The 66,124-nt window shown below is 33.8% G+C and overlaps 3 protein-coding genes across 4 annotated transcripts in view; 1 reads left to right on the forward strand and 2 right to left on the reverse strand.

Moving 5' to 3' along the window:
* Positions 1-3,224: 3,224 nt before the first annotated feature.
* On the forward strand, positions 3,225-17,460 carry LOC132738716 (neo-calmodulin-like). Its single transcript, XM_060726308.1, has 6 exons — positions 3,225-3,423; positions 11,129-11,180; positions 12,150-12,293; positions 13,091-13,236; positions 14,079-14,178; positions 15,405-17,460. The coding sequence occupies exons 1-6, from the start codon at positions 3,421-3,423 to the stop codon at positions 15,437-15,439; spliced, it is 480 nt and encodes a 159-aa protein (XP_060582291.1). The 5' UTR covers positions 3,225-3,420; the 3' UTR covers positions 15,440-17,460.
* A 585-nt stretch (positions 17,461-18,045) lies between these two features.
* Positions 18,046-41,416, reverse strand: LOC132738717 (protein eyes shut homolog). The gene is made up of 27 exons (XM_060726309.1): positions 40,541-41,416; positions 40,056-40,160; positions 39,217-39,353; positions 38,072-38,297; positions 37,533-37,691; positions 37,063-37,231; positions 36,339-36,592; positions 35,538-35,742; positions 31,386-35,119; positions 30,919-31,047; positions 30,306-30,600; positions 29,675-29,799; positions 28,130-28,334; positions 27,508-27,683; positions 26,789-26,956; positions 26,404-26,484; positions 25,845-26,084; positions 24,695-24,866; positions 24,234-24,397; positions 23,428-23,691; positions 22,992-23,120; positions 22,710-22,829; positions 21,970-22,230; positions 21,342-21,493; positions 20,726-20,874; positions 19,105-19,205; positions 18,046-18,675 (listed from the first exon to the last, which is right to left on the reverse strand). The coding sequence occupies exons 1-27, from the start codon at positions 40,581-40,583 to the stop codon at positions 18,512-18,514; spliced, it is 8,127 nt and encodes a 2,708-aa protein (XP_060582292.1). The 5' UTR covers positions 40,584-41,416; the 3' UTR covers positions 18,046-18,511.
* Positions 41,417-51,661: 10,245 nt separating this feature from the next.
* The window catches only part of LOC132738718 (protein smoothened-like), an 18,225-nt gene continuing 3,762 nt past the window's right edge, over positions 51,662-66,124 (reverse strand). Inside the window, exons 2-11 of one of the 2 annotated variants that reach the window (XM_060726311.1) lie at positions 64,190-64,215; positions 61,620-61,792; positions 60,264-60,483; positions 59,315-59,438; positions 58,311-58,403; positions 57,681-57,789; positions 57,042-57,230; positions 56,509-56,645; positions 54,816-54,953; positions 51,662-54,301 (exon numbers count right to left, since the gene is read on the reverse strand). In XM_060726311.1, the coding sequence (XP_060582294.1) occupies positions 51,741-54,301; positions 54,816-54,953; positions 56,509-56,645; positions 57,042-57,230; positions 57,681-57,789; positions 58,311-58,403; positions 59,315-59,438; positions 60,264-60,483; positions 61,620-61,792; positions 64,190-64,215 (3,770 nt within the window). In that variant the 3' untranslated portion in view covers positions 51,662-51,740. The remainder of the gene's footprint in view (positions 54,302-54,815; positions 54,954-56,508; positions 56,646-57,041; positions 57,231-57,680; positions 57,790-58,310; positions 58,404-59,314; positions 59,439-60,263; positions 60,484-61,619; positions 61,793-64,189; positions 64,216-66,124) is intronic. The other variant, XM_060726310.1, reaches the window with a different exon arrangement.

Genomic DNA, 66,124 nt, shown 5'->3' on the forward strand with positions numbered 1-66,124 from the left:
TGAAAAGTAACGATCATTCATAAGAAACATATGAGTACTTAGCTCCTTTACAACTTTGTCTTAGTTTTGTTTAAGAAAAAAAAGGGGAATAATTAGTATTATTACAAAAAATTACAAAATAGGCTGTTCTTGGTGCTACTTGCTTTATCAGTTTTTTTAACATCAGTATTAACATCACCTATGAAATTGGTTTCTTATACCACTTTCTCTATACATAAACCATAAGTTATATAGTTTGTCCAATATAACGTCTAAATGACTCAATAGAGGTGTGTTTAGAACATGGTAGATATACTGAAATACGAACATATATAATCAGGTTGTATTTGTACCTGTATATACCAATTAATACGATCATCGTCTAAAGGCAATTTGGTGTTACACGCATATCGAGTCTTTTTATTGCCAAAGAATAGCTACACCACCTTTACCTATTTTTCGATTACTAGGTTTAATGCTAAACTATAGTCTGAAATTGCATGACATCTATATTCACTAGTCAAAGAATTTAGAAAGAATAAAATTATGTTCATAAAGCCAATGTTCTGACAGTCCACATATATCTATATTATAGTTTAAACAATGTATCACAGAGATAAGATGCAGACGACATTACGCCAGTAGCGTTCCAAGTCATTATTTTAAGATCAATATTAGAGCTCATCATAAGTCTTCGTCGGGTGTTAACGTGCTATACTTATTAAAGTCACTAAATGGGGGCCAATCAATCGTTATCGGTTTCGCGCCAATCACCATATCCTGATGTCGTCTGCTTCGGTGCGTTAAAGCCTCGTTCCCATATAGATTCTTTGTTGTTGGATTTCTGCACGTGACATCCAAGTTTCACAAGTTATACCTTTTGGCCAAAAATCCTGGATCTAAGACTAAATCCGCGTTTTCATTGGCTTCCACATTTAAACGGACAATAACTTTATTTCTCGATTTCCTCATTGGGAATTTACGAATCATTGTCACCGTTGCGCCCCTGCTTGTCACAAAAATTAGTCAAGTATTTAATATGACACGATTTATTAAATCCACCAACAAAATACCTTTTCGTCGGACTTGTTTGGTGCCAAATCAAAAGTATCATATTGTCGCAAGTCTCGCTCTTTGCGAGATGTAACACGCACAGGTATTGCGGTCATTTTAGGAAACGTTGAAGCACGATTTGTACACAGTTGACTTTTGCTCTGCACGTTTTTTTTCTATATCCGCCGTGATCGTACTTACTATTGTTAATGATTGCTGGTCTTAATGAAGGCAACATTTTGGTTTGAAGATTTATTATTAGTATCTTTCTCTGCACTATAATCACTTTGTCGGAGGGTTACTGTACGAGCGGGGTTTTGGGCTGTTTCTGCTGTGGGTAATTAGAAATAGATTGTTTCTCTTTTTGATTTAGAATATACTTCAAGTTGAGAGACCACAGACTTCAGGCGCGGTTACATTGTCACCAACATTTGTGGTTTTTGCTGACGATTCGCTTGAGATCTCAGTGCTGTGTCGTTTGAATTGATATAAACAGATGCCTGGTATAATTTTCATGAGCACGATTTGGACTATGGTAATCATGCACACTACATTTGGCAATCTTAACTACACCAGGACTATCAACAAAATCTTCAAGTGCGCTTATTCTCTCAATAACACTGTCAAGACTACTGTTGAGAGAAGCGTTAGACGACACGTGGTCAAAATTTGACAGACTAGTGGCTATACACTCAGCAATAGACTTTTGGCAATTTGTTATATCCTGTCGTATGCCTTGCACTGTGTCAAAAAATACAAGTTACTTGTTCTTTTCGAAGCTTATCATTAGCATTTATTTTTGTTTTTTTATCATAGGGTTCTTGTAGGTTTTAAAACTTAAATTTTTTTAGCAATTCCACCCCTATTTTTCACTACGCTATTGGGAATTTTACTGTTTTAAACGGGGTAAGGCTGGGGGCATCCCCGCTTTTTAGCCTTTACCCCAAAAATTTTTTAATTAGTCCAAAAACTTCCCCATCCATGCTATAAACAAAAGTTGAAATTTTATTTCAAGGTTTTTCTGAGACGGGCCCTTTCCCCCTTTTAGACCCCCCTTTTCATTTAGAATTTTAAGTCAAAAGGGAAAAACTTCATTTTATTTTAAAAGTTCGAATAATTTTGCGCCTTTTTGTTTTTTTAAATCTTTTTCCCCTAGAGGCGTAATTTGGGAAAATGACACAAAAGTTTTTTTTCCCTTCCCCGAAACTAAACCAAACCCGTTATTTTTATTTAAAAAAAGCATCACTGTTATCCTCGTTTAAAATAGAATTCATTAAAGGGGTGCTTCACGTTTTACTTTCATCTTTTTGTTTGACGCACCAATTACCGGAATTTAACCTCGGTATTATATTTACTTCATTTGGTTCGGGTTCCCATTTTGGATTAAACCCTCATACTGATTTTTCTTTATCTGGGCACCAATACCGTTATCCCCCAGGCAATATGGGAAAAATTTCCAGGGTTGACCCCTCTCTATATAAAAATTTTACAATGTTACATTAATTCTTGAAATTTCCCGGAAAATTTTTTTGAAAACAAGAAAATTCCCTTAAAAAAAACCAAAAAACCAAATTTTAATTCTCCATCCCCAAATTTTGTATAATCATATTTCAATTCTAACTTTATAGAAGCAAAGTCTTGAATAAAAATTTTAAACCATAGACAATATTTAAAAAAACTCCCCACATTTTACTTGCTTTAAAATTTTAAATCCGTATGCAGTTTTATTAATTAAAAATGGAGTATGAAAAATTTAAAAAAAATGGGTACTTTTTTGTATATTAAATTTTCTATTTCCTATTGTTTTTTTGTTCAGCATTTGAACTATACATTTTTCAGGCCCCCTACATTACATTTTTATAAATTGTCCACAGTTGTGTTTTTCTTATGTTTTTGAATTTTATACTTTGTTTAGAGTTGACTTTTTGGGTTCAAAATACAAATACTGAATACCACAAAAATGTTATCTGCATTGTTCATGTTTTACTTTTCTTTTAAATTTTCTAATTATATGAAATTCTTTTTTATTTCAATTTTTTTTTAATTAAACACCGTATTAACTACGAGTTACTTCCCTTTGATTTACGTTAATAAGACAGCGTGACACAAAAAGAGTTTACCTATACAATTTCACCGTTAGTTGTTATACCGTGTGTACAATATCGATCGATTTTATTGATAAACTTTACCGTACATTACAAAATTGACTGCCATATTTTGTTTACATTTCGTTTAGATCTGGTTATAACGTGACTCTGAAATATCAGTGGTTATGTATAATATGACATTGTTAAATAAAATATTTTAACATTTCTGGATTTTCTGGGATTAAAGTGTTATCAGGTTATAGCTCCACAATACATCGATCTTCATAAAATACCTGACAGAATGGTAAGTATCTTTTTTACTTCAGATTTGTCAAAGTTGGTTTTAAATTCAGAATTAATTTTAGCGTTTTATTTATCTGAAATGTAAGTAGGTTGGGGGAGACATGCTTGAATTTTCGCCTTTTACAATTTATTTCCTTGCCAAAAAGGTCAAAATGTTTTATTTGAAGTCAGTCTGATAGCATATGATAAAAGGGTCATGCTGTCACGTGTCATTGAATTTAATATATACGGTCACACTTATTTATGCCATTTTAGAACCTAGATCCAACCAGATATTTTAATTACAGAGATATTAAGCTCATACAAAAAAACATGTCGAAGAAATAATATAAAAGAAATCGATTCATGAAAAAAATACAAAATGACAGGTGAAATTTGTTGAGGCTTGGAGCGTGCATAGACCTGCACGTGCAAATTTACTCATCCGGATCGGTGTGTAACCGTCTGCGATGCAATTTCAACTAAATTATTTATGGTGTCAATAAATCGGCTTACTTTGTCATTACCCGTCCCCACGGACCTTATTAAAAAAAGCATCTGGTTGAAAAAAATGTTTTGTTCCTTATTACACCTGCGCTTATTTTGGCCATAAATTATACGGAAGGTACCTAACATTGATGCAGAAGCTTTATATTCTACATTTCATTCGTGTATAGACTTGCATAACAATGTTTCAATAAATCCAATAAAACTTTTCCAATAAATCGCATTATATAGGAAATTTTAAACAAATTTTACACTATGAAGTTGTTAGTTTATTCGTTATTAAAACTACCCGTAACGTAAAGATTCATGAATTACTTATGATATGCATTGATAAGATATCCAAAAAGATTTTTGATAATTTGTCTAAAGCGTCGTTATTAGATTTCTTTGCTTTATTTGTAAAGACCAAGTAAACACAGCTTTAGTTAAGAAATAAATTAGGGTATGTTTTTTCTTTGGTGGTACAATACATTTTTTATGAATAGTTGTATTTAGTAATAAGACCTTTCGGTATTTTCGTACAAAAAAGCTATCGTTATATACTTTATTTTGAACGTAGGCCTTGACACTCATTCTGAAAGGAGGTCATTTTAGGTCTTTATCAAAGAATCATTATGGTTAAATGTCATTTTATAGAATGGTGGACGTGAAACATTAAGAACATGTTTACATTAGTGTAAAATGTTTAATTTCCAATTTTTTCTGGTCGACCAAAGCACTTAAGCTATATTTCAAGCTCAGAAACAAATTTAGAAAGAGCAAACAAGATTGTTATAATCTCAAATAATGGTTATAATGTCAAATAATGGTTTAAGAGAATATCAATGTAAACATATAAAATACTAATTCACTATAACTGTACTTGTTGCCAAAAAGTAACAGACGGAAAAGATGATTCAAGTAATTTGCCAATGAGTAACATTTTGGATGCTATAAAGGTACACCAAAATAAAAAGCTTTTGGGAAATGGAAATAGAAGCATTTCTGAGGCACAATGGGCCTTTAAAATATCCGTATTCCAAAGTGGTATAATTTTGTTATCGTTTTATAAATTAACAAAAGAAATTGATGCAAAGGAGCAATTATCTACGGAAGAGCATTAGTGCCAGGTGTATGTTTTTTATTAACTCGAAATTTCGAGTTACTAACTCGAAATTTCGAGTTACTTATCTCGAAATTTCGAGTTACTAACTCGAAATTTCGACTTACTAACTCGAAATTTCGACTTACTAACTCGAAATTTCGAGTTACTTATCTCGAAATTTCGACTTACTAACTCGAAATTTCGACTTATTTACGTTACAAGAATGGCCAAAGTTATTTTAGATGGTATAAGATATAGTAGGCAGTGCCTTTGAACGATAGAGATGGAGAAACGGGTGCCTGGACAAAAACTATTGAAATTTAACTTAAACTTAGTAATGGCATGTACACACCCGACATAAAAAATACAAGGCTTCCTTTAATTTGTACGTTCAGGCGTTCTTCAGACGTTGTATTGTATCCCATCTGTTCGAACTTATCTTTTCACTAATCATATTCTTCTCATCCCTGTAAAAAAACCGATCCTATACTTTACGTGTGGGACATCTGAGGAAAGTATCGCGGCGTGGCCAAAATAGGGCGTGCTGAGGCCTTTGTCAAAATTGTTGGACTGACTATATTTCTTGTAAAATCGGATGCTTTTATATTGTTCCCAACATATATATTATAACAAGTATCACTTTTATCAACTTTTATCAACACAATATGAATCAAAGTATTAGTAAATAATGAATAATGTTACAAAAACATTATAAGTATAAAGAAACGTGACAGACTAACTGGCCTATACACGTCATTTAGAACTTTTTTAACACATGATATTGCACAGTTTATAATAGGGTGGGTTTTAGACTTGTTGTTTCTCCATATGATGGCTGTATGTGTGCTTAAGAAAAAGAAACACCCTGTTAACAGGGAAATGTGGAAAGTGTGATTTTACACCCCCCCCCCCCCCTCCACAAAAAAGCAAAGGATATGTTCAGTATGTGTGGACAATTTGACCCTATAAAATTGTTCTGTTAAATAAATGTTAAAGGTGCTCTGTCAATGTGCAACAACTACACACGAAAGAAAGTATCTTGAATTCAAGCCTTGCTTTCACCGGCAACCAATGAAAGTCGTGCAATGTAAGTCGAAATTTCGAGTTACTAAGTCGAAATTTCGAGTTAGTATGTCGAAATTTCGAGTTACTAAGTCGAAATTTCGAGTTACTAAGTCGAAATTTCGAGTTAGTATGTCGAAATTTCGAGATAAGTAACTCGAAATTTCGAGTTAGTTAGTCGAAATTTCGAGTTAGTAAGTCGAAATTTCGAGTTAGTAAGTCGAAATTTCGAGATAAGTAACTCGAAATTTCGAATAAGTAAGTCGAAATTTCGAGATAAGTAACTCGAAATTTCGAGTTAGTAAGTCGAAATTTCGAGTTAGTAACTCGAAATTTCGAGTTAATAAAAAACATACACCTGGCACTAATGCTCTTCCGTAATTATCAGTATTTTTCAATATAAATAAAATAAAGTATATTTTTAAAAGCGGACGAACATAAAAAAGCAACAAAAAACAACAACAACCAAAAACTCTTAGAATCTTAGAAGACAGGAAAATTGTGATTTGGTGTACAAATTATTCAATAGTTACTATCAAAAGAGACTTTGACAAAAAACGTGTGACAGAAACCTGTTGATTTATTGTCAGTGAAAAACTTTGATGTCGATCAATCGATCGAAAGTGCTAATGATTTTGAGTTTTAGACGATCGCAGAAGCGGAAAGATATTCAAAGAAGCGGAAAGCGATTACCAGCAGCGGAAATAATATATCGCTCTTTCCGCCGTCTTCAATCATTAAAGCTGTTTGCCGATGTTGCAAGAATAGAATTTGTGTTTCAACTAAGACCTTCATTTTTCAACTCCCTAGTTTTTTCCTCTCATTTTCGTTATAACATGTACGTATTTTCGTATTAGGCCTACCATTAATATGGTACCAATTTTTTTGCAGTAAAATGAATAACATTTGTTTGGACTGTGTATGTAGTCTTTGCTTAATGAGGGTCCATCCGCCCGTGAAGGCACTAAATGCAGCTTTCACTGTGGAGTACGGACCCCTGACATGTCACCAGCCATGTCCTGCAAGAGTTGATTTGAAGCTACACAAAGTGGTAATGATTTACCTCCGTGCAATTTTCACAGAGTATAAACCAAAGAAATTAATTTTGAGCTGGAAGTAGGTCATTATACAGCGGCCAATGAGCGTCTAAACGTACAGTAACATGTGACAATAATCAAGGATGTTAGCATTAATGCCAGCAAATGGCGGTCTAATCGTACTAGGGACTCACACACCCTAGTACCATTTTTCGCCGTCCCCCGCCCACAACCTCCTCGGCTTTAGTCAAGACCCGGCAATTGGTTCGTAGACTGTGATAAAAGCTTAACTCACCAACGCCTGGTGGTGGTAGTTAGGTCTCCAGGACTTGTCCTTCATGTACAAAAACGGCTTCGTGAAGCTAAGTTCCGCCAAGCTCAAATAATTCTGCCTATCCACGACGTATATTAAGGGTTTCAACTACACAGATTAGGAGCTATTTCTATCATACCCTTTCTTTATCGGTTCTTTTCTGTGTTGTTGTTTTTGTAACTGTCACAGGGTGAGAAAAGTGTGCAGCCTGACAGGGAACTTGAATACCGTTCTTCGGCTCTACCGACTGAGCTATCCGGCCGCTTACGCATCTTCTCCCCCAAAAAAGTATAACAAAGATTCGAACACTTACATCCATTGGCTTTTTTTTTTGGAAAGGGATTTTCCATATTCTCCTGGCAAAATTTAACACTTTAACACATGCAACAGTTTTAAATGCAAGCCCCTTTTACACTAAATGATTACATTTTCGCTGCACAGTTTGAAATACAAGTTTCTACATTTCCCGCAGAAAACATAGATTTCAAACATGCAAAATAATTAGAAATAAGCACTTTATCTTACTTAAGGAAAAGTAATAAAGAAAAAGTTGACCCCATCTGGGGTTTGAGCCCACAAACCTATGTGACATTAAATCTAGGGAAAATTATTACAAAAAAATGTAATGTAGTACATGTATTACTGTTTTTAAATTAATTGAATTTTGAGTACATGTATACGTTTAAACTTTGTTACATATACTGTACTGTTTACATCAACATATTCCAACACGTGGTATTACTCTTAATTGCACGAAAGGAAGCATTGATGAACATGAGCATTCTTTCAAGGTTGACAAAAAAGCTGCAATTCAGGAGCCACACTTGGAAATGTCAGGCCATTATGAAGCCACAAAATGGGTATTCCACCCTCTTTTATTGCTGAATATTCAAGCAGGTTTTGCATACCCATTTCTTTTCTTCAACATACGTATTTATAGCTTGTTTGGTACAAATTCATAAATTCCTGAGAAACACTTTCTATTTTATGAAACCTGTTGTACAGAATGATGAAAAAAGTTTACCTTAAGAGCTGAGAGGCATGTAATAATTTCTTTTTGCATCAAAGCAAACGAAAATCAAAATCTTACAAAGTTTGGCATTCACAACGCTTCAGAATCCGATAAAATACATAGCTTTTCAGGTTTTTGTCTTAAAATATGCAAAAGAATTAGGCATTTTTCTTTGATATTTTGAAAATTTTAAGACAAAAACCTGAAAAACTTTGTATTTCTGTGTTATTTAATTATAATTTGATTATTAATGAAATGTTTGTACCCTATTTTTGAAAACGGCATACTCTTTGCTGTTTATACGGTTAATACCCATTTTACATAAAATCGGCGGCCATATTGGACGCCATCTTGAATTCTGAAGCGTTGTGTAAGAAAATTTTTGTAAGATTTCAAGTTTTGTTAAGAAGAGACTGGTGTTTGTTTCAGAATTTTACAAAAAATAAAAAAGATTAAACGGGCAAGTTTGGGTACAGCAAGAATATTAAGTGACATTGACATTTCTATAGTTAATAGAGGAACTTTCCTGCTTTATTGGTTGACGAACTCTTCAGGCGGTCATCCTTGCATTATGTCAGGCACGAGAGGTCCAGATTCCCTGACTTCTTTCATGTTAGGAAACCTTTCTGTTTCGACAAGCCTCGTTACCTCCCAATTGGAGGGTCCCTGAGGGACGGATATTCCAAACCGAAGCGCAACATATGACAAATATTATTAACACTCATTGCCAAGTAATGGTTGATTTCAGGAACAGATTCGAAAGTGTGTCTTTAAGCTAATAATTTCATCGAACTAGAAAAAAATATGTTTAAACCAAATTAAAGTGATACAAACTTTTTTGTAATGTAACATTTGAATATTCCCAATTCTCGCACTGAAACTGCGGCAGACGATTGAAAAAAATCAAAACAACAACATGAAGTTATTAATAAGGAAGCTGAGTTTTTTTTTATTTTTAGCTCGACTATTCGATAAGAATAAGTAGAGCTATTGCAGTCACCCGAGCGTCGGCGTCCGCGTCGGCGTCGGCGTCGGCGTAACCACTTATGTTAAAGTTTTTGTAATAGTTCAAATATTTTCAAAGTCCATTGACATATGGCTTTGAAACTTTGTACACTTGTTCACCATCATGACCCCAACCTGTAGACAGGAGAAGGTAACTCTATCAAGCATTTTGACAGAATTATGCCCCTTTTTTGACTTAGAATTTACGTTAAAGTTTTTGTAATAGTTCAAATATTTTCAAAGTCCATAGACATATGGCTTTGAAACTTTGCACACTTGTTCACCATCATGACCCCAACCTGTAGACAGGAGGATGTAACTTTATCAAGCATTTTGACGGAATTATGCCCCTTTTTCGACTGAGAATTTACGTTAAAGTTTTTGTAATAGTTCAAATATTTTCAAAGTCCATTGACATATGGCTTTGAAACTTTGCACACTTGTTCACCATCATGACCCCAACCTGTAAACAGGAGGAGGTAACTCTATGAAGCATTTTGACAGAATTATGCCCCTTTTTCGACTTAGAATTTACGTTAAAAGTTTTTGTAATAGTTCAAATATTTTCAAAGTCCATTGACATATGGCTTTGAAACTTTGCACACTTGTTCACCATCATGATCTAAACCTGTAAACAGGAGGAGGTAACTGTATCAAGCATTTTTTTTACTATCAAGCATTTGAATAGTCGAGCGTTGCTGTCCTACTGACAGCTCTTGTTATATTAGAGCAGAACAAAGGATTATCGAAATTATCATATACATTGTACATTGACCTTTAAATAAATCAGTATGTTAAACTGCGTATTAACCCATCGACATTAATTATTTTCTTTTATGGACAAGATGCCATATTTACATAATCGATTAATTTCAATAAAAAGGGAAAAAACAAGATCATTGACCCTTGCTATTTGATCAGTCCCCCTCAATGCTGGTTATCTATCTGATTATATTTTAACCACAATAAATGTTTTCAAATATCCGTATTTATAGCTACTTTCAAGTACCCCGACCACTAACAAACAGAAAAATTAACATCAATAAATAGCGGATTTTGTCTTTCTTCCCCTGAAGTTTTTTTTGTTTTTGTTTTCCTATATACTTTTATTCATTTTACAAAATTATATACTGTTTCCTCTAGTTAAAGTGAAATTTAGCTAGCGCTCTAGGCCTACATATATTACTTAAACTAAAACATCAATCTATCCAACCAGCCGAACCGTCCGTCCTTCGTCCGTCCGTTTCCATAGTGTCTGCTCCATAATATTTTTTTTCAAACTTAGCTCACATATGTTCACCTTAACAAGTAATACCACAACCGCCATTATTTGTTATACAAATTGAATGATTACGGACTAAAATGTATCCGCCGAATATAATCAGTGTGAGATTTAAATATGCAACAGCAAAAAAAAAAAATAAAATCTGGGTCAAAGGTTATAGATAAAATTACCTTATCTCAGGCATTTGATTGGTCAGAAACCAGCACAGAATATGCACTAGCCAATGAAAATCCCGAGATCTGAGACAGACAGATCTCGGAAAAAAAGTTTTATTAACTGCTGGCCTAGCTGGATTAGTTTACAGCAGACGACGAGGTGGTTAGAGAAACAATTTGTTTTGTTTGTTCAATACATCTATGAAAGGAAGGACGTCCAAATAAGAGCCGTGTTATTTTTTTTTATCAAACTTTGTTTTATTTTAGGCTGAAAAGGGAGGACTAGGAACGGGAATGAACATGACAGAAGAAGAAAAATGTAAGTGTTTATTTCTTTGCGATATTCAGTCATTTATTTTATTTATTTTTATTTTTTTGAGCTTAAAAGACGAAACTGCTTAAAAATTGAACTTTGTACATATATAACGAACTCGTTTACAAAATAGATAAATAAATAGATAAAATTAAATAAAAAGATTAACAGGGTGTTTTTAAACAAACAACAAACAAACCAATAAAATAATTCACACAAAAAAAAACAATACAAAACAAATGAAATATTTTTATTACTCCAATTTTGAAGATTCTATGACGGAGTGATTAATATAACACCGCTAATTTCCTGGTGGATTCGATTTTTCGGACAAAGTCCGCCTGAATTCATTTTGACTTCCTGTGAAATTAACAGGGAAGGACTGAATATAAGAAGAATTTTCATTGGTCATTTTATAAGTAGAAATCGGAAAATCTCATCGGCCATTCTAAAATAAGATGTAAAGAATAGTTCTTACCATTCTAAAATAGACTGTAAAGGATAGTTCTTGCCGTTCTAAAATAAAATATAAAGAACAATTCTTACCATTCTAAAACAAAATTTTAAGGATAGTTACTACCATTCGAAACTTAGAAGTTACCAGTTTAACTTCGGACGAGTATCTTTTTAAAGATACTTCTTGTTACAATTGAATTTGATTTTTTTTCATGTGAGAAAGTTATTTCAAGGTCTGTGGTTGTTTCATTTTTGTACCCACTAATGCCACAATAAAATACACAGAGATTCTACATGGTGTCATCCTTCATCATGTAGAAAAACAACAACAACAACAAAATAAGGCTTTTGGTCGTTTAAACTTTGCCCAAATTATAAACTTTTATGATTAGTTTGTTATAAAGAAACAATACATTTTGACCTCTTCGTCAATTCAGTGCAGTAACGGGCTAACTCCTTATATAATTTAATAGGTGTTAACCCGTTATTGCATATTGACCATTTGTTATTTATTTTCAGATTATTGGGAAGCGTTTAATTTATTCGACAAGGATGGAAGCGGCTCTATTTGTAAAGACGAGTTCGGCAAGGCAACGCGAGCGTTAGGTTTCAACCCAACTGATCAACAAATTGCTGACTTGTTGAAACAATACGACACAAACAGTAAATAAAATTTTGATTTCTTTCTTTCTATAAATCTCTTTTTTATTAGCACAAACATGTATTTTTTGTATATGTACAAGAATATGCACGAACACTCATTTTTAGTTAAAAAAGATATGAAGATATAGAGGTGTATAAAGTACAAAAGAGGCAAATATTCGTACACAATTTGCAAAGTGCACCCCTCCCAACTGCCAACAACCTTATTTATTTTTTATTTATTTATATTTATTTATTTTTTTAATTTATTTATTTATTTTTTTATTTATTTTTTTTTTTTATTTTTTTTTTTTTTTTTTTTGGGGGGGGGGGTATATAAATTTGCTTTTGTCTGTTCGTCTGTCTCGTAGACGTGATGGGTATCCATGTTCTATGGACACATATGAATTGTTATTGCTTTGTCTGTTTTGAATTTGGAACAGTCCGTTTAAAGGGTTTTCTGTATCAAAATACAAAAACTGGGATGCCTACAGATAATCACTCGGTTTCTTGTATACAAACCCAATGTTTGTATGCAAATTCAATGCTTGTATACAAATTCAATGCTTGTTACAAATTCAATGCCTGTATACAAATCCAATGCTTGTATACAAATCCAATTCTAGTAATCAATTACATGCTTGTTTACCAATATTTGACTCGTGTACAAATTCAATGCTTGTATACAAACGCAATTCTGGTATACTAATTCAATGCTTGTATACAAATTCAATTCTTGTATAAAAACCAATGTTTGGCGTGTATGCAACTCCAATTATTGTATACCAATAAATAATGATATTAACATCTTTTTTCAGACACTGACCGATTAGAGTTTGTCGAATTTAAAACTCTTATTAAAGAACTGTACAAAAAGAACCCAAACGACAAAAATGCGATAAGAAATGCATTCAAAGTGTTAGATAGAGACCAAAGTGGCTATATCGAAGCCAAAGAATTAAAGGTAAAGTATAATACTATATGTATATTGCAATCTTTATGGATAAGCTCGTGAACATTCGGCATAGTTTGGCATTGTCCGCCATTAATTATTTTCCGCTTCTTGGAAAAAAATAGAGTATCAGTTACATAAGGAATAATAGGAAGTCTTACATAGAAAATAACAAAATTTGTTGAATTGTACACATGTATAATATACGATTGATTTTTACGAATTCTTAAAGACCTTAGACATTTTGGCATTATTTTTCATAGTTTATTTATGTACATTCCTTATTTGAATAGTCGTTTTACTTGCTGAAATATGTCAAGTCTGAAGTTTATTTAAAGGCACATTAATAATTATGCCTCAGAAGTAAATAAATTTTTAAATTTAAATTTTCTTTTTTAAAAGGGGGCAAGCATAGATCTTATAATGTTTAGATTATGGTTTTAAAAGAATGTTAAATACTTGCATGTTACATGAATAAATTTACATAACGAATAATACGAAGTATTGATATTTATGCTACATAGAAAATAACAAAATTTGTTGAAATGTACACATGTATAATATACGATTTTATATTTACGAATTTTTAAAGAATTACATCAATATGAAATGATTTGTCATAAAAGTTGCAAAATGTAAACAAAGTAGTATTTAGACTTCCATACAAAATAAACTAGTTCATTATAATTATACTTATTGCCAGCAAGCATCAGATGAATAAAGATGGTTCAGGTAATTGACCAATGACTAACTTTTCGGATACTATAAAAGTACTCGACACATTTTGAGAATTAAAAGGATTTCTGAGGCATAATGGGCCTTTAAACTAACTATATGCATTTTAAATATTATAGGAAGTGTTGCAAAAGTGTGGCCAGTCACTTTCCGACGACGAGATTAGCGAAATGATTGCTGTTGCCGACAGCAACAAAGATGGGAAAATAAATTACAATGGTATGAGAATAAAAGTTGTCTCCCCTGTTGTTATAATTGTGACTTTTTAAGAAAATGTAAGGGGCGTCCGTGGCCGAGTGGTTTAGGTCGTTGATTTCAAACTACTTGCCCCTAACCGCTGTGGGTTCGAATCCCGACAGGGACTTTGGCTACTTTCATGTGAGGAAGCTATCCAGCTACCTTACTGAAGGTCAGTAGTTCTACTCGGGTGTCCGTTTATGCCTAAAATAATGCACTAGTGACACCTGAGGAATTTCCTTCACTGGTAAAGCTGGAAAGTCGTCATATAACATATACTGTGTTGGTGTGACGTGAAAACCAACAGAAAATGATTTTCATGTGTAGATGATATTGATGGTGGCATATCAAGACATTAACTACTGAAGAAGTTAGTTTAAAAATATTGATGTAACAATTGGGCTGCCCTTATACAAATCACCCATAACAAAAGTGACAGGCATTTTTTGTCGCATGATGTTCTTCTAGTATTCCCTCCTGTGCAAAAAAGACAACCTTTTCTTCAAACTTCGGATAAGGACAATCGAACTTTGGTTAGATGTTCTTTATAGAGTATTGTGCTGCCTGATTCCACAAAATAAAAATTGTAACAGGGACAAAATTTGGGGAAAAAAAGAAAAGGGAAAATAATAGCATAATTAGGCCTTAGCATATCTAAGCCTTAATGGACCTTTAAAACCGCAAAGAAACTTTTTCTTTAGGCATGCCATTATATAAAAGGTTTCCCCACACATTAGTTTTTAAGACATTTATGAATATTTCATAGTGAGGATTTCCTTTGTAAATTATTCTCTCAAAAGATTTTCCATTATCTTTTTAAGTTTTAAAATCAAACAGCTTTTGATGTGAATACTCGAAAGCGTTAAAACAGAATGAAACCGACTTGATTAGAAAGAAAGAAAGAAAGAAAGAAAAAAGACATGTTTATTTGAAACGTGGTATAATTGTCATTGTGGTATAATGGTTAATGACGCGCTTTTATGCAAGAGAACACAATTATGCCTCTTTGTCAATTGGCGTCTGTATCACTAATCATTCCATTGGTTCGCTTTGAAATTCATGTTCATGGTCAATTTGTAGGCACGAACCCAGATTGTACGAAGTCTATAAAGAGTCCTGCGTCAGGTCTCAGATGTGTACCGTGTCCTGAATACAACTCTACAATTATACTACATTGTATATCTGTTTCCTTTTTCTTTTATTTTCAGAATTTACAGAGTATATGTGTAGACCTATCAAGTAGATACTTGTGTCATCATCAACGTCATCATCAACGTCATCATCAACAACTTCTTCGTTACACACCAGCATCGCCATCAGCTCAAGCAACATTTCATCAAGAGTTATCTGTCTTTATTTGTGACATTGTATAATTATATGATTCTTCAAGGATTCAAGAGTGACCGTTCTTGGATTAAGCGCCGACGTATTCGTCTACCTTTAATACTCTCAAACGAAAGATAATAATCGACTCAAAGGCGTTTCCCGATTAGATATTTTTAGAGTTATTGCCCTTATTTCAATTTTATTTCACGAAAAAACGGGTATATACAAATGTACATTAATAAGAGAGAGAATAGCTACAAAATTGGCTACGATAGACTTCGTTTTTGTTTAAAAAAATCAAACATTAAATACTTCACAGACAATAATTAAATTTTTCAGGTGTCCAGGGATAGATTTTTTGATTCTACGAAAGTGGAAGTATTTTCTATTAGCATGTTAACATTATATTTAAATCTCTCATATCCAATACTAATTACTCCAATTCAAATAATGATGGCAATATCTGTAGATCTGCTGAATGAGATAAAATGGAGTCATTTCAGGTAAAAAGAAGAAGTAGAGGAGAACAGTTCCTTTTCCGGTCTCCACACCTACCATCTTTTTAAACCGATGATCAGGACTTTTTCGCCTATCTGATTTTTCACAATCTATGAAAGGGACTCCACAGGGTTGGGGTTTTTTTACATAACGGGACTGGAAATAATTGTTCTAGAGTAATATCACATTTGATATAAATCGAGAGACCAATAACTTGTGTGCAAAATTTCAGATCATTCGCTCACTCCGTTTGTCCAGAATAAACATTCTAAGTGTTAAAATGACCTAAACTAAAAAGCGTTGCAACGCTTTTCACTCAAATCGAGCTTAGGATAGCACAAAAGTTTACTTGATTATCACTTTATTTCCGAGTATATTTTTTAATTATCTTTTGTAAATCATTCTGTTTTAAGTTTCAAAGTTGATCTATATAAGGAAGTAAAATTTTATGATTAAAAGCTATTGAACACCAGTTCACTTAAGCCATTCTAGAGCCTTCCTTCCTATCCTTTTTTGCCCATATACCAGAAACAAAATGAGATTTCTCTTTGGCCTTAGCGTCAGCAACGAAATAATATATTAGTCAATCGATGAATTACGGTGGTACATTTTGTCATAATTATATATCATTTCTATTTTGTTATAGTATATTTGTATTTTTGTATTTGTAAAACCATTGTGTACATGTATGTTTTTTCCATTCTTTTATCCGTAGTGCCAACTGTAATAAACATAGATCTAAATTATTGATGCTTGTAATATAAAATCGTAAAGGGGAGGAAACTTTGGAAAAGTGTAACGTCAAGGCATTCAAGGGAAGTAACTTTGGTCACATAGTTACAATCATGAGTGTTAATTAAGGGGTAACCGTTGTGTTACAAAACTTGTCTTATTCGAAACATTACCTTTAGTTTCTATGGTTACATTTTAGAGGTGGGGATGGAAATCGGGGAGGTAACTATGTCAATATTACGACTACAATAAATTTAAAGGGCGGTAATTTTGGTAAAACTGTCGGGGCCACTTTTTTACGTTGTAAAATTGGTAAATTTAACAATCTTTTTATTGAAATACCTATGAAAAAATGCATAATTATTTTACATATAGAAGCTTCCTATGAAACAGGTGTGAAGGTAAATTAAATTTTATTACTTTCACGCCGATCTGATATCCGGCCACCGCTCCGGTTCCAACATTTTTAGAAAGTAAGGTCAATGAACTTCTTTGCACAAATAACAACTGTTAAAGATGCAAAATATCCCCTCCCGGATGACTACTAGTTATTTTTTCGCTCCACAAATCCCCCATAAGAGACCCTTCCTTATGTTCAGGCAAATCTTATGTAACCTCCGTACTTATAGCATTTATATGTCTAACTTTTTTATGCATTTTTTTAATTGTTTGTACTTTAGGTATAGAATAAAGAAATATATATCCAAACACGTTTGTTCTTGTAATCAAAAAAATCCATAACAAGTGTGTTGCTTATATAAAAAAATACTTTTTTGTCTTGACACAATTTGGATCACACATCGCCATGTCTGTATATTGAATGAATGTCTGCATCCAAATACCATTATATGCGATGATAAACTTTCTTTGAATTAAATCAGTTAAATGCAATAAAGACTGATCCACAAATCTGCATTTGACATTTAGTTAGAAAATAACTGAAATCAAGCCCATGTCGACGGTCAAGGTCCATCTACATGAAGATGTTAACGCGTCGAACTAGTAATCCAAGTATTGCTGGGTGTGTTGGTTCAAACCACTTCATTGCCGTTGTTTCCTTGAGCAAGAAACTTTACACTCATTACCAAGAACTGGTTGGTTCCAAAAACGACTCCGAGAATGTGTCTTCTGTTTAAACTAAATGGGACCTCGGTCATCCGAAAGACTTGTTAGTTATCTGATATGGGGTCGCGGTTTGTGGGGTGGAAGTCGCATAATTAACAACCCTTTTGTAGTAAGAGTTTCCGATTTGTTCATTTTTATCACAGTTCACAATTAAAACAAAACACTCAATAAATTGACATAACCTGGCAGAGCCAGACATTTCCATTATCAAATATATAATCATATTTTCATCATATATTTACAAATGTAATATTGTTAATGAAGAATAATTTTCTTTAAAAGAAAAACAACAACAAAACAAAAGAATCAACGTCATATAAATATAGCAAACAAATTTAGACAACATGCCTAAAATGTTTAACATGACAAATGTGCAAAACTGCATTTTTGCTTTCCTAATCACATTCATCAACGCCAGTCAACACAGATACAGAGGAACCTGTCTTATCCGGGCTCATCCGGACCAGAAGAAAGTTCGGATTAGAAACACAACACTTTCACAACACAAGTCGTAAAACTACTCTGTAAAATTAATTTTCTTTTGTTATGAAAACGCTAATAAAGACCCCCATTACACCGGGTCAGTCCGTTTTTATCCTGGGTCCAATAAAAAGTAAAAGAACATTGCATAATGTCACCATTTTACACTGTCACACGCAAGTATATTAATTCCATCTTGTACTAAATTAAAATTCACTGCCGATTGCTTGTAAATCTGAAGATCTTTAAAGCATCCATTGAATGGCTCCAAAAAATATCCAAGAGTATTGTGTGCCACGTCATTGTCTTTGAACGATCCTTTAAAAACAAAATAAGTTCGTCTTTATTTAAACATGCTCATGCCCTCAAATGAGTTAACAATTTTTCGAAAAGAAAATTTATGAAACATACATTCAAATGAACAAATGTTACTTAAATTTCAAGTGAAACTTTGCCTGTTTTATGTAAAATATAAAAGAATTTACTATTTTCATCGTTTCACCGGCATATTTATATCCCGTTACTGGCGGATGGAGAGCAAATTCGCGTATTTTGACGTATAACATGTTCTGGCTTAATTTATACTCACGACAGTGTCTAAAAAGTTTCAAAAATAATTATAGTATAACAAATCTTGGAGCGTCCTACTTTAAGCTAAATACATAAAAACTGTAAAGAAGAAGGTCGATTCTTGAAAGAATCTGTAATGTTAAAAACAATCCACACAAAATGGTTAAACATTTTTACCTATATAGAACGCTCCGAAAGTGTCCAAAGTGAAAAAGTCTCCGGATACTCGACTTTCGTACGTCAGCTCATCAATTTTCAGAACTAACAGTTGCTTTTCCCTGAAATATATTAATAAGTTTGTAATTATCTTCAGTGTCTTGTAAAAAAAACCATTATAGAAAAAATTTCGTTTCGTTGACAAAATATATACGGACCTTCAGTTAATGTCCTTTTATAACCGTGGAAAAATGAGAAAGCTACACTCATTACACTCGTAAGAAAAAAGCAAGTTTTAACTATCAATAAACAGCAAGAAATAATAGTAATCATAATAATTAAAAACCAACAAAAAATCAAAAGAAATAAAAAAAAAACGACCCCCCAAAAAACAACAAAAAAAACAACAACGCAAGTATTTTTCAACACGTACTAAAGTAATGCTGGCTTATGTAATTTGAAACATCACTGCATGTCCAAGTATGCATATTAAAATAAACTACAACATTCCTTGACTGTTATAGTGTGAGATCTCGATATACTGACTGTGCATTAGCGCCTTTCGGAATTGAACAATCACGTAAAAAACGTGCAAACACTTATGAAAATAAACCTTGTTTTGGGGTTTTTTTTCAGTTACGCACTGGCCTTCAGTTTTAACACACATCACGACTGCATGTGTTCTTCAGTACTGGTCATGTACATCAATGAAAACATTTACAGGTTTTCTAATAAGACACTATAATCTTGAACATTGGGATAAAATACTAACGGGAACATTATAGCACATGTATAAACTTAATCTCAAATGCCGTCTGCATTTGTTCGTTCATCGCATCATTTTGTTATTAAAATAAATAGTGATAACTACGAGACCTTAATCCGGTCGACATGAGAGTCTTCGGAAATGACTGGTAAAAGAGGAGTCACTGCTGAATGACGACTTTGCCTCCACACTCAAACATGCGGACATTTTGTTTCAAAGCTTTAGTTATCAAGTGTTGGTGGTATTGAGAGGGGCGCCTATATGATTGTACGATATGAAGACTATCGATGCTAGTACAATTAACGAAGGACTTTTCTACTTTACTTAAAAAAATGAGTGATGTGTCATATGCCATGCTGTTACAACACTGAACCTCAGGTTAGAAGTTATATTTTATAAAATGGTAGTTTAAAGATATACTGTGCTCATCCTTGAGTAAAATACTTTAATCACAGAAATTTATTGAAATCTATAAAATTCTTATTGAGTATGTCTAATCTGAATAAAAGAATGAATAAACTATGTACGTGAAGCTGCGTTCTTTTGGTTGGTCTTTTCTTAAAAAAAACTACCATTATATTTCATATTGTGACCACCTATAGTGTGTAGAATCTTAAACAAACTATATCTACTTTATGTGAAGTTAAAACATGTTTATTTTATTTTTACAAAGAGACTGTGTAGCAATAATCAATAACTTCTAATATCAAATTTGAGCATAGTTTATCTTTAAGATGTATAATCAAGAATGCATCTAAAGAACTCTTTAAAGAACCAATTCTAATTAATTAAATTCCAAAATCCCAATTAATTCCAACTGTATTTGAACTTCCAAAAAAGGAGACATAAGATGTGTAAAATGAGATAATATTTCACCTTTCAATTGTAATATTATGCCATTTTCCATCACTAAACTTCAGAGGTGTGATTATTTCTCCTTTTGAGTACCAACCAAGATTCCAAACAAGTTTCAGTAGGCCATCTTGTATTCCTACGCCAAGATAATCTTCATCGTCCGTGTACGTCTTTTGGCGAAAAAAAAGAGTAACAGATTAAATAGTAAAAATACCCATTTTAATGTGATTGAAATTGCAAAACGTTTATTTCTTATCATCATAACATACAATGTAATTAAATTTTAAGTAAAGGTTATGGTATACATGTATTTTGTACGGAGTAAATAAAACCACCGTTTTTTGAAGAATTGCATTCAAAGTGGCAAAATAACATATTCGGCATTTTTTAAAGTTGGTTTAGTGTTTCAGTTGGGCGGAAAATGAGGCAAGGGACAGAAGCCAACATAACACAAACCAGCCATTAATGCGCGTTGAAATCGCTGCCCATGCATATTTAAGAACACTTTTCAAGATTGTTTTACTTTTAGACGATTTTGAACATATTTGAAGCAAAAGAATGTCCCTTGTTTGCTCTTTTGTGTCAAGCAATTACTAAAAATGGAGTGTTCATGTTTTTTGTTAGGTTAATAAATTACCTGTCCATTCCATAACATAATGCAGTTTATAACTGTCGTTTTAAATGAAAACGAGATATCCGTTTTTGATGTATTACTCCGCGGGAAATCGTCATCAATAAAGTTCATATAACTTCCGGTCGAGAAGTAAACAGAATTCTTTAGATCCGCCACTGAAATATACATATGCACACATTTATTACTTTTTTCTTGACCTTTTCCCTGCAGCAACCGGAAGTGACGAGTCTTGCCACCAGAACACGGCTAGTCAGGCCAGCCTGCACATGCCTACTTACAAATGCGGAAGCTGTGCTAGTCAATATAAGAAATTCAGTAGGGGTAATGGTTAAGATTTCAATTTTCAATTAATAACACAACAACATTTTAGGGATGATAAGACATACTTATAAAAAAAGTTTTAAAAAATCAAAATCAAGGTACATGTACATGTAATTGATCGAATTTAGCTTCGGCAAAATCAGCACTGTTGCTTTTTCAACATTGTAGATTTACTGTTGTTAAAACATAATTATTAATTTTTTATTTCTTTTACTACATTTTTTTATATTTGGGATAATTGGAAATTATTTTGTGGTCGAGGACCAATTTTTATCATTACAACCAAGTAAAATATATAGTTTTAATGTACCATCGCTACAGAACCTTCCCTGCCATCCTATGAAACAATCACATTTATAACTGTCGTCCCCTGCTGCTCTACAGATGCCATGTACACAGCTGTGGTTAGAGCATTGTACGGGTATGTCACACGTTTCACCAACAAACGAGCCCGTACAACTACAGCTAAACTCATCATCAGCTTCAACAGAACATGTTCCTCCATTCCTGCAAACATCGTACCCGCATCTTGTACCGTCACAGTCTTCAATGTTACGGCCGTATTTTGCTCCTGAAACAGTGAAATTATTTTAGACAAAGTCAATATAAGATAGCAGCTATTACAGAAATCAACAATAAATGTAATGTTTACTTTGATATCTTTTATCAAAAGACCAAACCTCCGGTCAGTGGGCAAGAAATCGCTCTAAATCATACTACAGCATAATAATCCGGGAAAAGGGTAAAATGATCTCTTATTATTTGCAATGGCATATAGCAGAATTGGCGCGATAACTAGTTATGGGATTTAAACCAAATAAATGATCTCTTTACCTTCAAATATGATATTGATATCGAAATCTTGTGAAATTATAAAATAATATTTAAACGAATTATTTTGTTAATTGGTACAATTGTCTAATTTTTTATTCGAATTTAGAAACTTCTCATTCAGCTTTTTGTTATACAACAGATATGCATATAAACTAAATAGATTTGCTTTTTATAATAACATGTTATTCCATTAAACTTCATACTAAGTAAAAGTACCATTTTGATTCAGTTGTAACTGCTTTTCGTTCACGGCAAAGTCCCTGATGCAACCATGAAACGCTTCTGGTTCGTTCTCAAAAGCTTCTGGGGAAGCATCTTCTAAGTCTGGAAGACCGCCTATAAAATGATAACAATGCAGTTAAATTTATCAATTCATGTAATGTACGAGCTTGACGTAACTGAAAATACAAAAAAAAAGCTTTAAACATGGACAACTTAAGTATTCAAGACATATGAGTCATTAATGGTTAGTGAAAATTCAAAGATAATTTCGAGTACCGATGAAAAAGTCTGTTGTAACATCTAGAAATGTCATCATTCCTTGTAACTGTTCTGTGACCGTTTCATCATCTACAGAAATGTAGAAGTGTGTCACATTTCTTCCTGCTTCTACAGTATACCATCTATCTGTAATTAGAAAACAAATTAGTAGTAATAAATCGATGGCCTTTATACATTATCCATCATAAAGATATGTGTAAAGAAATATTTACTTTTTAAAATTTTGTTGGGTATACAAGTCGTGGTTCACAAACAATCATTTAAGTTCTGTATGTATGATTTCATTGTCAATCAATAAGTCGATTCAAGCCTTCAGCACGAGCATTCACCAATGGTCCGATCTTATTCCAGTCGTAACATATTTTAGGATTAATGAATTTTTATATTCCACCAACGAAGCAGTATCTTAACAAGGATTGAAAAAGTTACCTACCCGGATTAGAAACCTCGGTCATATGTTCAATCATATTTACTCCAGCCCCTACATCGATTCTCAGCTGTAAACGCTTGTTATTTAATATTAAGGACAGAAAATCGCCAGAATGACTATGAAGGCGTTGGGCAACATAGAAAAGAAGTCCCTCAGACATATTCGGTTTGATCTGAAGCTGAATCTGTATCTGACGTTTGATATACAACGGTTGGAACGCCATGTAAGACCCTTCTCCGAGGAACATTGGGTCACTGATGTTCATGTCTACAAAATGGGAAATCATATTCACGAGTTGCCGTAAAATATTACTGCAATTGTGGCATATAAGTAGGAAGCTAACCCATTAAAGGCGGATGGTTTTACATGAGGTTTCCTAAATTAGGAAAGCTGGAAAGTACATTGTTGTTGTTACAAAATATTAAAACCTAATGGATATCAGGAAAAATGTATTCTTTGAATTCTCTTCTTTAATTCCGTCTAGGCTGCTATTGACATATTCTGCTCTGCAACCTTAAGTTTTACGGAATAAATTGTCGAGAGCATGGAAATCTGACATTTTAATATTTTTTTAAACAACTGATTCGAAAAATTAGTTTTATGCTATTCACAAGTTATGAGACGGAAACAAAACACCTACAAAGCTTATTTCTTCAAACAGCAAATAATATAAGTACAGTCAAATTAGATAGCAACAATATGAAATGAATTTATTTATTTACGCCGAGCAAAAAAATTTTTATGCGGGAGATAAGTAAAATATTGGCATGCTCTTTGGTGTTCGTTTTAACCGGTATGTATCATACTACCTTCATCACAATGTGTCCCTCTCTTTCCAAGTGGGCAAAGGCAGTGGTAGCCATCAGACATTTTGGGAACACACGTACTTCCGTCTCCACACGCATGAGCAAGATCACAAACAGTAATAACATCTGTACAGAATGTGCCTTTCCAGCCTTCTTTACAAGCACAACTGAAATAAGAAATTTTTGATCTCAAGTTCCAAATCTACCAAATATTTTTGTCTTTGTTTTTTCCAAACTAAACGGTAAGATTAAATATTTTCTACTTTCAGTTCTTAGTGTTATATGATATTTAAATGCTATATTGACAATAAAGTCTCGCAATTCTACTCACTTTACATTATGTATATACTTCTTGGATTAGGCAAAAAGACATAATAATGTTCATTTAGAATATGCAACCCTTTAAAGTATAATAATAGAATGTTCAAGTTGGCAAGGTATAAACATGAATAAGATTAGCTTACTAAATTGAAGCGCCAAGATCTCGACAATCAGCGCCATTTTGACACATGTTTTGGTCGCAAGACATTGAGGAACACTCCCCTACATTTCTGCCATTTATAACATGTCCAGGTGGGTTACCGGGGACAATAAACTGTGTAATATCGCTTCTTATCCTGATGTTGAAAATGCACCCTGAAACAAATATATTATTGATATATTGTCGATATCATTTTCAGTTTTAACTCATTATGAATGTTGTATAAATAACTTTATACATTTTTCTTTCTTAAAAAGAGCAACACTTCAGTTTCAATTTATCGTTTATCGAAATTTTCAATGCTTTCAAAAGGTTATGGGGGACACACTAATAAAAAGCCATAAATGAACAAAAACCAACCAAGAAACTCGCATTTCAAATCTATAACATTTTCTTAATTTGTTAAAAAAAACTTCTATCACGCCTTTGTGCAACTACTAGCAAAGGGGAGTTTATAGTTTTTTACGATCTCGCAGATGACGATGAAATTAATGAACAACACATTCAAGTTCTGAATTCATTTATAATAGGCAGTGCATGTATGTATGTAGTATATGCCTAATGCGGGTCCATCCGCCCGAAATAGCACAACATGCAGCTTTTGTTGTCGAGTACGGACCCCGGGTATGTCACCATTCATGCCCTTAAAGACTTAATTTTGAAGAACAAAGTGGCATAATTTACATGCAATTTCCACGGAGTGTTAGCCAAAGATATGAATTTTGAGCCAAAAGTAGGTCACTGTACGGCGGTCAATGAGAACCTTAATGTACAGTAACCTGAGACTTAATGAAAGGGTAGCCCTTACATGGGCTGTTGGTGCCAGCAAAAGGCCTGTCGTTCAAGCCGTCTAACCGTGCTAGGGGCTCACGAACCCTGTCGACTCAAAGCCTACTTTGTAGGGCCACTCCCCTCGGCTTTAGTCAGGACATCGGCAGCTGGTCGGCAGTACAAGTTCCGATCTTTTGCGCCGTCCCCAGTTTTCAAATCTTCTGCCGATGCCCTGTGTTCTCTCACCGAGGTACACATACCGAGGGGAAGAGAGAAGATAGGCAGTGCATGTTTATAAATGTGAATAAATACATGTATTGATTTAATCTTTCTTTTAATATTCCAATTTATCTTATGCTGACCTTTGAACCCATCATCAAAGTCCGCCCCATTTGGCAAAACTCCAATTTCTGACACATCGACGTTACCAAAGTAGAGTTTTGAGTTTGTATTTAGTGCCGTTAGAACACCGGGACTCTTTCCAGTTATATTTCGCTGGTTGTCGACCTGAAGCCAACCAGAGTTTCCAGCTCGTCCAAGTTTTATGGAATGGTGATGTATGGTCTCGTCAAGTTTTCTTGCACTATAAATCTGTCCATAGCCTGAAAATAGTAAATCCATAACCTAAAAACATTAAATTTCACATTGACGTATTAGTACTGGATAGAATTAAACATTGGTTAAATGCAGGTGTTATATTTTTATCGTGTACAAAACGATTTTGTTTGATGTCAGTCACACCCTTTTGTCACGAAAGATGACATACTGGGTACACTCTCAGATGCAACATTGTTGTCATTCGACTGTTTTTGTGGGTTTTTTTCCATCAGTCCTTAGACACATTTATTTTGATACAGATCTCATTTCCTATCCCGAACACAGCAAACGCTCTAGTTATTATATGGATATAAAATGCCTTACCCGAGCCAAGATCAAATCTGTACACGACAAAACCGAATTCCAAACCCACAGCCATAAAATCTCTCCTACCGTCATATGAACCTAATATTAATATAAAACATACCACAATCACTTAATACATTTAGGAAAATAGTTAGTACATGTAATTATACAATAAAAAATGCGAGGCAAACGTATGCCAGGATATTTTCAATGTTATTATACAATAAAAGTTGGGGTGGGCACATATATTATAAATTTATTAAATGTACAGTGCTCACAAGATATTTTCAAACCCATATGTCCGCAAACATAACCAAAAGCTGCGTGACAGAAGTATGCAACTATATTTCCCAAGCAATTTTACACTTTGTACGACAAACTTGGTAAAAAGTAGCAATCTCACCCGTATTTCCCATAAATAGGATCAAACTTGTGTCGGCAGATGTATTATCAAGTATGATGTCGAATTCAAGTTCTATATCAGTCTCGACATAGTGTGGATGCGCGTATGCGATATATGAACTGTAGCCATATTTGTCTCCAACAAAGTGAGGTATTGCTACAGGTAAAACTGAAATAAATATACCATTTAACAGATGTTGATCAATTCATCTACAAATGCAACTGCATGCAAATAAAAGTCAGTCTTTTTTGTGGTTTAAAAATATGCAAGTGTCAAGTGACATTGAAAACGGTTTCATTTTGAAACGTCATATTTAAAAATTCTACGCGATTTGCCGAATAACCCTTTTATAGTAATAGTAATGACGATAACGCCCGTAACTTAATAATTTGATGACCATTTTCAGTGAATATTTCCTTTACATTTGCCTTAATAACAACCCTGGGCTTGTTGATCAAAGCGAAAAGATTCATCACCCTGAAATAGCCTTTCGGCGAATTTGAAGATGTTTAGTAAGGATTAAGCAAGCATGGCAAAATGGTAAGATTTATTAAAGGTTGCTCCTTTCTTTGTAACATTATAATTATGTACGCTTTAATAATGAACTAAAGATGAAATTTTCATATTTAATAAACCTTCTAATTTGAAATATTTGAATATGTGCGAATATTTCATACTTGGATTTGAACCCTCAATTACATAATTATTTATCTTATTACCTTCTTTACACAGAGCACCACCTCTACCATACGGACAAAGACACAACTGATCACGAGCCTTTTCTTGAATTATGCATGTTCCGCCATGTTGACATGGATTGACGTCACACAACTTCCGTTCGCAGAGGGCGCCACCATATCCGGAAGGACAACTGCAGTACCATTCTTCACCAGAACTTTGTTGAGGTGAAGAAATACTTTATACAATTCAATGTAACCTTATACGAAGCTGTTTCGTGATGTGCAGATGCGGTTAAATTTCGCATTACTAAGAACTTTTATCAGTCTCCATACTATTTGATTGGTTCTCTAAGATATAGGTTAGGGAATTCATGATTAATTTGCTATACGACCTTTACAAATATTCATACTCATAAAATACCGGTGATTCATTCAATATGACTCTTGGAGTTTGCCGTAATATTCAAGAAAATTTATAAACATTTATTAAGATGATCTTTACTGAAACACTAACATTACATTTGCTTGCTACACAATGACGTACTTATAACCTGTATGTGGTGCGATTTCAATCAAGCATGAAATCAATTATAATTCCTAAATTGAAATAATGGAATAATTAAAGCCACGGTGTCAAAAGTATGTTATATACACCAAATACCTGTGACAAGTAGCTCCATTTTTACACGGATCGTGCTGACACACGGGAACATTACAGTTGTCAATATTGACCCCTCTAATCGGCATGGTAACGAGGTCAATCTCTTTTTTATTGATCTGCAAATTATGGATACAGCCAATGAAGCCGTCCATTATGTGAGTACCGGAAATGACATCATCTGTGTATGTGTACCGTGGTATTCCTCCTAGAAGAAAACACCTTTAATTGTGTTACTTTAATTAAAAATAAGAAAATGCCACAATACAACAATTTTTTACCAAAATTATAGAAAGCGCTGAAAATAAAATAGTTATTGATAAAGACAGCAAAATGTAAACAAAGTGGTATTTTGATTTCCATATAAAATACTCGACCACTATCACGTACTGTACTAATCACCAAAACGTAGAAGTAAAAGATGAGTTAGTTGTATGGCCAAGTAGTAGTTTTTTGTAAATTGTAACAGGACATCAAAAATAAAAAGCTTTAGATAAAAAAAAACAGTTTTATAATTTTTGATAAGCCCAATGACTGCTTTTTCCTTAAAATGAGCATATTTTCCGTGTGTCTATTTAAGCCATATTTATCAAAAATAATTATTAACTGTAGACATTTTCTTAAATTTACACACAATATCCTTGAGACAACCGTGAAAGAACCATTTGCCTGATTTCGATGCGTTCTTACCGGAATTTACCTTATGCATAGTATTTTAAGTTCATAATGAAATGAGAGTTATGATGCATTTAATTGTAATAGTATGGAGGTTCTTCTGCACAAAAATATCAGGCCCATACTCGAACGCTAGCAAAATGTCGGGGAGATTTCCGTGTTTTTTGTTTTTTTTGGGGGGGGGGGGGGGGGCACGCAATTTTGTGTATAAAAAGTGAATATATTAACCGTATAAACACCATTTGCCAGATTCCGACGCGGATTCGTTTTTTTATTAGTTATATGAGCCTTCTATACATAAACATAAGGCCCAAAGTCCAAATCTAATCCAAGTAATATGTCCAGCAGATTTCCCCTTGCCATGCTCGGTTATTTGGACCGGAGAGTTGTTCTTTCTGTACGAATATAAACTGTAGAAATTTTTGTTTAAAAAAAATACACCAAATTCTTGAGCCAACCATGAAAACAACATTTGTCTGATTCCGATGCGGATTCGATTTTGTACAAGTTTGGTAGTAATAAGAGGCCCATCAAAACATTTTATCAAAAGCAATGGATTCTTTAAATTATTTTCACTTGGCTTTATAGGAGGTCTAACGCATGTGTCTGCTGTGAAATCGTACTTTAGAAATATTTGCGCATTCTGATCAGTTTGATTAATTTAAATAATGTTGTCTTGCCACCGACAGCTTTTGATTCGGTTCTCATCAGGGACGGGAAAACTATCCAGTTCGCTAACAGGAAAGTGGTTCTACTCAGGTCTCCGTTTGTGCATAAAATAACGCATGGAATATGATTTGAGGTAATGCTGGAAAATCTACATGACATTCATTGTGTTGGTGAGAACAAAGCTAAAATAATTATAAAGAATACCTAGATACAGATTTCCTAGTAACTGGGAATGTCTGACTGTTAGTATAGGACTACTGACAAACACCCTGGAGTTGACAATGACAGCTGATGAGCACCATTCTCCTGGTCCTGATGACCACACTTGTCTTGAAAATAAATTAAAAAACAAATGTCTTGTTTTTACGCTCATCAAACATATTTATGGCCATATAACAGGCTTTCCTGGATAACTATCCAGCCATTATCAATTTCTCCGCAAGTGACCGGCTACTAATCCCACATGATTTATGAGTCAACGGTGGGACAAAAGACCATTTCATTCAATGCCGGTCATCAATTAGATTATTGTCACGGATAAACTTCGACTCGCCTGGAGATATAACTAACAACATACCTGATACAGTTTAACAGAGAAAATAGTATTTCAACGGTCTTCTCGATTAAATACAAAAAGGCAATATTTATTGCGAAACTTTGCTTAAAATGAACTAAATAAATCTTACACGGTGAAATTGCATTTAATGTTTCAGGAAAAATTGATTATTATGCATTATTAAAATCATAAATTAGAATAATGGCAATTTAGTGTTATTTATAGAATCTTTATCTATCATCCTTGTTCATTACAAAAATATTTTTAAGTACTTTATACCGTATGACAATTTCATATACATCGCCAGTATTGACTGTCATGCCAGTTTCGACAACTCCATTCATGAAACCGTCGCACGAAAATATGTAACGAAGCTCCCCATTGGTCAAATAGAGACGCATAAATGCAGCCTGTTTATAATCTGCTTCTCGATTGGCTGAATACAAAATTGTATCGTCCATCTGAGTGGTCTTTATTGAAACATATATCTCGTTTGATTGGTCAGAAGATATATCTGGCGGAGTCAGCTCAAGATAAGACGAGCCAATGAAAGCTGGATAATAAATCAGCTTTTCTAAAATAGACAAAATTAAGGAGTGCATATTAAACGCATTATTTATATGATGTGCAGCAGGAAAGCATACTTTTGTATGTATAATATCATTTGTAGAAAATTAAGTAAATTCATTAGTAAACAGTAGCCGTTTATAAAGTTTGTATAAACATCACGATTATCCAATTAAAAATTGACGTTACAAACGAGAAGTATAAAATCATATAGACACCCCAACGTGCTAAAAGCGCATAATGTAGAGTAAATTTCAAACTAAATAGGTAAAAGTACCTGAAAAATAAAACTATAGGAAGATTATTGAAGGTATTAAGCTCATACCATTTTCACACCTTGGTCCGTAGAACGGCAGTTGACAAGAACATCTGGGTACTTGTACATTGAAAATTGTCATGGTAACGGTGCATGTTCCGCCATTTTCACACACATAACCATCACAAGCCGTTGCCTCTGTAAGGAAAGAACTGTTTTAGGCAAGTCGGTGTGTATCCGAGGTTGATTCATTTGCGAAGATGAAAAGGAACAATAAATACAAGTAATTTTGTCTGTGGCAAATAACATAATTTGGTTTTCCCAAGAAATGAATAAATGGATAGTCCGTTTCATTTTTGATTGGTTATAAATAACAAAACCAATAGGGCCAGTCAATTCTAACACTAAATCATATCATACTCGTATTGATTTATTTGTTGAAGTCAATGGGGTTGAAAGGTGATAGTTGAAAATGGTCGACAAATAGTGAGGATACAATAATATAGCGTTTTATACTTTTAAAGGATGAACATTACCTGTCTGACACTTTTGGCCTATATATTTATCCCCACAATCACAGTAGACTCCGGATATATCCTCTTTGCAATCCCCACCATTAAAGCATCCGAAAGATTCACACGAAGTAGATGGCCCTGGTGTCGTAGTTGATAAGGAAAGCGTTGAAAAAGGCGCGCTTTTAGATGGCTGTATAGTGACAGAAGCGGTTGATGAAAATTCTGTTGAATATGTAAACGTCGAAAGTCCAAGAGTCGATGTTGAAGACGCATGGAAAGACGACGAATACAAATTGGGAGATGTCAATGATCCATACTGTGATATTCCTGAATTTACAAATGTAGCCACAGCTGATTCTGTTGAAGAAGATAATAAGTTATCAAACAATGTTGATGTCGGTTGCAGTATTCCTGAGGATGACATTTGTAAGATAGTTGATGTTGATTCAATTCCAGAAATCGTAACAGATGTGATTATGAATGAACTACTCTCAGATGAAAACAAGTTGGAAGACATGTTTGGAATGGTTGACACAGATGTAACACTATGTTTACTCTTACTTATTACGTCATTCGAACTACTTCTCTCATAAGTTTTTGTAATCTCTAAGCTAGGTGTTGTCAAAATGGTATTTTCATCTGAAGGGCTTAAAGAATTTGAACTGACCAGAGACACTGGACTAATATCGGGTGACGACATGATTTTTGACGATTCAATGGCAAAATCAGTAGATGCAGAATGCGTGATTGCCCAGCTTGCTTCAGATTTGTTTACCGACAACTTCGATGGCCTTGAATATGAAGTTAAAAGGTTAGACGTCACGAAAAAAGATGTACTTGGGAACGCAGGTGATGACATTGGTGAAGCTTTTGTTAGAAAGGAGATTTCCTTGCTATATGTTGGAGATAATGCTGTCGACGACATTGTTGGTAATATTGAAGAGATTGTTCGTAACATATGACTTGTCTGAAAATCACCGCTGAATGATGTTGTCTTCAGACTTTCACTGCTTCTTTGAATTAATGTTCTAGAACGACTTGAACCCAGAGTCGTGTGTGATTTTGATGACGATAGTTTAGAAAGGTTCGATGGAACAAGAGATACGGTGGTATTAATCGATGTTTTCTCAGATAAATCAGATAAATTCAAACTTTGAAATGAAGTTACACTATCTAATGACATATACATAGTTGAGGAGAAATCTAAATCTGTGGAAGTTCTAAGGTCACCTGAAATCACCAAAGATGCTGCTGATTGTTGTGATAAAGAATCAGTTGATATCGTAGAAGAAATTGTAAAATCAGAAGTAGTCCTTTGTGTGAAATCTGACATTGTCTGAGTAACTGAACTTGACATCAATGTAGAACGCGATAACGTGCTTTCTGATGTCAAAAATGGTTTTGTAGTCGAAAGTCGTAAAGTTGAACTAGATGTGTGTTTTTCTTGACTTACTGAATTGTCTATGGAAGTAAACATCGGGACGCTCCTACTTGAAAAGTCCATTGTATGTGTTGCTGTAAATGTCTGTTCGAATGAGACTGGTGTTGAGTCGCCACTAGATTGCTGAAGACTCGCGCTAGAACTTGAGTAGAAAATATTTTCAGATGTGCTAATGTATTTCGACAATGAAGACAGCGACTTATCGGAAAAGTTTGATGACTGTTCCAGTTGAACGATGGTTGTTTGTGTTGATACAGCCTCAGAAGATAGAGCAAATGAAACAGATTTTGAGAAGAGACTACTTGAGATTAATGCCGGTGAGTATGATACTTCTGTCTGTGTAAATGAGGGATGTACGAGGTTAGATGAATCAGAAATTTCTGTCATTGAGGACATTAATATTGAGCTTGGAGGAATTGATGTTGTGATATGATCAGTACTATATGTTTGATGTATGAATGAGGAAGACTTTGATGGTGATATATGTGACAAAGATGTTGTGGAAGATGCCGGCAGACCAAATGTTGATGAAGCAGATGATACGCTTGAAGCATCTTTTAAAGGAGTGGTAGGAACAAATAGTTTGGAAGATGACAAATGTGGAATACTTGATGCGATATCTGATGAGAAAACTGTGCTTTCTTTTGATGTAGATACGTAAGAGTTGAATTTTGTTGGATTGATCATTGTAGATTTTAGTGTGGTTGACTGTCTAGAAAGTTCATTTGAAGTGGTACTACTGAAATAATCTGAAGTAAATGAAGTGGAAGAAGACAATGCCGTGCTTGAAATATATTGTGATGCACTTGCAGGAGGGGTTACACTTATACTTGAATATTCGACCGACATCTCTGATATACTTTTTTTGCTAGATGAATAATTCCATAACGTTGATGTTGCAGATGAATAATTCATTGATGTTACTGTTGCAGTTGAATGACTCAATGATGTTAATGGTGCAGTTGAAAGATTCAAGGAATTAGACGTTGAAGTTGGGAGTTTTAAAGAAGTGAACGTTGTAGATGGAGGGTTCAAAGAAGTCGACCCTGCGATTGGAATATTCAAGGAAGTAGACGCAGCTGTTGGAAGATTCAAAGAAGTCCATGTTGCAGCTGAATGATTCAAGGAAGTTGTTTTTACAATTGAATGAGTCAATGAAGATGGTATTGCAATTGAATAATTCAAGGAAGACATTGACATGACAAGAGAAGTTTCACTTTTACTTGGAAAATAAGTTTTGTTGTACAAACTTGAAATCATACTGTTTGATGTGCTAACTGCAGAGACTAATTCCATTGAAAATACTGACGTAGACAAAAGCCCGGACGATGAGATCCGAATAGCACCTGTTGATGATGTTTTTTCAAGTTGAAATGAGGTAGATGACACGGTCTTAATTAAACTGTCAGGAAGTGATCTTGAAATAGAAGCAAAGCCTGTTCTCGTTGTAATATCAACTGATTCTGAGGCAGGCGTATACTGTATAACGGAAGATGGGCTAATAGATAAATGTGTAACGTAGTCACTCGTTGACATGTAAGTTTGAACACTTGGTATTGAATATAAAGCTGAAGTTGAGATATACGTTACAAATGATGATGATGGTGTCATAAAGAACGATGATAAAGACAATGATGTACTATCAGTTAATGATGAAGTTGTTGATAATATACTTGAAGATATCACAGTTGGTAACACATTTTGGCATAAATCGCCAGTAAATCCATGCGGGCATATACATTGAAAACCACCAGGAATATTTGAGCAATTGGCTTCATTTTGGCACGGTTCTTCAATACAGAAGTCAATCATTTGCGCACAAGTTTTGCCCGTAAATCCATATGCACATATACAACGGAAATCAAATTCAGCATTTATACAATTCCCGTCATTTTCACACGGCGTGTTTAGGCAATAATCTACAACGTCAGCACACTGTTTTCCTGTTAAATACTCTGGACAAATGCAGACAAAATCGTCTGCAAGTGAAACACATGTTCCTAGAACACATGGTGCACTGTCACAAAAATCTACAAGCTCGTTACACGTACTTCCTGTGTATGGTAGCTTACAACTACACTGATAACCGGAAACGGTGTTCATACAAGTACCATTGTTTAAACAGGGGGCGCTTTGACAAGCGTCTATCAGATCCAGACAATGCTCTCCGGTATATGGAGTCGAGCAGAGACATCTGTATCCCCCAATAAAACTTACACAAATGCTGTCGTGAAAACATGGATTTCTCCGGCAAAAGTCGACAGCTTCGTCGCATGTAGGACCTTGGTATTCTCTAGTACAATTACACTCGAATCTGTAAAAAATAAACCATACATTATGTCAAGCTATCCTATATATTATTCAATGTTAACCAAATTTAACTTTTAAGAGTTTGAAAACTCATTAAATCTCCCTTATCTAGGGAAATATAATATCTCATTTCGTATCCGGCGCAATCAGACAGCTATGTGATATTTATATTATTTTAAAATTCAAATGCAAGAAAGAATAAACATGCACTAGTATTGTATTTGGTGGATTTAAACTCGATTTTGTTTGCATAAATATAGTCTTCAACTCCTTGCATTAAATTACTTTTTTGTTTACATGTTTAGTTTCTTAGCGTAAGTTAGACGAAAGCCCGTATCCGTTTTGTGTAGTCTTACTATTGTGTTCGATGTCCTTATCCGAAGACTGACAAGTTGCGATTTTAAATCAAACTGTAAGTTTACCCATTATGGAGATCCATGCAGTCAGCACCATTCAGACACGGGTCCGAAGCACAATCGTCTATATTATCTTGACAATTCTGACCCTGCCAACCCGGTGTACAATGACAAATATACCCGGCTGTAATATCCTCGCATGTGGAGTTGTTCTCGCAAGGCATTGACAAACACTCATTTATATTCACCTCACAATGAATTCCCATGAACCCTGAAATGAAACATGTTAAAAAGTAAAAGACTATTTGGAATAAACAACATATTTTCTTTTAGAATTTAACCTAGCAATATCTATACTAAAGTATTATTACGACCCCTTCTGAAGCACAAATTAAGGTATCTTTAAATTAGTGCTAGAAAAATAGTCCGCCTTATGCTCGGCAATTAATATAGAATTTAATTAAAGCCGCATGTTCAGAAGGTTGAGGGTAAAAGAAACACACTGATTTCAATGACTTAGAGTTGATTAACGTTGTCCTGCTGACACAACTCCGACGTTTTCTAACTCATATAGAAGCAAAATGGTTAAAAATGTTGCTGATCCAACCTGTTTGGCCCATGAATACAAGTTAATGTTTGTTTTGGTGATTTTGACCTTGGTTTTATCTACGAAATTTACACATGTCTCGTATGTTTATTATTAACTTATTGTTCTTTTCATTTATAAATGCAATCGTTGCATACACAATTCATTTCCTGAATTATATTGAATATTAACCGGATATAGACACTAGACAGTTACAAAAAGCTTAATAAGCACTTTTGCTTATTGTTCAATATGAAATAAACTAATATTATAAATTAAACCTGGTAAGCAGTAGCATCTGTATTGGCCATCAGGAGGAACAATGCAGTTTGCGTTATTTTGACACGGATTATATTCTGGCGCGCAAGGATTGAACTGAACCTCGCATAGTAGTCCGGTGTAAAATGGCGGACATCTACATTTGAATCCACCAATCACATCGATGCATTGCGCATTATTTTGGCATTCGTTGTTTTCGCATTCGTTCACTTCTTGTGAGCAATTAACACCAAACCATCCTTCCATACACTCACATCTGAATCAAAAACGAAAAGTATTCATACGGTATTTAGTTAAGCAGCTGTTTTGTACATATAAGATAATCAAGGGAAGATGTTGATAAAAACTCGTTCACGATATACTGGTCGTTTTCCCGATTAAGATCCATCCCATGATAAAAGGCACTAGCTGTTTTTCTAAATGAGTAAGAATCTTTAATGGCTACCATCTTAGTGCCTAAATTGTTCTTGGTAGCTTTCTATCTGAAGGAAAATTAATAATAATTTCAAAGGAATTTGGAGGTTACGTACATGTACCATGGAGGAACCGTACCACTGCATAAACGTACCAATTTTGGAGGTTACGTACCACATATAATTATATAGAAGTAAAGGGATAATAATTAATAAGGGATAAATTATAAAATTATAAATTATTCTTTAAATTTGTGCATTAATCGATCTCCTCTACTAACCTTCAGTAATCGATTCAAACATAAGTAAATACCTGTAAGAGTTAAAGAGATCCACACAAACTGCTCCATTTTCGCACGGCTGCCATGAAGAACACTCGTCTCGTTCCCGCTCACATAATGAACCTTCATATCCCGGTTTGCACGTGCACATGTAGCCCAAATGTAAGTCAGTACATGTTGCATTATTTTTGCAGGAATTACCTTAAATTTTATTAATGAATGAGTGAAGATAAATATTAAATGAATAATAAACTTGATGGAACTGAGCGATTATAACTTATATAAAATATCTGAAATCTTTATATGACTTTTTATTTAGGAGTACATGTAAAATGAAATATTAAGGGTCAGATTGATATATTTGTGAACTCACTGCTATACTTTTGGTAGTAGATTGTATTTTATGTTATGTAATTCACATGAAAATGTTTTCAATAGTGTTGGTAAATTAAGGAATGAAATATTGTGTTCCTTTAACCAATTCTTCAACAAATATACGCACCTATGCAGTCATCTACAGGGAAATTACAATAATCCCCCACCCATCCTGGCTCACACAGACAACTGTAATCATTGATACCGTCTATACACAGTCCATTACCAGAACAGGAAGTGAAGTTTTCAAGATCACAGTCTTCTAAATTTATCTCACACCGAGGCCCTGCAGACATAATTAAAATACTTAATATGATATGGGTTTCAAGAAAAAAAAAACATTAGAGAGCCAACACAATAGTATCAAATTAAAAACCTATAAAAGTAAATACTAAGTTAGCGCGATATCCGAATATCAGCATTTAAATAGTAACTTCTTTAGGATGTTGAGCGTAATTTATGGCTTGATTGCCGATAACACTTTTAATAAGATGTAGTTGAAACACCATTCATTCTCAGTATAAGCCAATTATATATAGTATGTATTTAAGAAATCTACTCTTATAAAATTGAAGATGACCTTATAAGTTCATTTAGTGATGCTGACAAAGACCACTTTGATTATTTATGTCTTAATTCATATTTATCAGATAAGTAAACTCCTACCCGAGAATCCAGTGATACAGTCACATACAAAACCACTGAGTGACTCGTTAAAACCGACATCATTTCTGCATAATGCCTCGTTTTCACATGGTGCGTTGTCACACGGAAGTAGTGTACAGTTGTCTCCCCTAAATGGCGGGAAACACTCGCAAGCGTAACCGTTTACGAGATCTACACATTTACCGTTCTGCAGACATGGACTTGATGTGCATTCGTCAATGTTCACCTGACAGAGAAAAAATGAATGTCTGATATTTAAAATGAAACAAAATGCATAAAGTTGTTAATAATAAAACTCGAATGATCTTAACAGAACGTCACAAGTTATTTGCAGTCCACAGCGATAGATCCTAATTGATTCTGCCAAGTTATTGATAAGTTTATTGTATTGATAAAGGTAAACGGTTACAGTGAAAGAAAAAATAAATGTGAAAAACAAACTTCGATATTTACTAAGCCGACAGTAACTGTTTAACTGTTGCGGCGTTCCATATTTTCATTTGCATATTCAGCTTCTAAGATAAGATGCCTAATGGAATCAAAATAAGTTAAAGGCCCATTATGCTGCAGCATTGATTTTATTTTCTGCTTCTCAAAATAGTGTCCAGTTATAGTGTCCAAAAAGAGTTCGTCATTGGCCAATAACATAAAAAAATTGTTTGCTTCTGTTGCTTTTTGGAAATTAGTACATAGTTACATTGTATAGTAATTACGTATTTTGTATGGAAGTCAAAATACATCTTTTTTTATATTTACTACTTTTATGACGAATAATGTCACATTCAGCGTTAATTACATCATAATACATGTTCTAATACCTTCATTAAAACGTTTAAAACACATGTTTGCCTTTTTTTAAAAGAAGGGAAAATCGTTTCTGAGGCATAATGTGCCTTTAAGCTAAATAATCTGCTATCAATTCTAGAGAAGTTACACATGTAATGCTTTACAACTTTTATAATGTTCAAAAGTTGAACATATGTGTAAATCTTTTCGAATTTTGCGGTATTGAATGTATATGATATTAATAGTTCTGGCTTCCATAACTTTAAGTATCGCTTTTATTTTGACGTTGTGCTAAACAGGTCTGGTCTAGCAGTACTATAGAACCTGTCCGCTGAAGTCTCTTTAGCTATGATACGAACCTGACATTCATTGCCCGTGAATCCCGGTAAACACGTGCACGTGTATCCTGCAACAATATCTATGCACGTGGCATTATTGCGACATGGGGAACTAATGCAGTCATCGAAATTGATTTCACAGTTTTCTCCTGCAAAACCTATGTAAAAGAAAAAGAAATTGATCTAGAATTATAATCACCCGTAATACACTGAGACAATAAATTATGGAAGACCGTTAATACAATAATGATGCTAACTGATACAGTTTAATATATTTACGATGGCGGAAGTTCCTCGGATAAAAATGTTTACCACATGAATATTTTGTATTGCAATGTATTACAAATTCCAAAAAAGGCAGCTTGCACTTATTAGAGTTAAGTTTAGCGCATGTCAGACTATATATTAGCTACACTGTGTTTAAGAATTTACGAGCTCAACATCAAAATTACAAAAATCGTGTCCTTGAAATCTTATGGCGATTTTATCAATGAACAACAGTGGCGCTACTTAAAAGCTACACTGTATCTTAAAGCCACACTAACTAAACACTTCATATGGAAAACAAACTAGGACATAATAATATGTCCGTGAGTTAACGGAAATGCATGTTATTGAAGCAAATGAAAGTCTTCCCGGCAAAGGCAAGATTGGTGATCATTGTATTATTTATGCGGAATTTTACCTCATTATAGCTTTGGCAAAACAGCATTGAAACCGCGATATTCACTGTAGAACAAAAGTCCGTTTAAAGATAGACCACTTAAATAACTCGATGAATTTTGTTTGAAGAAGTTGAATCTCTTAAATTCTGTATATGTTACAACTGTATTACAAAAAGCTTTCAAGTGTTTACAAACCGTCTACACAGAAACATCGGTAACCATCTTCCGTATCCTCACATAGTGCATTGTTCTTACACGGAAGACCAGCACACGTGACTTCTTGACACTGTATGGGAATTGCTGAAAATACAACATACAGTCTTTCTCATTCTAAAAATACAATGTTTTTTGAAGAAATTTAATTATGCTTTGAAAAATCTAAATACGCGATTACATGAATACGGACGCCTACAGAAATCATCATTAACTAGAATAAGTGTCATTCGTCCATTATAAAATTCCTAAATTATATTCTTAAAACAAGCTACTATAGTATGCGTTCAACCAGACGCCCTACATATTAGAAAAGTGAAAGCGTACTTGAAAATTGACGATTTTTCTCCGTAACAATGAGGGTCAAGATTTTAATAATGGATGGATAACCTTAAGAAATTAAAGTTCAAATGATTATTTCATTCATTAAATAAGTTGCGCTATCCTGATTGATTTAACAAACTTACCATTATACGTAATTAAAATCCACACCATTCCGAAAATAATCATTTTCGTACTTTAACGTCATTCTTCATTTCGAATATTAACTACCATTTCACAAAATTGAATTATTTCCTCGTGCAGTACATGCAATTTGTAGTAAATGAAGTTTTCATGCGCGTGCAAAAGTACTCGCGTTTTATTGGTCATTTTTCACATTTTCTATCCAAGTTTCTTGCAACAGCTAACAATTATCTTTGCGCAAACTTCAATATGTTGGGTATGTTTTCTCGAAACGAGTAAAATAGTACTTATATAATTCCTTTAATTTCCTATCACTCTTCGAAGGACATTTGAGTTTTACTTCAAACTATGTTCCTCATATTGATTAAATTCGTTTGTTACACAAGAAAACAAATCCATCGCATTAACATCTAATGCATTGCACACGTTTCTTTACAAATAATCTTTAAAATAGGCCTACTGTATATTGCTTGACTAGAAATTGTTTTACTTCGTTTCTTTTCTTTTAACAGATTCTTTTCATATACACCATTGCAATATTATGTAAATACAATGATAAATTCCAGTTCCTATTCATCAAATGCTCACAACTTGATAATAGCAAATAAATAAGTCTCCATATTGTTTATATGTAAATAATAACACTTTTATTTTATCAAATATAAATCGCGCTACAACGCTACGAAATTGCCGATGTATTCGGGCTAAGAAATCATTAATGTATTTAAAGTCATTCCATATGCAGAAAAAAACTGATACAATAAATCCCGCTTTCCTTGTGTTTATCAAAGGCGCTAAATTGATTACAGATTTTCTAAATAACTTGATAAATAATTCTGTATATACATCTGTAACGTTGTTGGGGTTTAAATCAATGCTGGTAAATATTTTATAGAAAGGAGATTATTCATCATGGAATGCAACATCTTGCACGCACGCCGGTCAATATTTGGTCATATGACATTCTATAAAATCAGGTACGTATATTAATATACGTACCTGATAAAATATATATTGCACGCTTGCCGGTCAATATTTGCTCAAATGACATTCTATAAACTTGAACAGGTCAATATTTGATCAAATGACATTCAATAACATGTATATTGTACTTGAAACAGGTCATTATTTGGTTATATGATATTCTATAAAATAATATTGCACGCTTGCCTGTCAATATTTGCTCAAATGACACTCTATAAACTTGAACAGGTCAATATTTGATCATATGACATTCAATAACATGTAAAATGTACTTGAAACAGGTCAATATTTGGTCATATGACATTCTATAAAATGTATATTGTACTTGAAACAGGTCATTATTTGGTCATATGATATTCTATAAAGTATATATTGCACCAACGCCGGTCAATATTTGCTCAAATGACATTCTATAAACTTGAACAGGTCATTATTTGATCATATGACATTCTATAAAATGTATATTGTACTTGAACAGGTCAATATTTGGTTCACATGACATTCTATAACATGTGTATTGTACTTGAAACAGGTCAGTATTTGGTCATGACATTCTATAAAATGTATATTGTACTGGAACAGGTCAATAATTGGTCATATGACATTCTATAAAATGTATATTGTACCTGAACAGGTCAATAACGGCCATGTGACACATCTTGCACGCACGCCGGTCAATATTTGGTCATATGACATTCTATAAAATGTATATTGTACTTGAATCAGGTCAATATTAGGCCATATGACAGTCTATAAAAATGTATATTGTACTTGAACAGGTCAATAATGGTCGTGTGACACATATTGTACCCACATCGATTAAAATGTTCAAATAACACAATAATTTATACAAAAGGTCAAAATATATTTGTCATACCATACACTTATTGCCAGAAACATTGATCATTAAGTACACAAATTGTACATCTATGTCAAAAGATGTTGGTCGTGGTGATGCATTTTTTTCACTGTGAGGGCCCTTATTTTAAAGTATTTTCCAAAAAAAAATGGGGGTTCACTGCCTACCCCGGGGCGAAAAACAACTATACAGTTTTTTCCCCCGGGTTCCCCGGCGGTAAAACCCCATTGGGGGAATTTTCCAATCACAGTTTAAACAAATCGTTCCCAAAGTTGCCCTTCCCCTTTCGCAAGGAAAATGATTACTCTGTTTCCCTTTCCAGGGGCAGAGGACAATGCCAAATGACCGTAAAAGATTTTAAGAATCATCACAAAAGAAAGGCCTGGGACCCCTCTGGGAAACAAAACCCCGGGGCCCCCCAATTCACACTCCAACCCCTCTATATTCTGAGCTTTCCCGGGCGGTTTGACAGACAAAGACTGCAACACACCCGCTTTTTTCACAAACAAAACAAGTTTTATTTCACACTTTCCCCGGGGGCATAATTTTTTTATGATTTTCAATGTTGGGGATTTTAAAAATATTTAATAAAATTTATCCATTTGTTTCTCCATTTTTCATTTTTCTTTTTGAAAAAAAAGTAAACTTTCAAAAAAAAAGGGATATTTTTGCAAAATTTCTTTAACCCTATTTTTCATGTATTTCTAAAAAAAACAAAAAATTTTTCCAGTTTATTAAAAATAATTCAAAACTATAAAATTTCCTTTTTTCAATCACCGACAAATAAAACCTTTAAAAAAATTTGGAAATTTAAACATCAACTTTTAAGCCCGTAAAAAATTTAATTTTTTAAAACTTAAAAAAAGTAATACTTTAAAAAAACCCGTTTTATCCCCAAATTTTATAGACTTGTCAAAGGAAAATCAAAATTCTTGGGCGGGTAAGCTTTTTTTTTCCCAAACCGGTTTTACAGTATTTAAAAAAACAAAAAAGGGCCCGATGCCCTAAATCGCCCCACCTGTTTTAAAGGCCCCCCGGGGGGGCTTAATTTTAAAACCCAGGGGGTTTTATTTAAAAAAACTGGTAGATCCCCTTTTTAAGAGTTTTATGATAAATACTAACTCCCACTCTAAAAAAATCTTTAAGTTTTTTACCCAAACCACATATAAGTGAAAAACAAAGACCCAAAACCCTCCTGGCCCGGGGGAATTTGTCCCCCGGCTTTTTTGAACAAACTGGTAAACACTTCCCCTAGAAAATTTTTTCCCGTTAATATCTAAAATCCCATCTCTTGCTTTTTAACCCGAAACCAATTTTTTCAGTTTTTACCCCATATACATAAAAGGGAAAAACAATATCCGGGGGGCCCGGGGCCCAATTTTTTAACCCCGGGCCCCTTTAAAAAAACAAAAAAAGGGGACATCCATTAAAAGATGTTTCATGCTAAATATCTTAGCTCTACCTTTTAAGATTTTTTTAAAAGAAGATTTTTTATGTTTAACTTATATACATAAAAGGAAAAACAATGACCCCCTGGGGCGGGGCCAATTTTGACCCCAGGGCTTTTTATTTGAACAAACTTGTTAGACACCCACTAGAAGAGGTTTCATGCTTAATAGCTAAGCTCTACCTCTTTGGGTTTTTTAAAAGAAGATTTTTTTAAGTTTTTTACTATATGCATATAGGGTAAATCAATGACCCCCTGGGGCAGGGCCAAATTTGACCCCAGGGCTTTTATTTGAGCAAACTTGGTAGACACCCATTAGAGGATGTTTCATGCTAAATATCTTAGCTCTAGCTCTTTGGGTTCTTTAAAAGAAGATTTTTTAAGGTTTTACTATATGCATATAGGGAAAATCAATGACCCCCTGGGGCAGGGCCAATTTTGACCCAGGCTTTTATTTGAACAAACTTGGTAGACACTGGCTAGAAGATGTTTCATGCCACATATTTAAGCTCTACCTCTTTGGGTTTTTTAATAGAGATTTTTTAAGGTTTTACTATATGCATTTAGGGTAAATCAATGACCCCCTGGGGCGGGGCCAAATTTGACCCCAGGGCTTTTATTTGAACAAACTTGGTAGACACCCATTAGAGGATGTTTCATGCTAAATATCTTAGCTCTAGCTCTTTGGGACTTTTAAAAGAAGATTTTTTAAGGTTTTACTATATGCATATAGGAAAAAAATCAATGACCCCCTGGGGCGGGGCAATTTTGACCCAAGGGCTTTTATTTGAACAAAACTTGGTAGACACTGACTAGAAGATGTTTCATGCCAAATATCTAAGCTCTACCTCTTTGGGTTTTTTAAAAGAAGATTTTTTTAGGTTTTACTATATGCATATAAGGTAAATCAATGACCCCCTGGGGTGGGGCCAATTTTGACCCCCAGGGCTTTTATTTGAACAAACTTGGTAGACACCCATTAGAGGATGTTTCATGCTAAATATCTTAGCTCTAGCTCTTTGGGTTTTTTAAAAGAAGATTTTTTAAGTTTTTACTATATGCATATTGGGAAAATCAATGACCCCCTGGGGCGGGGCCAATTTTGACCCCAGGGCTTTTATTTGAACAAACTTGGTAGACACTGACTAGAAGATGTTTCATGCCAAATATCTAAGCTCTACCTCTTTGGGTTTTTTTAAAAAAGAAAAATTTTTTAAGGTTTTACTATATGCCTATAGGGTAAATCAATGACCCCCTGGGGCGGGGCCAATTTTGACCCCAGGGCTTTTATTTGAACAAACTTGGTAGACACCCATTAGAGGATGTTTCATGCTAAATATCTTAGCTCTAGCTCTTTGGGACTTTTAAAGAAGATTTTTTAAGTTTTACTATAATGCATATAGGGAAAAGTCAATGACCCCCTGGGCGGGGCCAATTTTGACCCCAGGGCTTTTATTTGAACAAACTTGGTAGACACTGACTAGAAGATGTTTCATGCCAAATATCTAAGCTCTACCCCTTTGGGTTTTTTAAAAGAAGATTTTTTTTAAGGTTTTACTATATGCATATAAGGTTAAATCAATGACCCCCTGGGGTGGGGCCAATTTTGACCCCAGGGCTTTTATTTGAACAAACTTGTAGACACCCATTAGAGGATGTTTCATGCTAAATATCTTAGCTCTAGCTCTTTGGTTTTTAAAAGAAGATTTTTTAAGGTTTTACTATATGCATATTGGGAAAATCAATGACCCCCTGGGCCGGGCCAATTTTGACCCCAGGGCTTTTATTTGAACAAACTTGGTAGACACTGACAAGAAGATGTTTCATGCCAAATATTCTAAGCTCTACCTCTTTGGGTTTTTTAAAAGAAGATTTTTTTAAGGTTTACTATATGCCTATAGGGTAAATCAATGACCCCTGGGGGGGGGGCAATTTTTGACCCCAGGGCTTTTATTTGAACAAACTTGGTAGACACCAATTAGAGAATGTTTTTCATGCTAAATATCTTAGCTCTAGCTCTTTGGGTTCTTTAAAAAGAAGATTTTTTTTAAGGTTTTACTATATGCATATAGGGAAAATCAATGACCCCCTGGGGCGGGCCAATTTTGACCCCAGGGCTTTTTATTTGAACAAATTTGGTTTTAGACACCCATTAGAGGATGTTTCATGCTAAATATCTTAGTTCTAGCTCTTTGGGTTTTTTAAAAGAAGATTTTTTAAGGTTTTACTATATGCATATAGGGAAAATCAAGGACCTCCTGGGGCGGGGCCAATTTTGACCCCAGGGCTTTTATTTGAACAAACTTGGTAGACACTGACTAGATGATGTTTCATGCCAAATATCTAAGCTCTAGCTCTTTGGGTTTTTTAAAAGAAGATATTTTAATTTTTTTCTTTCGGTTGCCATGGCAACCAGAGTTCTGCATGGAATTAAATTCTTTGAACAATTTTTAAAGGTGACCACCAAAGGAACATTCCTGTGAAGTTTGGATGAAATTGGCCTAGTGGTTTATGAGGAGATGTTATTTAAAGTAAAAGTTTACGGACGACGGACGGACGGACGGACGGACGCCGGACGAAAAGCGATCACAAAAGCTCACCCTGTCACTTTGTGACAGGTGAGCTAAAAATGGATATAATAATTAAAGCTGAATTAATTAGGCTAATATATACCGAATGAGAAAGTATGACAATAAATTGTCTGTACCTGTAAAATAGATTTTAAATTCAATTTTGTAATTTGATAATTTATATTTACAAATGCATTCAAGATAAAAACAAGATTGCATTTGAGAAAAATGCTATGCCACCGCATGGTTCAAATTTCATAGCTGTACACCAAAGGACAAGAAAGTAGGTCACATCATCAAAATCTAGGTCACCTGATATCAAAGTTCAATTTTACAACTAAAATTGTGCACATGGTCAAAATGTCATTGCTGTACATCAAAGAACAAGAAAGTAGGTCACTGTCCCCTTGGGCAAGGTATAATTTTGACCCAAGGGTTTAATTCAAAACAATTTTGATACAGGTCCACCAAACAACATTTCAAGTCAAATATCTAAGCTATAGCTTTCTCTCATTCAGAAAACATTTGTTTTATTTTCTGTTTTTACTATGTGTACATAATGAGAATCACTGCCCCGGGCAGGGCCAATTTTGACACCAGGGGAAAATTTTGAACAACTTTGGTAGACGACCTATAAATGATATTATATATCAAACATCAAAGCTCTATGCCTTGTACCTTCAGACAAAAATATTTTTTATTTTTTCACTATATGTACATAATGAAAATCAATGACCCCCGGGGCGGAACCAATTTTGACCCCAGGGCTATAATTTGAACAATCTTGCCAGAGGTTCACTACACAATGTTTCATGCAAAATATCTTAACTCTAGCCTTTGTAAATTTAGAGAAGATGATTTTTTAAGTTTGTACTATATACATATAAGGAAAACTATGGCCACCAGGGGGCGGGGCTAATTTTGACACAAGAGGCAAAACTTTGAATAACTTTTGTAGAGTACCTTCAGATGAATATAATTTAACAAATATTAAAGCTCTAAGCCTTGCACCTTCAGACAATAAGATTTATTTATTTTTTACTATATGTATATATTGAAATCAATGACCCCAAGGGCGGGGTCAATTTTGACCCCAGGGCTATAATTTGAACAATCTTGCTAGAGGTTTACTACACAATGTTTCATGCAAAATATCTAACCTCTAGCATTTGTCAATTGCTAGAAGAATTTTTTTTGAAGTTTTTACTATAATTTTTTACTATATACATATAAGGAAAACCAATGACCCCCGGGGCGGGGCCAATTTTGACCCCAGGGCTATAATTTGAACAATCTGGGTAGAGGTCTACCAGACAATGCCTTATGCAAAATATATAAGCTCTAGGCCTTTTGGGTCTTTACAAGAAGGTGTTTTAAGTTTTTACTATATTACATATAGTGAAAATCAATGACCCCGGGGCGGGGCCGATTTTGACCCAAGGGCTATAATTTGAACAATCATGGTAAGGGTCTACCAGAAGATGCCTTATGCAAAATATCTTAAGCTCTAGGCCTTTTGGGTTTTTACAAGAAGGTATTTTAAGTTTTTACTATATGTACATAGTGAAAATCAATGACCCTCGGGCGGGGCCAATTTTGACCCCAGGGCTATAATTTGAACAATCTTGGTAGGGGCTACCAGACAATTCCTTATGCAAAATATCTAAGCTCTTGGCCTTTTGGGTCTTTACAAGAAGATTTTTTAAAATTTATTCTTATAATTCCTTTTGGTTGCCATGGCAACCAGATTTCTGCATGGAATGAAATTCTTTGAACAACTTTGAAAGCCCTTTACCAAAGAAATCAATCCTGCCAAGTTTGGTTGAAATTCGACTAGTGGTTTTTCACAAGGAGATTTTTTAAGTTCACTATATAATCTATAGAACACACGTAAAACACACACACAAACACACACACACACAGGTGAATCGCATATGCCACCCCATCGCAGATGCTACGGTGGCATAAAAAGTGATTAAAATATTTAACAGATGTAAGTTTTTTGGAAAATATGGGACAAAAGAAAGTTATTTTGTATTGGGAATTGGACAATATATTAGCCCCTGGCGATATGTGGATAATGCCCAAAAAGTACCATGTCATAAATTTGACTTTGTAAACACCTAGATCAAGTTAAAAGTTTATAGATTTGAAACAAGATAAATATGTATAGATTTTAAGTAAGAATAATCCCTATATGTTGCCTTTTTCAAGGTGACACAAAAAAACAACAACTTATAAGGAAATTAAAGCACTTTTGGGTTTTTACAAAATAAAATGTTGTTTTTCAAAATGATAATTTTCAAATTAAAAAATGTAAAAATCACAAAAATAATATATCTGCCATAAAATATAACACATATAGCACCATTGCAGCAGTAGCACTTGAAACTAGTTTTTTTGTTACATATTAAAGAAATACATAAAAACTAAATATGCTCTAAAACACATTCTCTGAATACATATAAAAATAACAGAATATAAACAACAAAACATGTTTATGAGTTGCTGAAGTTCATTTTGTTTACAACATTTAACAACATTTTTAAAATGAGTATATTCAATCTTTATTGTAAATATCTGATAACACTTAAAGGGACTCCACTGAGGTTTTTTGATACCTGACTTTTTACTTTGATCATTTTGAGATTTTTACACTATTCAATGAATGGTCTATACCAATAACTTGTGTACAAAATTTCAAATAATTTGCTCACCAGGTTTTTCCAGAATTATCCTTTTTTATTCAACGAAATTACATAAAATTCAAAGGTGTTCAAATGCTTTTAACTAATATAGAGCTATAAATCATACTCAATATTGATTTTCTGTTTAATTCTTTGTATATATTTCATAAGTATTATCTTTTCCATACTGTTCTGTTCTAAAAGCCCTTGATGATTTATGCAAGATTTTTCAATTAATTCATATTTTTAGACTTTTGGACCTCAGTGGAGCCCCTTTAATAACATAATAAACTATTTATTTAGCTCACAAAAATTCCTTTTTTCTCTACTAGTTCATGTCTTAACTGTTACACATGGCAAAGTCTAAAGTTTACATCCAGCATCTTAGGTCTACATCCAATAATAACAATGGAAAGTTGTGTACAACTTTAATAAAACATTATAAAATCACAACAAAATATTTAACCCTCCAACCTCCCCTCCAAATAATTGCACAAAATCTTAACTACCACTCTCCATTTGATACAATAGAGTATCTATAATGCATAATATGAAAATGAGTACCATGAATTTTTTTTTTTACACTTGCAAATATTCATGCTTTGTTGAAGTGAAAAAAAATCAACAAATTAATACAATGTACCATAGCTTGATGAAACAGAGATTTAAACAGAGAGATTCAAATAGAGATTCGAATTTTAACAATATTAAGTTATGAGATTCAATCAAGATCAAACAATGAAATAAAACAGTCTTCATTCTTCACATCAAAAGATTTTATTTTGTACAATAAACATCAAAAACAAATTACAAGCATTTTCCCTGGCACACTTTAGTGTGCTTTATTGCACACTTTTTTTAAAAAAATATTATATTCTATATAGATAAAAAAGGGGGAAAATCAATTACTTTACAAAACTTGATAATGAAAAATTTGAAAAAAAAACGATGTTGTGATAACAATTATTGACTGGAAATAAATTATTGGTGATTAACCCGTAACCTGCTATATTTCTATAATGGACCTGTCCAGCTTTGAATTTGGAACAGTCCATTCAAAGTTTAGGGGTTTCAATATCAAAATACAAAAATTGAGCTGCCAACACTACAGAGCCTGGTCAGACTGCAGGGATGTACAGGCTGGCTTGGCTCTATACTGATGGCGAAGATTGATCACTTCTTGTTCCAGCAGGTTAAAGGTTAAGAAGGCACTATTTTTTGCATAGATTTTTTATTCAGCAGAATGTCTTTTAGAATGCTAACACATTCATATGCACAATACAATATATGTTTTTTATAAAATGCACAAATATGACTGTATCTTTTGATCTTTTAAGTGTTAAGATAATTTTGATGTAAAAAAAGTTCTATAATAAAACCTTTCTATATTAAGCTTAAATGTGTCATAATTACTTGCCTTTAAAATGTCCCAAAACCCAACTATACAACTGATTAAAATTTCAAAGTGGGTGTGGCTACTGATTAAAATTTCAATATGGGTGTGACCACTGATTAAAATTTCAAGGTGGCTGTGACCATGGATTTAAATTTCAAAGTGAGTTTTACCACTGATTAAAATTTTCAAAGTTGGGGTGATCAATGATTAAAATTTCAAGATGGGTGTGACCACTGATTAAAATTTCAAAGCGGGTTTGATCACTGATTAGAATTTCAAAGTGGCTGTTACCAAGGATTTAAATTTCAATACAATACAATACAGTTTATTTGCTTTAAACATTATAACAACGTTTCTAGCATAATAAAAATTCAAAGTGGGTGTGACCACTGATTAAAATTACAAAGAAGGTGTGACCACTGATTTAAATTTCAAAGTGGGTGTGACCACTCATTAAAATTTCAAGGTGGCTGTTACCAAGGATTTAAATTTCAAAGTGGGTGTGACCACTCATTAAAATTCAAAGTAGGTGTGACCACAGATTAAAATTTCAAGACATTTATTTAACCCTGTTACCCACTTATCTACTAATTTAATATAGCCACTTAAAATGAGGCTAAAATGTATGTATATCAAAAATTCTACTTCTAAAATAAAATCATGTACACAAATAAATCATTTTTAATTTAACAACCTTCTTAAAATAGAAGTTTATCTGTTTTCAAAAAAAATCTGTAAAAATATGTTCTATAACAATATCTTATAACTTTATTCCAACTATATCAAGATAACTCTACTATGAAGTTTCATGAAAGTAAAACATTAATTAATAAACTATAATTATCATAATGATTTTGATCATAAAATATGCACTAATTAGTTTGTTCTACACACTTTTCTACATACTATGCATGTTAAAGACAGGAAGTTTGTCTCCTTCAGTAAATACTATTGATGACTGCATTTAAGAAGTAGTCATGAGTAAGAAATGAGCTGCGTTCTGACAAAACCAACATAGTGGGTTTGCGACCAGCATGGATCCAGACCAGCCTGCATATCCGCGCAGTCTGATCAGGATCCATGATGTTCGCTTACAAACCCTATAACAAATAGAGAAACTGATAGTGATCAGACTGCGCAGATGAGCAGGCTGGTCTGGATCCATGCTGGTCGCAAACCCATTATGTTGGTTTTGTCGTGTCGCGGCTCAAATATATTACATGGAAGCCATGAAGTTAATGAGAGGCACCCTGTCTTAATTAACATGGTAAGGATGAGACTTCAGTGAGATCATCATCATAGTCTGTATACGTGTATGTATCAGTAAGATCGTCTGTCGTTACATCATCATACTCGGAATTAAACTCCTCATAATCTATAAAATCAAACATGCCTAAATTACGTTCCAACCCACTTGCTGGTTTTTGATTAATAATCTTATTCAGTTTACTGTTACTGTGAGTTTTGTTAGATTCTGGAAGCACTGCACTGTTCTGTTGCAACATTTTTAGTCTTGAGTTCCGACTTGATGCCGACCCTGTAGTTGCACTTCCTGACCTTGAAGCCGACCTTGACCCTGAGGATAATGACCCCTGTGAACCTAATTTTTGTTTTAATTGTTGTCGCTGTTGTTCTAAAGTCAGAACATTCATATTTGCAACAGGGACACTTTTGTTTGAACCCTGTTTTCCTTTTGATTTAGAATCTGTCATAACATTTGAATTTAAAGTCGCAACGGTTTTCGTCTTATTTGGAACTACATGACTTTTCTGTGCTTTTCCGGAGAATGCACCAATAAAGTCATGCTTTCCCCTAACTTTTGGTTGTTCGTCACTAGCAGGACCAGGTCCTGTGTGTGGTCGTTGTATTTGTTCAATAATCTTTGGACATTGCTTATCTACCTTTGGATCATTTAAATCACATACATTAGCCAGAACATCACCATGTTTTGCTCTTTCTAATTGTTCTTGATCAATATTCAACATGTTAGTATCTTTTGTAAATGTATCACCTAATCCTCTAGCTTCACTTAAGTCATAAGTTTTTCCTAGTTCATTCCGCTGTTCTGCTTCTATATCTAAAACATCTGCTGTCTTTTTTGGACTTTGCCTTAATTTTTCCTTCTCTTTTTTCCCTGTCAACACCTTTGAGGGCGAGGATGGTTTCTTTTTAGAATGCTTTCGATGCTCCTCCTCCACATTAAGCATGTCTAAATTCACCGTCGGTTCAGAACTAATGTCTGATTTAATCTGTTCCTCCTGTATATTTAACAGGTCAACATTTTGAGAAAAGTTTTTATGAGCACCGCAATGTTTACAGTGTTCCGCCTCAACATTGAGTATATTCACGCCCTGAGTAGGTTGAACTTGGGACAATCGTGAGGAAATCCCACTATCCTCGGCTTCAACATCGTCCGGTAAAACATCACCCATTGTCTCGTATTTTCTGTACGGGTTTGTATACGGTCGTTGCATTTCATATGTATGATTCTGTTTACACTCTTGTTCTAAATTAGGGACAGTCTTTTCTTCTTGTGGACTTACGATTGGATCTTGCACTTCAAAATGTTTTTTGTCCATTATCTGAAGCTGACCTGGATAAGGCCCTTGTCTTTTATCAAAAACTATTGGAGGGTTGTAAAAACATTTTTGGCTAGGACTGTATGCTTCCATCGGGTCAAACAACTGACCAGGGGCGTGACCTTTTGTATGCAGGAATCTAGACCAACTAAGACCATCCCCCAAATCCAGTCGGCCATTGTGACCAATTTGACGTTTGTGATTTGTAGCAGACGACACACGACTTCCTGGCTGAGACTGCGATTTTCTTACCCCTTCATCTCTTTTGGCATTGTTCCTCCTCTGATCTAGCACATAATTACCTGAAAATGGTCTTTTCCTGTCAGTTCTATCTGTATCCGGCCTCGGCATTTCTGGAGGTAGATTGACCTTGGTGGTTGCATATTTAATGTCTTTTGAATTTGACTGACTGGCTCGGCTGCCTTTACTTCCCCTACTTGAGGCGGAACCTAGACGTCCACTGCCCATTACATCCCTATGACTTGAATTTCTACTGTTATTAGAGTTGGCTCGCGCTTGTTCAAATATTTCATTCACCAAGGGCCCTAACTCTTTCAAATTTCCCCTTATTTCACCAGTTTCTCTAAGGTTTTCTTCTGTGTGAATTGTCTGATTACCTCCCATTTCAATATTGTCTTCATCCTCCTGATAGAAACTAGTTTCAGTCATTTCAAGTTTCACTTCCCTTCTTCTTCCTCTCCTGTAACTGCCACTAGGGGATGGATTAGCTCCCTTTAAATTTGAAGTATTTCCATTAGAGTTATCTTCCTTGTTCTCCTCTTTGTTAGCAGTAGGGGGCAGGGCAGCTTGGGTCGTAAATATTGAAAAATCTGGCAGTTTTTGTTTTGTTTGAGGTAGTTCGATTTCTGAAATACTGTTACCAGTGGTCACTGAATCTGATAATATATTCGATGAACCTAATGACTGCATAGGAATGAAATTTTTATTGAATCCTACATTTGGTGGTTGAGATGATAACCGGCTAACATCCGATGAATCACTTGCAAAGTGTCTATTCATTTGCTTTAACCGATGTGCTTGAATGGCAGCCATATTGCTTGATATAGGTTCAAGAATAGGCTGTATACGGTTTTGACGTTTCTTTCTCCTTTTTCTCCTACGTTTCCGTCTTTCTTCTTCTCGTATTTCTCGCTCAATGTCACTTAGTTTCTGACTCATACTAGACTCGTAAGATTGTCTCCTTGACGACCTCGAGTGTCTAGATCCGAGTGAGATTGCGTCTGAAACATAAAAAGACTGTTAATGAACTTTAACCACATTTAAATTTTGTTTTAAATTGTAACTGTAAAACTTTTCTTTGATTAACGCAAGGATTGCAAGGAGGTGTATATCTGTCACAAGTTTTTTACCCCCTTTTTCTTTTAACAGGAATAATTGCAAATCATGCCATATTTTCCCCTCCTGGGCTGCAAATGCAAACTGCCACGATTATTTTATCAATGGTAAATTAACATCTCTAACAACAATGCAGTACAAATGACTCTAAATTTAAGTTAGTGGCATAGCCAAGTGGTTAACATATTTGGAACATTCTAAGCCTTGCTGGCTGTTGGGGTTCAAAGCCCTTCAGATGCAAGCTGTTGTTTTCTTGAAAAAATGAACTTTATACTTATAGAGTAGAACTGGTTGGGTCCAAAAATGGATTCAAAATGTCTCTATAGTCTACAAGATTATAACTTAATTTAATTGCTTGATGTAAAGAAACAGAACAGTAACATATAAAACAGTACATACCAGAATCAACATGTCGATGCCGGGATCTTCCGGGCCGCATCATACCTCGTAGATGTCGCCTACTGTGTTTTGGCATAGAGACTGCAAAACCGGAGGACTGCGAGTGAGAACTGGCACTACTGCGATCAAACCTCATTCCTGGAAAAGAAAACATAAAACTATGAAAATTTACACCAAAGTGTTGCCAAAAGTTTTCATTTCTTCAGCTTCATGTTCATTTCCAACCAGACATCATATAAAGGCAATATCAAAACATAACACATGAAAAGATGCGTTATTTTCCTTTGTTTATTTTAAATCTGTAATCAATTAAATTACAATAACTTTAAGAGAGTAAATGATTGATAATTGATTACATTCAATTTATAACTGTAAAACATAAGTTAAACTGTATCATGTGAACTATATCTTGTCTTACTATGTTAAGTCTGACAAACAAAACATGAACATCTAACTTTTGTTCAGTAGTTTTTATACCTTAGCAAAAGTAAGGCTAGAAACAGTACATTGTTATACGAAAACTGCCAGCTAAAGTTATCTCTGCTTGAAAAAATAGCATTAGTGTTCTCCCTTACTTTGTCTTGTAACATATCATAACTTTGATTCGAAATTAAAATTGTAACATCAAAATTAAGTCTTGTACAAATAAAGATCAGTCTGAGCAGTATTTTTTCAACTACTTAACACCAGTTTTGTCCATCTGATCATCAAAATTCCAAACCTGTGTTAAATAGCCGATAAACATCACTGAAACCAAAATTATTTCTTAAACAAGATGGTTGAAAAATACAACACCACTGAAACCAAAATTATTTCTTAAACAAGATGGTTGAAAAATACAACACCACTGAAACCAAAATTATTTCTTAAACAAGATGGTTGAAAAATACAACACCACTGAAATCAAAATTATTTCTTAAACAAGATGGTTGAAAAATACAACACCACTGAAACCAAAATTATTTCTTAAACAAGATGGTTGAAAAATACAACACCACTGAAATCAAAATTATTTCTTAAACAAGATGGTTGAAAAATACAACACCACTGAAATCAAAATTATTTCTTAAACAAGATGGTTGAAAAATACAACACCACTGAAATCAAAATTATTTCTTAAACAAGATGGTTGAAAAATACAACACCACTGAAATCAAAATTATTTCTTAAACAAGATGGTTGAAAAATACAACACCACTGAAATCAATTTCTTAAACAAGATGGTTGAAAAATACAACACCACTGAAATCAAAATTATTTCTTAAACAAGATGGTTGAAAAATACAACACCACTGAAATCAAAATTATTTCTTAAACAAGATGGTTGAAAAATACAACACCACTGAAATCAAAATTATTTCTTAAACAAGATGGTTGAAAAATACAACACCACTGAAATCAAAATTATTTCTTAAACAAGATGGTTGAAAAATACAACACCACTGAAATCAAAATTATTTCTTAAACAAGATGGTTGAAAAATACAACACCACTGAAATCAAAATTATTTCTTAAACAAGATGGTTGAAAAATACAACACCACTGAAATCAAAATTATTTCTTAAACAAGATGGTTGAAAAATACAACACCACTGAAATCAAAATTATTTCTTAAACAAGATGGTTGAAAAATACAATCTCCACACCCATCCCTATAAAACAAACTATGTGAGAGACTACATGAACACCTTACCAACAGGATCATCATGGTCTGTACCATAGCTGATTGACAACCTCTCATTACTCCTTTTCTTTTGACGTTTAAAAGCTCGTGCCACCATTCTGTGTTTCCGTAACTTCTGGGGGCGATTGCTTGGCTTGTTACATAATCTACATCAATCAAAAATTTATTTACAATATGTGTTTATAAAGGAAAAATGGTTTTTATTTCTTTTCCATTATATATAAACAATTATGCTCACTGTTACATTGTCCCAATCAATAAAATTAATTTCCATAAATTCAAAATATCAACAAAACTAGAAAAGTAAGAAGGGGGAAAACATCTACGGATTTTCATTAAACTTCATTAAAATTCTTTACTAATTTTCTTTCTAATATTTTTTATAAACCACCAGTTTCTTTATTTACACTTCCTTTATCAGATTCAAAACCAACAAAGTTTATCTAAAATAGTTTTTCTGTTTTTATGCTAATTTCATACATTATTTTGGTCAAATCTCAAGGGGTCTATCAATTTAACCAATTTAAATTCTTTACAAATACCTTCTGTATAATCTTTCCCAAACCTCAAGCGAAGCTTTCGTCCACGACCATGAGCTGAACACTATTCCCGCAAAGAAAAATGCAAACACATTAATCATTGCAGCTGAGAGGCTTGGCCTACTCTCCATCTCACAGGAGCTTGGTGCAGCATTGTCCAGAATCTGCATCACTGAAACGTTTGCTTTGCAACTGCAAATCAAAATGTACATTACACTGATCACTGTACAGTAGATTACAACAGCAATCATAATGATATATGGAGTAACTTAAAATGCTACCATACCATTATCAAAAGGGGGATAAATAGTGTTTTACTTAGCGTGAGGGATGTTGCATTTTTTCATTATCCCTCATGTACAGACTCGATCAAACTGAGTCTGCAATTTTCATGTTATTTTGTTGTGATAAGTGCTTCCAAGGGATTACCCTTTGCCCAGATTTCATAGAATTTAAGTATTATTGCATAACTTGCATTTCTAATTCTCAATGTATTACATGTACATTTTAATAAACATCATGAAGCCCAGGCTGAGCTAAAAATGCATACTATCAACAACAAACCAGGGTCATGAGAAAGTTCGTACAACATTCAGAATAAAAACTTAAAGGTCAACAAGTTAAAGTAACTCTCGCACTTACTATGTAAAGTCCATCAAACTTTTATTCCAGTCATCAGACTTCACGAATGTATATACATGAATACAGGTGGTAAAAATGACCAGGATGAACGTTAGGACAATGAACACACCTGTAAAAAGATACGTTTTAAAAGATGTTTTCAGGAACTTGGCAAATGTCAGTTTTTTCCCATATTCCCGCAAACAAACTTTACTATTAAAGTAACAGTTCATTACATTTCATTTATTATCGATATGTATTTACCAAATTGTAACTGTAAAAGTTTATTTGTAACCCAAGATTTCATTGGGAATACCCCCACATTTGCTGTTCCGGTGAATCTCTACTGACATATAATATGACTTTAAAATAAATATCCAAATATATAATACATATGTTCACTGGAATTGCAAGACTATTAAACATTTCATATCTTAAACTCATCTTTTAATAATACTTAAAGGCAAACTATATTTAAGTCAAATTATGTCACAGTTTTGTTGTACAATGGCAACGCTTAAAATTTGATATAATTGCTATTCATAAAATTAGTACAGTACATAATGAAATAATGATTAGACATCCTAATCTAAAGAAATCAGCCTTTAAAGTTCAAATGTTTTTTACTTTACTTCATTAACAAGCTTTTACCTAATCTTATAATGGTATCATGAATTTTCGCTGTTGCTTTCTCTCCGATAAAAGGTGGAGAGTCCTTTTTGACTTTAATCAAAGTCAGAAGTCCTGAAAGTTAAACAGAAGTGGTAATATTAAACACCTTGAAAAATGACAATTCATTACTTATTAATAGATCTTAATTTCTGGATGTGAGTTAACCTTAACAATGCTGAGGCAAAGTTTACAAAATTGGTGTAATCCACAAATAGCGGGAAAAAACAGCATGTCCATCCACTTAAGCAAGCCTCTATATAAAAATTAATCATACAACAATATAATAGCCCAATATTTTTTTGGTTGCATTTAATGCCACACCAACACAGTTAAGGTCATATGGTGACTTCTTTGCTTTACAGGGAGGAAGACCTTAGGTGTCCTTCTGCGCATTATTCCGGGTACTAATAGGCACCTGAGTAGAACCACTGACATTCCGTAAGCTAGCTGGATAATTATCTGACCAACTTCCAAATATTTCATCATGTTATCCCAAAAAATTGGTTATGGTAATAAACTTTTCCCAAAAAAGAAAGAGTACAATTCCATTACACACAGTTAGCATTTTCAATTCAACAAAAGACTATTCCAGTTATAAGGCTTGGTATCTTCTCACCCCATACATCACACTTTTTCTACTAAGACCTTACCACATAGTCATTACTACATAGACCTTTTAAATCATGTAATTTCCCCCTAAAACTCACTATACAGCAAGTTTTTTCTTCCCCTTTTGCAGAAATACAGTGTTCATTTTCCCTAAATTAAAGACTAGGGTCCTTGCCCTTACATGTAAACACAAGCACCATAAAGGCCGAGCAATATACGTCCGATTGTATTTGTTTGAATTTGATACAAAATGACTATGACCTTTGTTTTATTATGGTAAACATTTCTGCCAAGAAGTTTCAATTTCCTTCCAAGGGTTCAAGATACAGACCAGACACAAAAAAGGAAAGTGTACATAGTAATTGTGTACAAACCTCTTATAGAAAAAAATGCCCCAACAACCAGGGCGATGCCTATTGGTGCTAGAACAAAGCCAGTCCTTATTCGGCTGTCATAAAAACCAGGAAAACATATACCGCTCAGGGAATCAGCATCAATCTGTAATACAAGATAAGGCACATATGAAGTGTATTGATGTAACAAGGGAGACAACTACAATGGTCATATAATGTATGTACTGTTCAAATAGATGTGAATCTTAAAGGTACTCCACTGAGGCCAGAAGACTAAAAACATAAATTTCAATTTCTTACATTTATCAACTGGGGCATTTAACACAGAAATATATGCAAAAGATAATAAAGAAATATACTAAGTACTAAATTGAAAATTGTATTTGTGTCCTATTTTAGCCCGATTTCAGGGAAAAGCATTGCAACGCTTTTCAATTTTGGGTCATTTTTCACAATAAGAATAATTATTCTGGAAAAAACTGACTGCACTAATGATCTGACATTTTACACAGAAGTTATTTGTCTACATGTAGATCTACATCAAATGAAACATAAATCTCGAAAAATTATTTCAAGTCCTGACATGTCAAAAACCTCAGGGGAGCCCCTTTAATGGTGTCATTTTTTTACTGTTCAAATCATTGTAAAAGTGACTTACAGCCAGGCCCAAGAAGTATGCTTCAACTATTGTTAACCTAACATTGCCTGGCTTACTTCTAGTAATGTAAACAGGGTTCCCGCTGTTACTCGCCCATGGCGCCACAATATTAATTCTGGCACACAAAATCTTTTTATTGGTGACATTGGGAAAAGGCATGCCTTGACCTTTGGACTTGATGATAATATTGCCAATGACTTTCTTTAATAATAAAGCATTTTCTGTAATAATAGCCAGCTAAATGCTTGGACATCTGTATGTTACTTATTACATCAATTTCATAAGTTATAAATGTGATTCATTTTCACTTACAACAGAAATAGAGAGGCAAACAATGGTCAGCACTAGTGGTAGACACCAGCTGATTATATGGAAATATGCCGTCTTCTTGGACAGATCGTCTCGCACCGTACCAAGAGCTTTAAAATGGATGTCCCATGAGTATGCCAACATAACAAACCAAACGACACCCGCCATCACAAAGTAGTAAATGAGAATAAACACCACTGTACATGAAGCCGTCTCTCCTGATCTAAAAATAGAAACAATGGTTTTAAAATGTGCAAAGTTTCAGATCATACTAAAATCATGTAAAGCTACTGGCAAAATTTTCATACCTCTTTTTCTCCATTATATATATTTCTTTTCTTACTTTTCGATCTAAAAATATTTACCAAGTAAAAAGACATGACAAAAAAAATTACATTCAAATCATAAATCTCACATAATAATTCTAAACAAATAACATTTGTATAATACTCTCCAATGCCTAAGAATAACACCTATACATATAGGAATTAATCTGAAAAATTGGAAAAAGGGTAACCAAAATAATGTGCACCCGTTTTCAAAAAAATGTGGCCGCAGCCTTTTAATACTTTATGAAAATTGGAAATCTTGTCCCATAGCTTATAATGTTATCATTTCAACATCATATTTTTTCCAAGTTAAATTGAATTTTCATTAAATCTGACATCAAAACAAGTTTTGGCGGCAGACTGTTGGACAATTAAATCTATAAGGAACCTAAGAAACATAAGCAAAACATCTGTTGTTTATCATTAAACACAACTGTCAAACAGTTGTTTGCCTCATTTTTTAAAATATAGTAAATTTCTCGTATATTTTTATTTAGCCTTTGGTTTGAATACATTTTACAGTCACAGGTTTATATATTTCTTATCATACTTAGGATATGTGTTGGAAATTTCAATTATTTTATCGTTCTAAAAATTTACAATGAAAATGAAAATAAACAAAAAGATACATAACTACATTTTTATCGCAGAGGACCACCTTAAATATGCAATACCTATAATCAATGGTTCAAATGCAAATGTAGATCCAGGATTTTTCTCTAGAGGGAGTCACAAAAGTTCTACGATGAGAAATGCATATTCAAGATGGTGTTTGCCATTTTCTTTATTTTACAAATTGGATCACAAACTTTAGCTGATATACAAAACTTTTTGTATGATTTTCAATACAGAAACAAAATTTGATATCCAAATCTCAAAGGTGTTTCCAATACTAGCCAAATCCAAGGCCCCCGAAAGGTAGGGGAAGGGGGATGGGATGTGCTGTAATGATCCCCTAAACCCCCACCCCTCCGAGTCTGCTCGTGCCATGTAATCCACCAAATTAATGATTTTAACAAAATAATGTTACCCAATCAATGGTTCTCCTGTGCGAATTGTTCCGTCTTTCCGACAAATCACATCTTCTCTTGAGGTAAACTGGGCCAGCCAGCCAAGCGTGGCGATAAAAAAACACCCATTTATATAGAAGAGTATAACCGCCGGGTATTTTCTCGCAACTTTCCAGTCTAACATGAAGGTTACCTACAATTAAAAAGATTTTTTTTTTTTGGTTGGGTTTTAAGTTGCACCAACACAGTGTAGGTCATATGGCGACTTTCCAGCTTTAATTACAATTGAGGAAGACCTCGGGTGCTCTTTCATGCATTATTTTAGACACAAATGGGCACCTGATTAAACAAGAGCCCGGTTTGAGCCGGGTGATGCTCCCCGAATAGGTTTTGGACACAGGAAAGTACACCTCTTGTAGTTGTAAGGCTTAACAGAGTTATGGTTCTTTTGCACTGCACCTCTACTCAATGAGATCTATCTACCTACGATGTTTCATGTTGATATCTCTTATAGTTTTAGAGTTATGCCCCGGACAAGATTTTTCTATAAGGGGAGATAATTCAAAAACCAGGCAAAATAGAGTTATGGTTCTTTAACACTGCACTCCCCCTCGATGCCCTCTACCACTGTATGAAGTTTCAACAAATTATCTCCAAGGGTTTTCAAGTTATGTTCCGGACAAAGTTCAAGTTTAAAGTATTAAAATTAACAAAGGGCAATAACTCCAAAATTAGGACAAAAAGAGTTATTGTTCTTATGCACTGCACATCTACGCATTGAGATCTATTCACCTACAAAGTTTCATGTTGATATCTCTTATAGTTTTAGAGTTATGCCCCGGACAAGATTTTTCTATAAGGGGAGATAATTCAAAAACCGGGCAAAATAGAGTTATGGTTCTTTGACACTGCACTCCCACTCGATGCCCTCTACCACTGTATGAAGTTTCAACAAATTATCTCCAAGGGTTTTAAAGTTATGTTCCCGACAAAGTTCAAAGTATTAAAATTAACAAAGGGCAATAACTCCAAAATTAGGATGAAAAGAGTTATTGTTCTTATGCACTGCACATCTACCCATTGAGATCTATTCACCTACAAAGTTTCATGTTGATATCTCTTATAGTTTTAGAGTTATGCCTCGGACAAGATTTTTCTATAAGGGGAGATAATTCAATAACCAGGCAAAATAGAGTTATGGTTCTTTGACACTGCACTCCCCCTCGATGCCCTCTACCACTGTATGAAGTTTCAACAAATTATCTCCAAGGGTTTTCAAGTTATACTCCGGACAAGACAACGGACGGACAGACGGACGGACGGACAGACGGACAAGGCGCCGACAATATGCTCCCCCGAAATTTTTCGGGGAGCATAAAAAAAGTAACACTCAAATTGATTAATTCAAGTTAAAGCTGCTATTACTGCATATATGTAAATTGAAAATTTACTAGAAACGTTCTGTCAAATATCATAAGTGTTTTAAAAATCGATATCTTTGTAGATCTTGGCTCAATGGTTGTCTTAAAACATGCTTTAGTGCCAAATATATATGCATTAAGTAAAAATTATAAAATATAACATTAAAGTAATTGAAATTATAGATGCCCAATAAGTTCTTTAACATTTTCAATATGTCTACTCTGAATTGTGGCATTATAAGCAGACCCTTTCAACAAGAGATTTCTTCATTGTTTAAATCATAACAAGTATATTTCTGCAGCTATAATGTATTAAATTTCACTGTTTCAACAAAATTCAAACTTAAAAACAACAATTATTCACATAAACATTACAATTAACAGCAAACAGAAACAACGATCTATAAAAACTACGGAAATGAGTTCAGAAAACAGGATTAAACAAGAATTTGGGGAGGGAGATAACAAACAAGAACAGCAAGCTGTTATATTAGTAGCCTTTAAACATTCTAGCAATCACTATTAAACTTAAAGCACACAGCAACTGGTTAGTTCAACAAAAGCATACAAAAGTTTGTTAGATATATCATGTACATTTTATTTATCACATGACATCATTTGTCTTCAGAAGTTAAAAGTGCTGTACATAGATTCTTATTTCATACCGATTGGAACGCATCTTTAAATCCATTATTATTCATGATTTTTTTCATTTTCGCTATTACTTGCGATAGAACGAAAGCTGATACTAGTATATGAAATGAAAACTTATGTATGATCCCATTTAAGTACATTTTAAAACTGTAGTAAAAGTTTAAATATCTTTGACTCACTTTGTAACTGTTCAGAAAATATGGTCCTTCCTAAATCTACTATATCTGACCTCAAGGTTATAAAGCTTTTCTGACATTAATAGTGGAAAAAATACCACAAGTGATGTATTTATGGCATAATCAGGCATCAGCCTTTTGTAAGCTAATTTAAAGGCCCACAATTTCTCAAAATTTTTGTTTTCATTTCTCAAAAGCTTTTTATTTTTGATGTCATGTTGCAGAAAGTTACTGAATATTTTTAAATTCTATAACATAACAAAACAAGGTGAGAAGAACACATGAGAAAAAGGTGATAATAAATGTTAGTGGTGCATATATATATAGGTATAAACTTACCGTTTGGATACATGTATATTCCCAGTCTGTCAGTAAACAAAGCAAGCAAGACATGTGTTAGTAAGCCACTACATGTATAAATCTAGTACTAATCAATTACGGCTATTTAATGCCCGTACGTATTACGAAGGCGTCACAAATAAGGCCTTATTAAAGTAGATCTGTTTTCATGACTTGTCAGTACATTTTATAAGACTTTAAGTTATACTCATAATCCAGCTGACAAGTCAATATACTACAGTTATGTGTGTAAAATATCATCAGGGGTGGGGAAATATTATTCCCAACTCACCCTACTCAAGACTTTTTGCCTGTGGACAAGTACATTTTCCCACATTTGTCAGGACAAGTCAAATTTGTGAGGTAAAAAATGCCACTAGAATTGTATATTTCTATCCCTTATTTCTATCTTGTTATATAGAGGATATTTGTTTAGTTCAGTGTAAGATCGGAATATATTTCACCGAGTGAGCACCAAAAGGTATATTTCACGAGTGACGCAGCCACGAGTGAAATATGAACTTTTGGTGTTCACAAGGTGAAATATATTTCGATCTTACACTAAACTAAACAAATTTTCTTTTTATTATATGCAAAGAAACGTTTTAAAAAGACATTAAACCCAATACTGAATGAAAAGCGCGCCAAATGATAATACAACGTGACGTCATTTACGACGTCATGTCATTAAGTTGGTACCCAGTACTGTGCACGCTGGTATTTCACTGAAACAACGTAAGGGGCTTAAATTCAAAACAGTGAAATTATCAAAGTGGTAATTTCACTGTTTCAAACAGTGAAATTACAAGTTTAATATCACTGATATATTTCTATAAACCACCGAAAAGCATGTAATAAATTCAATTCATTTCAAGTAAAATGTGTAAAAGCAATATCTAATGTCACTTAAAGAGATGGAAAGCACTTTTAGTATGTTTTAACCATTAGATAAAGATTACCTGTCAACAAAGACCACTAAGTTGCTAAAGTCAAGTGGCCTCTTAAGACAGGTTTGACTATATAAAATAAAATTTCATTTCTACATATTACTGATGGAATAAAAACATCACTTTCTTATTTGGTAAATGTATGTTATAGTTTCATTTTTGAGGTCATCATATGTGAAATTTCATAAGCAAACAGTATATACTGCTACAAACATATAAACATGGGTGAAAGTTAGGTATTGAAAATCTTGGATTTAGCCATTTTGTTTTAGTTGATACCAATTTAATTTAGTTCCATTGTGTTGGAAGCTATAAGCTTATTGAAACACTCTTGAATCTGTTCCTGGAACCAACCAGTGCTAAGCAATGAGTGTAAAGTTTATTGCTCAAGGAAACAGCACATTATGCCTCTGACAGGGTAAGGTTTGAACCCATGCGGTTAGCAATCCTTAGATTACTCGTTTGATGTGGTAACCACTCGCCCACGCTGCCACTCATTTTGTTTTCAAGTTTTATGCAAAATAAATATGGCTCTTAGTAGTCTATAATATAAATCCTTAATTAACAATAAAACTAAAACTTTCACCTATGTATATTAAAGCCTATATATATATGTAAATAACAATATTTTATTATCAGCATGCATGTAGTATCTTGTTATTACATATTTTTAGTTTTCTAAATGTTAGTTTTATATTTAAACACACAAAGACAAAAAAAAATTTAAAAAAACTATTTAAAGCAAGCAAAATTTTAAAACACACGTAGAAGCATTATGCTGATTAAAAACACATGGAATAATCAAATTTAGTTTAAAATGGTAAAATGTTACTAAAATGTGCACAAAACTGAAACAAATTTGGAATAATAGAAAAGAATATAGGTAAAAAAAGTCCCCTCAAATTGCTATAAAACAGAAATCAGAGATGTATTGTTTATAACATTATAATTTTTTCAACTATTTTTTTTATGTTTTATCATGGGCAAT

Source organism: Ruditapes philippinarum, unplaced genomic scaffold (genome assembly GCF_026571515.1).
Source record: "Ruditapes philippinarum isolate M1 unplaced genomic scaffold, ASM2657151v2 ctg777_1_1_1_1, whole genome shotgun sequence".
NCBI lineage: Eukaryota > Metazoa > Mollusca > Bivalvia > Venerida > Veneridae > Ruditapes > Ruditapes philippinarum.

What these genes read in the sequence shown, in the direction of transcription:
- LOC132738716 (XM_060726308.1), top strand. An exon ending in CATGACAGAAGAAGAAAAAT is followed by an intron (nt 11,181 to 12,149) that starts GTAAGTGTTTAT and finishes ATTTATTTTCAG; the next exon opens with ATTATTGGGAAGCGTTTAAT. An exon ending in TCGAAGCCAAAGAATTAAAG is followed by an intron (nt 13,237 to 14,078) that starts GTAAAGTATAAT and finishes TAAATATTATAG; the next exon opens with GAAGTGTTGCAAAAGTGTGG.
- LOC132738717 (XM_060726309.1), bottom strand. Translation starts at nt 40,583, where the DNA reads ATGATTATTTTCGGAATGGTGTGGATTTTAATTACGTATAATG. An exon ending in CCGATGTTTCTGTGTAGACG is followed by an intron (nt 39,354 to 40,055) that starts GTTTGTAAACAC and finishes TCTTTTACATAG; the next exon opens with GTTTTGCAGGAGAAAACTGT. An exon ending in TTATGTTATGGAATGGACAG is followed by an intron (nt 20,875 to 21,341) that starts GTAATTTATTAA and finishes TTTCGCCAAAAG; the next exon opens with ACGTACACGGACGATGAAGA.